General features: G+C 44.5%; 2 protein-coding genes across 4 annotated transcripts in view; one reads left to right on the forward strand and one right to left on the reverse strand.

The window, feature by feature from the left end:
* Positions 1-739: 739 nt before the first annotated feature.
* Positions 740-36,006, reverse strand: LOC137534364 (zinc finger protein 3-like). The gene is made up of 7 exons (XM_068255839.1): positions 35,943-36,006; positions 31,217-31,305; positions 29,420-29,611; positions 29,230-29,305; positions 28,547-28,644; positions 13,013-13,118; positions 740-3,977 (listed from the first exon to the last, which is right to left on the reverse strand). The coding sequence occupies exons 2-7, from the start codon at positions 31,292-31,294 to the stop codon at positions 3,145-3,147; spliced, it is 1,383 nt and encodes a 460-aa protein (XP_068111940.1). The 5' UTR covers positions 31,295-31,305; positions 35,943-36,006; the 3' UTR covers positions 740-3,144.
* Positions 36,007-59,183: 23,177 nt separating this feature from the next.
* LOC137534327 (oocyte zinc finger protein XlCOF22-like) overlaps positions 59,184-72,089 on the forward strand; it is a 19,154-nt gene continuing 6,248 nt past the window's right edge. The window contains exons 1-6 of one of the 3 annotated variants that reach the window (XM_068255772.1): positions 59,184-59,240; positions 62,115-62,237; positions 69,598-69,765; positions 70,554-70,677; positions 70,758-70,855; positions 70,961-71,066. In XM_068255772.1, the coding sequence (XP_068111873.1) occupies positions 62,142-62,237; positions 69,598-69,765; positions 70,554-70,677; positions 70,758-70,855; positions 70,961-71,066 (592 nt within the window). In that variant the 5' untranslated portion in view covers positions 59,184-59,240; positions 62,115-62,141. Of the gene's footprint in view, positions 59,241-62,114; positions 62,238-64,359; positions 68,728-69,597; positions 69,766-70,553; positions 70,678-70,757; positions 70,856-70,960; positions 71,067-72,089 lie in introns of those variants that run through there. The other 2 variants (XM_068255773.1, XM_068255771.1) reach the window with 2 other exon arrangements.

A 72,089-nucleotide genomic window follows, 5' to 3' on the forward strand; every position in this document is an offset into this window, starting at 1 on the left:
CTGATTGGCCAATATTTCTCATGCTGAGACAATGCACTTTTTATAGTGGAGGGTGGGCAATGTATACACAATCAGGCAGAGGAGAGTAAGGGAGGAAATGACATCAGGATTGGCTTCAAAATAGCCACAGTTAAAATGGGAAATGCTAATCACTAGAATCAAAACATGGACAGTGCAATACATATGTTATGTAAGTAGAGCAAGTATTTATCTACTTATATATGTTTTTTTCTGAGATAGTATGGCTGACAGCTCCTCCTCTATAACTCTGTATATGTGGGTCAGTTATCTTTTGCAGGTGTCCATAAAATCTTGGAAACTATCCACAAGCTTTAAATACGGCAGGGCCTTCCCCACTCATACTTGATTAACATCCTGTTGATTAAAACACTCATACGCGACTTTGGATGATTGTAACCCCTACCCCTCCCCCCCCCCCTCAAAAAAAAAAAAGAAAAGTATAATGTCTTGGTCTTATTTCTTTAATCTGGTTCTCATTATCTAATTTTAGGACTGCATTTAAAACAGATCATACTTGTGCAAAAATACTGAAAGTTCAAAAGGGTTCACAAACGTACAAGTAGCATTTCAGCTTATTAGCAGGCAGTAACACTAGTTTAACCAATGATTTATTTACCCATTTGCCTCATTTTTTGGGTCTGGCTGGTATCCTGGTCACATGATTACTGTATATCTCAAATATCTGAAGCAGAAATGCAGACATCAAACCAAACAAACATTGATTCAGGTGATACAGTTAAGACTAACTGTACATGGTTTATTGCAAGCTTTCAAAACTTTACATTTCTTCTTCAGGCATGATACAGAACTGGATCAGAACCGTATAAAAGTAATGCAATATACAGAGGCTTGTATAAGATTTTGTAGGCTTAATCAGCAATGTGACACCCTGTCTGTGGGGAGAGTTCTCTCTCCCCACAGCTCTGATTGGTCATCTATTGCCCCAACATATCCAATCAATTCACTATTTAAAAACACGCTTTCACTGATTTACATTAAAATCGCAGTCAAATTGCCAAGATCTCAATTCTTCAAAAAATCGTGACTGCGGCAATCTTGCTGCAATTTATTGTGAGTTAATAGAAATGTGTTTTTAAAAACGCAAACACATCGCTGACCAGCATGGTTGGATTGATGCTCGTAGTGCAGGTACCAATCATTATCAGATCGAATTAGAGATTAACTTGTTTTGGGCCCACTAATTAAAATCTACACCCTGTTTGGGACCCGTTATCCCTACCTGGGCATAGATTTCAGCTAGCCTGCCACGCGCTCCCACCAATTGTGCCGCTCTCCCAACGCTGCAGCCCACTCGCCCTGCTGTTGGTATGACAGCAGAGCTCTGCGAGCTGGTCAGGAGCGGATTTCATTGGCTCCTGACCCCATGATCACTATGAGCCAATCTCATTGGCTCACATTGATCACAGGGTCAGAAGCCAATGAAATCGGCTCCTGACTGGCTCACTGAGCACTGCTGTCATAACGAAGGCAGAGTAAGTGAGCTTCAGTGGCGGGAGGGCGATGCAATCGGCAGTAGCAGCAGGTCTGTGCGGCGTGACATCGGCAGGACCCTTTTTTTGTACCAGCGATCTCTGGTCCTTTAGGGATCATTCCCTTGCTCCCCATAATGTGCTACATTTTGTTTTTAGTGCTTTTAATAATATAACCTAACTTTCACATGCCCTACATTGTAACAGAAAAACAAGCACCCTCAGCTTTCTAGTTCCCCAACCCCAGTGTGTTCCAACTCTGTTCGGTCACCAGTGGTTTGTCTACTGCTTTGTAGACAAAGCCTACCACCCCATGTCACTGCTGGCAGATTGATCAGCCAAGGTGATCACAAAAATCAGCCGAGTGTAATGCCTGCAAAAAGGGACAACACTGAAATATCTGTTGAATGGGCTGAACACTTAACAAAGATGGTGCCTTTAAAGGATACCAGAAATGGAGGAGCATCACCACAAGCCTGCCTCTTCCTGTGTGAAAATGTGAATTTAGCTGAAAGTCAGGTTTTTAAGGAGTCATTATGGAGATTGGGGAAAGGAGAAAAGGAGCTGACAACACACAGGTATGTGGCTCCAGCATAAACAGACCACTGAGCTGGCCTTAGGAAGCTTTGTCTCAGGCCAGTTACCTTTTTATTCCGGGTGAAGAATGCCTAGATTAAACCAAAGCAAGCAGATGAAGAAGAAGGCTGAATTCATTCTGAAAAAACAGTACTTTCGATCTAGCAATAAAAAATGGAAATCCAATTTTATACTTTAGCTATGTTTCACACTGGTATGCAAATCGATTTGTTTGCTGTTACAGAACAACAAACTTTTTGGCAGATCCTATGTATAGGATCCATTCATATATATGCATTGTAAGCAGATCCAATGTTTCTATTGTGGTTGAGCAGAATGCATTGTTGAGCAGTGCATGATCGTTATAGACACAGGAGACGTCATACATAGCATGCCATATCTGATGCAATCACACAGTGGAGACTCTGAGAACATGGGTCCCGGGGGAAAGGGGGGTCTTAGGGTTAAATACCTACCTGATACGACATAATCAGGACTGAAGTGAGGCTCCATCCACCTCCTCAGGACCGCAGTCGCCACCTGCTGTGAAACCTCTGCCTGCATTGCAGTGCCCCCCTTCCAGTGTGATCACCTGCCTGAATGAATTACCTTGGATCAGGTAATTATTTAACCCTGAGCCCCCTCTGACTTTCTTGTTAGCCAAAACAAGAATAGGAAAACCGGTTTTCTTGCATTTCACCTCTCCTGGCATCATAGCAGTCTCTTCTGTTGCAGTGGCCACTCCATTGCCAGAAAATTGTACCCATTTGTAATGATGACTCCCCATTATATGACTTACATGTGGTGATAGAGGCTTAGTCTGAACACACGGCTTGATAAATGGGTAGAGTAATCAGCGAATGAAACAGGCTTCATTGGTGGCCTGCTAAAATAATTTAGCCTGCAACCGGCACATCATGGATGTCAAGAAAGCACTGAAGCATGATGGGACATGCTGCGTGTAAAACTGCCTTTAAGAAGGAAACATTGGACTTTCTTTCAGTGTGTAGGCAATGTTTTGTAGCAAAGAAACACTCTCCAGTACATCTACTCTATCTCAGACGCCATGTCCTGACGCCGTAGCCGGTTGTCCACCGTGAGTTCTGAGATGTATTACAAGATAGGATTTCTCTGCAAACAGTTTTCCACACTCAGAACAGGAAAACCGCTTCTCCCTGGTGTGAGTTCTCTCATGTCTATCGCGGTTTGATCTGACAGCAAAGCTTTTACCACATTCGGTACAAGAATAAGGTTTCTCCCCAGTATGAGTCTTCCGGTGTATTACTAGATTTTCTCTCCGAGAAAAACATTTCCCACAGTCCAGGCATGAATATGGCTTCTCCCCTGTATGAATCATCTGGTGTGATATAAGATTGCTTCTCAGGGAGAAACATTTCCCACACTCTGAACAGGAATACGGCTTTTCACCTGTATGAGTCATCTGATGTGCAATTAGAGAGTTCTTGTAGGAAAAACATTTCCCACATTCTGAGCATGAATAGGGCCTCTCACCTGTGTGCATTGCGTTATGCTTTATTAGACTGCTTCTCAAGGAAAATGATTTCCCACATTCAGAACAGGAGTACGGCTTTTCCCCTTCATGAGTTTTCTGGTGTGAGATGAGTTTGCACCTCACGGTAAAACATTTGCCACACTCAGAGCACATGAAGGTTTCATTTCCTCTACGAGCTGCATGATGGGTAACAGAAGAGGAGTGATCAGGAACTGCCTCTCCCTGTGTAGCGGGGTCTGACGGTAGATCTGAACTGAGAGTTACTGGGTGGAGAGTTGCTGTAATGGGGTTTTCCTCTGAGCAATCTGCTGCGATGTCCTCGTTTTGGGTTTCACTGCATAGACCTCTTTCTGGTTTCCGCTTGTTGTATCGTCCATCTGGAAAAGAGACAAAATGGAAAGAACAAAAAGGTTTTTGAAACCCAACATTTTAGACAGTTTTAAATACACAATTTCCCCAAATGAACTGTGTTCCCTGTAATAGAACTCTCACATGCCATACCAAAGACTTCAATCCAAGCCATACCTTGCGCTGATGAAGGCTAAAGAAGCCTAAAACCTCTGCAGTGAAAATATGATTCTGTAAAATTGAAGGCCAACTAAATTCAGAACCGAAGATAGCAAATTCTCATAATAAGCTTCCTGAATAGCTTAAACAAGGTATTAAAGTGACTAGGAATCGATAAAAAAAAATAAAAAATCATCCAGATACTTACCTAAGGAGAGGGAAGGCTCTGGGTCCTATAGAGCCTTCCTGTTCTCCTCACGGTGCCCGTTCCAGCGCTGGCTCCCCCGTTAGCAGTATTCAACCAATTTGGTCAAATACTGCTCTTTCCCTGACACTTCGGAAGTCTTCGGAAGTCCCTCCTTCCTGTCTGTGACCACTGTCAGGATGCACACAGCTTATGCTGGTGTGTGCATGGTGGACATAAACAGATTTGGTTAGATCCCTTATGAGTTTAGTCTGATGCACTATCTGTCCCAGGAGAGGACATCAGGATATCTGCTCCTAATCTTTTAGATAGGTTTGCATGTCTGCACTATGCATACTACAGGGCCAGAGTTAGGACACCTATGAATACCTGGGTACCTCTGTGCAGTGTAGGAGACTACGCAAGGGAATGCATACTTTTGTAACTAAGACCCCGGCTTTTAACTTAGCTGTAGGGACAGCAGTGTTGCCTGGATGATTGATTCCTGTAAATGCATTTGTTTGAACATTTGCATGCGAGTGTGCAAAGGGTTAACTCTGTCTTTGAGAGGACTCGGCTCCCAAAGACTTCCGAGGTGGGGAATTCAAACAGGAGGGGGGGGGGGGGGGGGCAAGTGCTGCACCGAGGGCACCGACCGGGAAAGGAGAGGGAAGGCTCTATAGGACTCAGAGCCTTCCCTCTCCTTAGGTGAGTTTCTGCTTCTTTTTTTTACGATTCCCAACAACCTCATCTATTAAGAGGGAAGGCTCTGAATCCCATAGTCTTCCCAGTCCTCTTTCTGTGCCCTTTGTACACCGCTGTCCGCTCGTCAGTCCGAACATACAAAGTCTGGAAGTGGTTGCAAGTATACGGGGTCACTTCTATTCAAATTTTTTTTTTTAGGGAGAGGGAGGGGAAGTTTGAGGTCACAGAGAGAGGACCTGGATGACCAAACAAAAAATAAAATTAAATAAAATTTGAATAGGAGTGCCCCCGAGTGCTTCTGAAGCCTTCCTTATCCGTAGGCGATTGTTTTTTTTTAGGTTTGCTTTAGAATAACTTTAAAGCAGTCCAGAAGTCACCCCCCAAAATAAAACGTTAGATACATACCTGAGTAGTGGGAAGCTTCTGAATCCTCCTCCAGTTCACCGTTCCTGTCCTGGGACCCTCTTTATCTTCTGCCGGGAGGAATGGCCAACTATGGGCATCCACACTTGGCATGCACGAGTACGGTTCACACCTTCCCAGCAGAACAAAGCCACTAGTGTATGGCGTTTTCCTTCATGCTCAAGCGCTTCATACTACTGGGCATGTGTGGACCATACTTGTGCATGCCCAGTGCAGATGAGCTCATTCATGGCTGCACCACCAGACATCGACCAGGCATATTCGACCAACAAGGTTGAAAATGTTAGAGAGATCTGGCGCTGGAACAGTGGACTGGAGAAAGGACGGCTTCCAACTACTAAGGTATCTATGTTTTTATTTATTTATTTTTATTTTTTTACTTGGGGGGGGGGGGGGGGGGGAGGCTTAATAGCTATAGATAGTTACAAGAGCATATTGGAATTATTTGCATGTTCCATCCAGTCCTGAAGTTATGCATTATCAGCCTTCTTGTACATACATAAGTAAAACTTGCACATTCCTTCTCAGGCAATTCTGTAATTACCATGCGTTAGGTCAGTAAGAAAATGTAACCTCTATTTCTGTGACACAACACAATGGCAAACACTAGTCCACTACCGATAGCTTTTACATTTCACAGCAATGCCCAGGTTTTGCTATTTACATCTCCGCATCTCTCTTTCCCCCTTGCCTCCGCTCCCTCCATCTGGTAGCTCACCCCTGGTGTAGGGATCCCCCGATCCTTTCTGATCTTGCTTTGTTTCAACCTCCTTATGAATGCGCTGCCTTTTTTCTCCATCGTGCTCAGGGTTATACCCAGAGTAAGGAGATATAGAAAACATAACGAAGGTAATTTTCAATCCTTTCCCCATACAGACTTAGCTATATCCTTAGATGTGAATTGGGTATATATACACATGAGAGTACTTGCTTTAAAGAATAGAACGGGAAGATTTAGAGCACCCAGTTATAGATAGACAGTCTGCCTAGGTACCTTGTTAGCTAAAATGAAAGTGCTTTTAGATACACTCATACTAATAGAAGACCGACCCGAACTTATACTTGTTTAATAATAGCGGGCATAGCGGACTTTTTATGATCCCTTTCTGGTAGATCAGTAGTATTATTTTTACTAGTTACAACGTACATAATTGAGTGGTTTTACTCTTCGACACGTTTTCCAAACCCCCCCACAGTGTGTTGAAAGATACACTGAATAGATACAACCCACGAAGGTCGTGGGCACGTCCCTCCAGGGCGTGCTCACGTGGGATAGTCTTTAACTCTTTAACAGTCAATTCTGATTCGTGCTTCATGGTTAGGGGGGTTCTCTCCCACACCAGGACCTTTCCTCACCTTTCTTTTCCTTTCTTTCCCCTTCCCCTGGTGCATATAGTCCTCTCTCTTATAGTGGGGCCTCTGTGCATGCGGGGTCGCTCTAACGATCTCACAGATATGGTTTTAGAAACCCATAGTGGGTCTAGAAATGATCCACCCAATATGGCGTGGAAGATGGTCTCCCTCAATATAAATGGCATGAATTCACCAGAGAAAAGATCCATTATTTTTGATTTTTTACGCAAAGAAAAGGTCCATATTGCCTTGTTGCAGGAGACCCACTTCCAAGCTAACCACATGCCTAGTAAATTTGACCAAAGGTATCCAAGTTCATTCCACGCCACGTCGCCAATATCTAAAACTAAAGGTGTTTCTATCTTCTGCGGCCGAGGGGTCCCGTTTACACTCGAGGAAGTGCTGAGAGACCCAGAAGGGCGCTTCCTGTTTGTTAGAGGAAGAATCGCTGAGAAGGAATTCACAATAGCAAACATCTATGTACCCAATAAGCAGCAACCATCATTTATAGCAGCGGTCCTATCTAAATTAGCAATTTTCACAAAAGGCATGCTTATTTTGGGTGGTGATTTCAATGTTCCACTAAATCCTACCCAAGACTGCTCTAATGGCTCCTCTGCCATTTCATATAGAGCCCTACGGTTCATCAAAACTAAACTGCAGAATTTGTCCCTCATGGATCCATGGAGAATATCACACTCACTCGAGAAAGATTATACTCATTATTCTGCTATCCACAACAAATATTCAAGAATAGATTATTTTTTTGTAGCTCAGAGAGACTTGCCCTGTGTCAGAGAGACTTCAATAGGTTCCAAGACTTTCTCAGACCATGCTCCGGTATTCCTCTCCCTCACAATTTCTGCCAGGCCACCCAACATGTGGACATGGAAACTGAATCCAAACCTCTTATCAGATAAAGACAGATGTAGAACAATTTCAGAAGCCTTAGATGATTATTTCCATTTAAACAATACACAATTGACATCAAAAATCTCTATTTGGGAAGCACACAAGGCCGTAATTAGAGGACATTTTATTAAAATAGGGTCTAGATTAAAGAAGGAAAGAGAGGAGGGTGTACTGAAACTGTCCACGGAAATTAAAAGGCTAGAGAGGCTCCATAAACAATCTTTAGCGGTTGCTAACTTAACGGAGCTACACAATGCCAGAGTAGCACTTGACAAGCTGCTATACTCGGAAGCCAGACGCAAATTGATGACCTCTAAAAAAATATTCTACGAACATGGAAATAAAAGTGGGAAATTGTTAGCTCGGGCCCTACGACAACAATCCTCACACTCTAATATTCACTGCCTTCAAAATAATAAACAAGAAAAACTGTACAAAACTGAGGAAATAGCAGAAGAATTTAGGAAATACTATGACTCATTATATAATTTACAGGGACCAACCTCCAAAACTAATCTAACTCCTCACAGAGATGGTATAATCACAGATTTCCTACTTAAACATGCTTCCTCATTCCAACTGGAAAACTCAGATCGTGAAGATCTCGAATCTCCTCTCAAGGAAGATGAATTTCTGGCAGCTGTAAAGGCCCTGAAACCTGGTAAAGCTCCTGGCCCAGATGGGTACACGAGCCAATACTACAAGGCTTTCTCTAACAAATTGGCACCGGAATTTGTAAAAGCTTTTAATTCAGTAACGCCAGACACAATCCCATCTAGTCAATTTCTAGAGGCACATATTGCGGTCATTCCGAAGCCTGGCAAAGATCCTCAGTTTTGTACTAACTACCGCCCCATTTCCCTACTAAATTTAGACGCAAAAATTTTGGCCAAAATTTTGGCTAACCGCCTGCTCCCGTTTGTTGCAGGACATGTGAAACATGACCAAGTTGGTTTTATACCAGAGAGGGAAGCAAAAGACAACGTTATGCGAACTATTGGCTTAATGGCCTATGCAAGAAAAAAGGGAATGAAAACCTTTCTACTCTCTACTGACGCAGAGAAAGCGTTTGACAGGGTGGCTTGGGACTATATCCGGGCCACCCTGTCACGCTTGGGTGTGGGAGACCCCATGTGTACATGGATAGGTCTTTTATACACAAACCCCACGGCTCGTGTAAAGGTCAATGGCTCCCTCTCTGGTAGAGTTCATATTACAAACGGGACTAGGCAAGGATGCCCCTTATCCCCTCTAATTTACATACTTACTCTTGAACCCTTTCTCAATGCAGTTAGGTCAGACCCTAATATCAAAGGACTGATGGTAGGCAATACCCACCATGTGGTTGCTGCATTTGCAGACGACTTACTATTCTTCCTCGGTGACCCTTTAACCTCTCTTCCCAACTTGATGCAGAGATTTAAAGAATTTGGCAACATCTCCAATTTGAAAATAAATTTCCACAAGTCCCAAGCGTTAAACGTCTCACTGGACCCGGCTACAGTACAAGTATGTAAGACCAATTTTGCATTTCAATGGTCAGCAGACCACCTCAGATACTTAGGGATTAACATTACAGGTGACTTGAGGGGATTATTCGCAGCCAACTTTCAAAAGATTGGCATTACTTTACAATCTGACCTACAGACCTGGGGGAAACAAAATCATATTTCGTGGTTTGGCAGAATGGCGTCAATCAAAATGAACATCCTCCCGAGAATCCTGTACATTAGCCAATGTATCCCAATCGATCTTCCCCCAAGTTATTTAAAATCTCTGCAAGCTCAAATTAACAAATTTATATGGGGCAATAAGCCCCCCAGGATTGCAAGAACTACATTGTCCATACCCAGAACTTTGGGAGGCATGGGTTTACCGGACTTGCAGAAATACCACATGGCAGCTCAACTCTGCAGAATTGTAGAATGGGCCTCGCCTATCACACGTAAACTATGGGTGGAGATTGAGCAGGTAACAGCTGATTGTAAAATTGCAACTCTGGGTTGGGTGGACTACCCACATGCCAAACAACTTGCCTGGAATAATCCCCTCATGATCGCTTCAGTGAAGTGCATGAGACGCCAATTACAAACATTAGGCCTAATCCACACCTCTGGCCCAATGACGCCCCTATGCTGCAACCCTGCATTTGAACCAGCAAAAGATATTCTATTCTTATCCTCTTGGGATGGGGGGGGCGTGCCGAGGGCCGGGGACTTTCTGACACGGGGCAAGGTTAAATCCCTACAGGAGATAGCTTCAATGAGGCGAGACATTCCTCTATCCAATTGGCAGTATTTCCAATTGAGACACTTTTTGCACTCACTGATGAAGGGAGCCAAATGGTCATCAGACATGTCAGTTTTCGAAAAGCTGCTCCTATGCCAAGAACCACATAGACACCTAGTATCCCAAATCTACCAGATGCTAGTGGCGACATCAACACCTCATAAAATCAAATACCAGATGTCATGGGAGAAGGATCTGGGGGCGGAAATTGACGAGGAGCAGTGGCAGAAGATTTTCTTGTTTAATCATAAAGGTTCACTAAATGTTAACATACAAGAACTTGGTTTTAAGATTTTATCAAGATGGTACAAAACACCCCAGGTACTACACAAGATCTTTCCGTCGTCTCCAGATACGTGCTGGAGATGCGGTGCCCCTGATGGAGATATGTTTCATATCTTCTGGTCCTGCCCTAAAATTGTCCCATATTGGACTGAAATTCATCGCTTGGTGGAAAAGATCTCATGTGAAAAGATTGCCTTTGCTCCTGGTCGTTTCTTACTCCATGACACTCCTGATACAATTAAAGCCTACAAAAAATCGATTATCATTCACTTAATCAATGCAGCAAGAGCTATGATCCCACTACACTGGAAATCTCCACAGATCCCCAGCATCAAATCTTGGCTGAAAAGAGTAGATGGAATAGAAGCGATGGAACATATGATTCTCCTATCCCAGGATAGAACAGAACAATATACCATAATTTGGTCAGTTTGGAACGAATTTCAATGTTCAGAGGAATACAAACGACTTATCTCGGAGGGCTGAGAATGATCTTATTTACTTTCTTTTTCTCTTCTTACTTTTTTCTCCCTGTCTACCCGTCCTGGTGTGGTGGGAGAACCCCACATAAGATTCACTACTATGGGCATACAATACAGACTAGCGTCCAAAGCTTACTAAATAATTGAGTATACTTAAGCAAAGCTCAAACGTGCTACTCTGTTAGGCTTTATCCACCATAGGCTCAGCCAGTGGCAACAGCACAGTAACAGTGAGACTATTATGATGATATCACAATATTGGATGTTGTTATATGCTAATTTTGTATCCTGTATTACTGAAGATGCATGTTACACATTTTATGTTATCTGTTCTGTTGAGTTTTTCTTTAATAAACTTAATTGTGAAAAAAAAAAAAGAAAATGTAACCTCCATGCATCAAATTACTGTGCTGCAGCCCAAGGCATACCAGATGTGATATGTGGCATGATGCGATAACCATAGGTACGTGTAGTACTAGTCTTTCTAAGAAATCGTCTGAAAGGACAGCTGAAGCAATAAGTATATGGAGGATGCTATATTTATTTCCTCTTAAGCAGTACCAGTTGCTTGGCAGCCAAGCTGATCTATTTGGCTGCAGTTGTGTCTGAATAACACCTGAAACAAGAATGCAGCTAATCTTATCAGATTTGACAAAAACAATAGAAACACCTGATCTGCTGCATGCTTGTTCAGGGTCTCAGGCTAAAAGTATTACAAGCAGAGGATCAGCAGTATTGCTAGGAAACTGGTATAGCTTAAAAGGAAATACATATGTTAGCCTCCATATCACTCTTGCTTCAGGTTCCCTTTAATTCCCTTTCTATGTACAGCAAGAGTTAAAATCTGGTGTTGTTATCTATGTAAATGAGCTTGTAGAACAGCTTGTAGAATTCAGTTTCCTGAAAAGTAAATAGAAGCCAAAAACAGCTGAGAAAGAGTAAGAAAAGGTTTGGGATAAGGGTTAAGTGCCTGAAAGTTCAAAGGGTAATTTGTCAGATTTGTCAAGGCTGCTATTTAGAATGAAGTCTTAAAGTGAAGCAGTTACCCATACTATGCCAGGGGAAAAAACACATATGTAAGTAGATCATTACTTGCACTACTTACAGATCTATGGTTTGATTTCAGTGAATTTTTTTTTTAGCAAAATAAAGAGAATCCTGTTCCTGGCAGGGGCCATCTTGGATCCCATAGTCTGAAGCCAATCCTGATGTAATTTCCTCCCTTACTTCCTCTCCCTTCCCTGCATCCCCCTTTCTCCCCGCAGAATTACAGAGCGTAGCGGGGAGGATTAAAGGCAGCACACACAGACTCACCTATTCATGGTTCTAGGCGCTGGAGTTCCCCTCTATACTCGCACTACCATCGGCGGTAGTGCAGAGTATGGAAGGAACGCCAGCGCTGGGAAACATGATGAGGAGAGTCTGTGTGCGCTGCTTTTATTCCTCCCCGCTGCACTCTGTAATGCTGCAAGGAGGAGGGGAAATGCGGGGAACATACGTGGGGGTGCGGGGCGGACGAGGCCATGGCACACTACAGGAGGGGGGTTGAGAACAGGTGCCGGCCCCCCTCCCTGCTCCCTAGCAGCCTGCACACAAGTATCCGACCCTTGTTGTGTCAGCACTTCTGACATAACACTGGCATACTGGGGCGGCCAATCAGAGAGGGACAGCGGCGTGGGAGAGGAAAACGTGAAGGGCAGAGGCTTCAGCCAATCACACTGAATTAGCTGTATCTAAGGGGAAATAAGTAATAAAGGGGAGGAGAGAAAATCCAGCATGCAATGCAACTTCCTTTGTGCGGCAGATGTACAAATTAAGTGACGGGGGCATGGTGAATGATATTCTTATGAAAAAGGAAAGCAAGATTGATTTTGAACTTTTGGATGCCTGTGTGCATACGTACGCAGTATTTGTAAATGCATGGGGGATGTGTGTCATGTGGTTATAATGTGTGGAGTATGGATTTATGATGTGTGCCCATCTATGGTGTGTGTGATGTGCGAATAGGCATAAGGGAGATTACTATTAACTTGGGCCAGCCCTGCGGTGATGCTCCAGAAGACACCCCTGCACTTTGAAGATGCACCTGGTTTAGAATACTGAATTGTATAAGCCTTTAGGTGTTGTTTTTGACTTGGATGAAGGCACAGAAGATAGACATATAAAGAGCATACATACTCTATCTGCCCCATCACTTCCTACTGCCAGAGGACAGAAGAGAGCAGAGTGCTGCAGTTTCTCAGGAAGAATGCATGACTTGTTTGCTCCTCACCTGTGCTGATCTCTGGAGGAGTCTCATCCTTACACGGCTCCTCCCCCCAGGCGTACGTCTCTTCTGCTTCCTCCTTCACTTCAACTTTAATAATTAAATTTTCATCCTGAATTGGGGAAAAACAGCAGCTATAATACACTAGATTCTAAAAGTACTTAAAATCGTGCCTGAACCGAGAGGCACATGAATATACCATATTTATTTCCTTTTTAACAATACCAGTTGCCTGGCAGTCGTACTGATCTCACTGGTTGCAGTAGTGTCTGAATCACACACGTCCCTTTAGTCATAGCACCTGATCTGCATGCTTGCTCAGGATCTATGGCTAAAAGTATTATAGACAGAGGCTCAGCAAGACAGCCGGGCAATCTGCACTGTTTAAAAGGAAATAAATGTCAGACTTCATATTCTTCTCAGTACGTCACTTTTTAGAACTCAAGTATGCACATTGTGAGCCGGTACTTTAGCACAAATCAGGTACAGTCTTCTTGCACGAAGGCTGCCCATATGCATTATATTCTCCCCCTCCATCGTGCACCACACATTGGCTGCCCACCATAGTGACAGAATGCGTCACTGGCCTTCAGACTAGCAGCGTGTCTGTCCAGCCTTGTCCACAAAATGTCATCCGGGGGATTGTGCTCTGATCCCTGCTGGCAGATATTGGTCTTAAAGGGAAGGCCCAAGTAAAATAAAAAAAATGAGTTTCACTTACCTGGGGCTTCTACCAGCCCCATGCAGCCATCCTGTGTCCTCGTAGTCACTCACTGCTGCTCCAGTCCCCCGCTGGCAGCTTGCCGACCTCTGAGGTCAGCGGGCCGCACTGCGTACATTTTTACGCATTCCCGCTAGTGCAGGAACATTAACACATACATTTTTACGCATTACTGGTTCAATGCGTAAAAATGTACGCATTGAACCAGTAAGGCGTAAAAATGTATGTGTTAATGGTCCTGCACTAGCGGGAATGCGTAAAAATGTGCGCAATGCGGCCCGCCGACCTCCGAGGTCGGCAAGCTGCCAGCGGGGGACTGGAGCAGCAGTGAGTGACTACGAGGGCACAGGATGGCTGCATGGGGCTGGTAGAAGGGCTTCTGCACATGCGATGACCCCACCACACTCACGTCCCCTAGAGCATTCTGCACCTGAGCAATACTACTGCACAGGCGCATAACGCTCCAGGGGACAGGAGCACAACAAGGGGTGCGCATGTGGCTGAGCCACGCATGAACAGGAGGCTGTGACTGCCCAGGCTTACCGGGAGTCATATCGGCTTAACGGAGGGGCAGAGGAGGACAACGAGCTATGCCACGGTACTTATGGGGCTGGGCCCCAGGTAAGTATAAATTAGCGCTAGTGAACCATCTCAGGTTCACTTTAAGGTTAAATTAAGGTCCAAAATGAAGATGTTCAGGTAAGGATTTAGAAGACAACTAGTTAAGGAGAACTTGATTTTTTTAAATTAAAATAAAAGGAACCTAAAGATGCTGCAGATATCAAATTAAAAGAATCCTATGTGCCTCTTATACATGTCATCATCTCTACTTAACAAATCTGAAAATGCTGCTTAATAAATGGAAATGCTTTTGATCAGACTAAGATGGCTATTACAAAAGCACTCAAGTAAAAAAAGGACAACTGTAATAAAAAATATGGAGGATGCCATATTTATTTCCTTTTAATCAATACTAGATGCCTGGCAGCCCTGTTGGTCTATTAGGCTTCAGTAGTGTCTGAATCACACCAGAAACAAGCATGCAGCTAATCTTGTCAGATCTGACAATAATGTCAGAAACACCTGATCTGCTGCATGCTTGTTCAGGGTCTATTGCTAAACGTAAGAGAGGCAAAAGACCAGCAGAATAAATATGGCAGTCTCCATATACCTCTCACTATAGCTGTCCTTCAAATGTATCTTTCATGGTCTGACATGTATAATCCATAATGATCAAAACTTGTTATAAATGTAAATATATCAAATGGAGAGGTATCTAGGACATAAAATGCCAGCACTTACAGCACAGGGGTACTGACTGACCAAACTGCAGCTGCTGTGCAAAAATTACTTCTGAACAAAAAACCCAGCAGCCACACCCCCTCTGCTGCAAAGCACAAGCCAATGTACAGTCAGACCAACAAGGAGACTTGGAAACTCGAGAAGAATACAGAGGCACCCAAAGGATAAAATGCATTAAAATCATAAAATGCGTGTCTTGGATGACTTACCTCCCCAAATGACGACAGATTTCAATTGTTCAACTAAAACAATTTATTCTTACTCCAAAACAGAGTAAGAATACATTGTTTTATTTGAACAATTGCAATCTGTTGTCATTTGGGAGGTTAGTCATGCAAGACCTCCCATTTTATGATTTTAATGCATTTTATCCTTTGGGCACCTCTGTATTCTTCTCAAGTAAACTTGTATCCACTGGTTGGATGGGTGTGATCACCCTCTTTCTATCTAGAGTAGATACTTCTTAGCCTTAATGGGGACAGGCAAAAACTCCCCGCGAGCGTGATCAGTGGTTGCCTAGATTCAGCAAGCCATATTTGTGAGTATCATTTCTTCATTTCAATAAGGAATTTGGAATAACAGTAATACACTATTGGGGCTCTCGTTTTCTCCTTTTGTCTCCACGAGGGAACTTGGAAGAACACCAAAGACGAGCAGGTCATTGCAGAGATATCTGTCTAAATATGATCCACTGGAGAAGGTACTGGCGGCCCACTCCGGTTACTTTTGCCAAGAAACCAGATGGACAGAAGCAACTAGAGTCAGGGCTGGAACCAACTAGAGCGTTTTTTGAGCATTTAGGGATCACTGTCAATCACTAGCGATTTCCTTAAATGCTCTACTAATGTAAATAGATGGGACAGATTCCACTAAAGTTATTGCGATTAGGCAAATCACAATCACAGGACATGCAACATTTTGGGAGTGTTTCCATTCTAATGTATTGTATAGGAGCAGGGAAATAACTTTCAAAGTGCTATCACAAATCTCTAGCGATTGCAATAATCCTTTGTAGTAAGTCCCAGGCCTCATGTTGATTTGGCATCTGAAGAGGAGTCCCCAGGTCTGAAGATGCCCATCGAGTTACTGGGGAAGAGCAGAAGACAAGTACGAGCAAAGGAAAAGCAAATGATGCTGATGGACTAAAGCCAAGAGGACATCCAAATGCTAATGGTGGCCACTAACGATACAATTTGCTATCTATCTGAAATGATCGTTTGGGACCAGTAATGGACAAAACCAATCCGATCAGATTTAATGGATCAATCAGAAATTTGGTTCAATTTCATTATTCTGATTGGATTGATTTGGAGATTTTTGTCCATTAGTGGTTCCAAACATTCATTTCCGATCGTTCATACAAATAATCGTTCCTTAGGTGCTCAAAAATATCAAGCGTACAGATGGATTCAGCAAAAAGACAATATACTTTCGAAACTGGAACATAAGATCTATGAATCAAGGAAGGTTGGAAGTAATGAAAAATGAGATGGCCAGGCTAAACATCGACATTCTGGAAATTGGTGAACTAAAATGGACAGGCGCTGGTCATTTTACATCAGCCATATGTCCGCTTTTCTATTGTGGAAAGGATACTCACAGAAGGAATGGAGTAGCCATCATCAACCAATAAAACGGTGTCAACATCAATCCTTGGTTAGAATTCAAAAAAGTTACAGAATGATCTCACTTAAATTGCAGGGCAAGCGATTCAACATCACAGTGATTCAAGTTTATGCTCCAACAACTGAAGCTGATGAGAAGGAAGTGAAACAGTTTTATGATGATTTGCTATAGCTACTGGACACAAAGCCCAAGAAAGACATCATATACATCATAGGTGACTGGAATGCTAAAACAGGCAGTCAAAAAACAAAGTGCAATAACAGGCACATTTGGTCTTAAAAAAGTAATGAAGCAGGAAAGAGAGTACACATTGGTTACAGCAAATACCTTATTTCAAAAGCAAAATAGAAGATCTTACACATGGCCTGGTCAATATCGCAATCAGACTGACTACTTTGCAGGAGGAGATGGAAGTGTTCTATACTAACAGCTAAAACGAGACCAGGAGCCAACTGTGGCAAAGATCATCAGCCTCTAACTGCGAAGTACATGTATAGAATTAAACGAACAACTTAAGATCTTAACAATATTCTATGTGACTATATGACTTCAAAGTAGAGGTGATGAATAGGTTCAGAGGATCTGGTAGACAGAATGCCTGAGGAACTATGGACACAAGTATGTGGCATTGTTCAAGAGATTGTAACAAATAAGATCCCAAAACAAAAAAAGATTATGAAGGCAAAATGGTTGTCTACTGTGGCTTTTAAAGTTGGTGATGGAAGGACAGCAAAAGCAAATGGAGTCAAAGAAACATTTGCCCAGCTGAACGCAGAGTTCCAGAGAATAGCATGCAGAGATAAGGAAGCTTATCTAAACCAACATTCAGGGGCGGATGACCCATGACACTAAGGGCCCTTTTCCACCAGCGCGTTTGCGCTGGCTGAATCGCAAAAACGCAAACCGCTAGCGATTTTACAATCGCTACGGTTTGCTTTTTAACATAGGAATCGCGGTAGGTCATTTCCACTACCGCGATTCGTTTTTGTCGGGAACGCGAACGCGCAGCGATATTTGCCGCGATTTTGCTATGCAGTGCATAGCATAGCAAAATCGCGGCCGCGAACGTCGGGGAATCGCCGCTAATTGCGATTCAGCAATCGCTAGCGTTCAGCGTGAATGCTAGCGATTGCTAGTGGAAAAGGGCCCTAAGTGACACATTTGCATCGGGCGACATGGGCCCTGGGGCGGCATTCTGTAGCCGCATCGCACCGCGTGTAGTGGAAACAAGCTCTTAGAGTGGCCACGGGACTGGAAAAGGTCAGGTTACACGCTAATCCCTAAAAAAAAAGCAATGCCAAAGAGTGCTCAGATTATCGGCCAATTGCATTTATCTCACATTCTAGCAAGGTAATGCTCAAAATTCTACAAGCCAGACTGCAGTAATATACGGAGCCAGAACAGCCAGACGTGCAAGCTGGTTTTGGAAGAGGGAGAGGAACAAAAGTCCATATTGCCAACATTTAATGGATTATAGAGAAAGCAAGGGAATTCCAGAAGAATGTCTACTACTGCTTTCTAGACTAATAAAAAGCTTTTGACTGCGTAGATCATGATAAACTGTGGCATATTCTCATGGAAATAGGGATACCAGGCCATCTCATTTGCCATTTGAGAAATCTATATGCAAACCGAGATGCAACAGTTAGAGGAGTATGGAATATCGGACTGATTCACAATTGGTAAAGGAGTGCAACAAGGTTGCATATTGTCTCCTTATTTATTAAAAGTGAACCCTAGGTGAAAATAAACTGATGAGATAAACAATTGGATCTGTCCTCCTACTCCTAAAATGACTTTTAAGGTATCTCATGGTTATATTTTATGTACAGTATAAACATTTACAAAGTAGATTTAATATGTTATTCTCTGCACAATGGCAGTGTCTCAAGAGTCCCAGAATAAAAGTATAAGAATTATTGACGTTTTTATCTATTAACTGTCCTCAGTAGTTGTTTTGTGCAGGAAAGATTTTATGGCTGTAATTCCTTATTAGTGAGGTTTATCAGCAAGGTACCCACAAGAGAGGAGATGTCACTTGCGTGCTTCGAAAAAAAAAAAAACTCTTTCATGAAGGAAAAGAAAAAACAAAAACAAACAAAGCCTACTTATGAACTTGCTTGGCACAGCACATACACATTTATCTCATGTCACACTTTAATTTGTATGCCAAATATGTAATGTGGAAAGCTTGCTTGGATGAGTTGCATGCTGGAATTAAAATAGCTGGAAGGGATATTACATTTATTTATATTTATCACAGGACTGCTGCTTGCGCAATTTAAAGAGGAACTGCAGTGAAAGTAAAGTAATGAAAGTGTTTCATTTTTACCATAATTATTTATAAATGATTTGGTCAGTTATTGCCCATTGTAAAATCTTTCCTCTCTCTGGTTTACATTTTGACATTTATCACATGGTGGCATCTTTACTGCTGGCAGGTGATGTCAGTGGGAGGAGATGCTGATTGCATTTTCAGCAGTTGGAAACAGCTGTTCTTTCCCACAAAGCAACAAGGCTCCCACATTGTGATGGCAGCACCCTGTGAGAGCGGTTTCAGCACAATATCAGCCATACAAAGCCCCCTGAAGAAAGGGGGTATCAGCTACTGATTGGTTACGATTACCCTTTAAAGAGGAACTATTAGCCATCATATGCCCCCCCACAAAAAAATACATATTTAAGTAGATAAATGCTTGCTCTACTTAAATATTAGATGTATTGCACTGTCCACGTTTTGTTTTTCTCTTTATTTTCAATTATTAGTCTCCTTTCAGGGGCCACTCGTGCCCTCCAGGTTAAAGAATCCCCCCCCCCCCGCACTGATTGTGAGAACAGCGGGGAGGATAAACGCAGCAGGCACAGACTCCCCTAACAATGGATCCATGCACTGCCGTTCCCACCTATTCTCTGCACTACCGCCGGTGGTAGTGCAGAGAGTATAGAAGGGAACTGCAGCACTGGAACCATTATTCCAGGAGTCCGTGTGAACTGCCTTTATCCTTCCCTGAAATTCAGCACGGGAAAGAGGGAGAATGCGGCAGGCGGCAGAAGGGCAGAGCGGACATGCCTCTGGAGGAGGGGGGCCTGAGTAAAGTGACAGCAGACAGCCTCTGGCCCCTTTTGCTGTACACTAACGCGGCTGCAAGATCAAGAGATCAGGGGGAGACCAGGCGGCCAATCACAGCGCAGAGAGGTGAGTGACAGAGGCTTCAGCCAATGAGGCTGATACAGCATACCATGTCACTTCTATTTTGCGTCTGTGTTAGTCTGTGTTCCATCTTAGAGCCTGGGGGCATGGGGAGAGAAGGGGCACAGTAAGACTGATTTTAAAATTTAGATTTGCGTGGTTAGCATCCTCTTGACTATTTTAACAGCCTGCACTAGAAAATTAATTTTGTATTTACTGCCAAACAGTTACTCTAGCAACACTTTATTAACAGCAACTCAAGACTTCAGATTATGCCAAGTACCCCCTTGTGCAGTATGAGATCGTCTGGCTCTTGCCTATACAAATCTCCCTCCAGTCCCTAGGAGTCCCTCTGCTCCTCGCCGCAGTTCCTATAGATTGGTGCAGTCATCTTTCCTTTTAACCCGCTTAGTTCCTGCCGATGCACTACCATGCTTTACTGTAGAGATGGTATTGGACTGGTGATGGGCAATGCCTGGTTTCCTTCAAATGTAATGCCTGGCATTCACACCAAAGAGTTCAATCTGTTTCATCAGACCAGAGAATTGTTTCTCATGGTCAGAGTCCTTCAGGTGCCTTTTGGCAAACTCCAGGCAGGCTGCCATGTGCCTTTTATTAACCCTCCTGGCGGTTTGCTAAAAAATCGCCAGGGGGCAGCAAATCTTTTTTTTTTATTTTTTTCATGTAGCGAGACAAAGTCTCGCTACATGATAGCCGCTGCTCAGCGGCATCCCCCCAGCCCCTCCGATCCCCGCTAGGCGATCGGCGATCAGGAGATCCCGTTCAAAGAACGGGATCTCCTGGAGGGCTTCCCCCGTCGCCATGGCGACGGGGCGGGATGACGTCACCGACGTCGTGACGTCATAGGGGATTCCGATCCACCCCATAGAGCTGCCTGGCACTGATTGGCCAGGCAGCGCACGGGGTCTGGGGGGGGGGGGGGGCGGCTGCGGCGCGACGGATAGCGGCGGATCGGCGGCGATCGGGCACTGCACGCAGCTTTTGCTAGCTGGACTTTTTTTTCCTGCACGCAGCTAGCACTTTGCTGTGCTAGCTGCGTGCAGGAAAAAAAAAATTATGCAAATCGGCCCAGCGGGGCCTGAGCGGTGCCTTCCGGCGGCATAGCCCGAGCTCAGCTCGGGCTTACCGCCAGGAAGGTTAATTAGTGGCTTCCGTCTGGCTACTCTACCATAAAGGCCTGATTGGTGGATTGCTGCAGAGATGGTTGTCCTTCTGGAAGGCTCTCTTCTCTCTACAGATGGCCTCTGGAGCTTTGACAGAGTGACAACCGGATTCTTGGTCACCTCGCTGACTAAGGCCCTTTCTCCCCGATCGCTAAGTTTAGATGGCCAGCCAGCTCTAGGAAAAGTCCTGGTGGTTTTGAACTTCATCCACTTACGGATGATGGAGGCCACTGTGCTCATTGGGACCTTCAAAGCAACATCATTTTTTCTGTAACCTTCCCCAGATTTGTGCCTCGAGATAATACTGTCTCGGAGGTCTACAGACAATTGCTTTGACTTCATGCTTGGTTTGTGCTCTGACATGAACTATCAACTGTGGGACCTTATATACAGTAGACAGGTGTGTTCCTTTTCAAAATCATGTTCAATCAACTGAATTTACCACAGGTGGACTCCATTTAAGCTGCAGAAACATCTCAAGGATGATCAGGGGAAATAGGATGCACCTGAACTCAACTTTGAGCTTCATGACAAAGGCTGTGAATACTTATGTACATGTGAATTTTTTTTTTTAATAAAGTTGCCTAAACCTCAAGTAAAACTTTTCTCCCGTTGTCATTATGGGATGTTGAGTGTAGAATTCTGAGGAAAAAAAATGAATTTAATCCATTTTGGAATAAGGCTGTAACATAACAAAATGGGGAAAAAGTGATGTGCTGTGAATACTTTCTGGATGCACTGTATATGTAGGGATGGTCTACAAATAGCCCCGGAGCTCGTAATCGAAATTGCAAGTACAACTTGCTGGCCGCGGTGGGGGAGGGGGGAGGAAGGGGGGAGGACGTTACCTTAAAGCGGTCTAACACCCAGCATTACAACTTTGCTTTAAAAGATTGCTTACAGCTTAGAAACTATTATGCCAGATTTTTTTTAAGCAGAAATTCACTGAATGGGTTAAACATGACATTTTAGTTTTGCATTTAGCTAGAAATTCGCATCTGTGCTGAGGTTTAGTTACAAATGTATCTTTGTTTGGAATGCAAATAGACCTCTGAAAAGCCTGTCTGGGAAGCCCTCTGTGCTCTCTCTGAGAGGTGTTTGTTTATTTACATTGTAAATAGATACATGTGTATCTAAACCTCAGCACGGAGGAGGATTTCTAGCTAAATGCAACACTAAAATGTCATGTTTAATCCATTCAGTGAATTTTTGCAAAAAAAAAAAAAAAAAATCTGGCATAATACTTTCTAAGCTGTAAGCAATCTTTTAAAGCAAAGTTGAAATGCTGGGTGTTAGACCACTTTAACCATGTTGCCGCCTACAGCTTATGCGGTGCATGTTGTGTTCCATCGTGGTCACGTCACTCCCATGCTTCCTCCTTCAAACCCAGAAGGAGAAAGCATTGGGAGTAACGTGACCGTGATGGAATGCAATGTGTACCGCTCTCCGCTTGTCTCCCTCTTCTTGACCCGTTTTGCGGTTTTTTTGGTTTTTTTTGCGGATGACAGCATACCTGAAGCTTTACTAGACATTACTCAGGATTACTTGCATTCGTGCTCCCCTACGGAATTAACTATACTTATTTGGTAGTTCAAAGCGATTGTTGGTTGCCATTTTAAAAGGACACCTAAACTGAGAGGGACATGGAGGCTGCCATATTTATTTCCTTTCAAACAACAGAGGGACTATGAGCGGCACGTGTGACGTCACTCGGTGGGTGGGGGAGCACCGCTAACAATGGGACTGGTGTTGCTGGGGGTGAGTAGATCTGCCGGGCGGATAGCTCGCAGTTTGGGATTGGGGCTGCCTTATACAAGGGCCTTTAGGTGATCCTGATCACCAAAAACATTTGTGTACTGAGCAGGACGATGTGATCAGGGTTGTGTATGAAGCCTGCGTTTTATTCCTCCAGCAGCACCGATATCGGAGGAGGTAATAAATCCGCAGGGCCGTCACAGAGCCATATGGTCCGCCCCTCTGACAGAAGAAATGGCACATCCTGTAGTGTGCTTTTTCAACTGCAGTCTTGTGATTTGCAATGTATTTAAAGCGGAATATAACCCTGCATTTCAACTTTGCTCTAAAACATTATTTACAGTATATTATATGCAACCAGCATTTCTTTTTTTACTAGACCAGCATTGGAAGGGTTACACAGAGCTTTCAAGTTCCTGGACAGGACTGCAGATGCATAGGAAGCTGACATCGATACATTTTGTTTACATAAATGTATCTAAGTGTGGCATGTGACTCATCTCTCTGACTGAGAAGGAGCTGGAGGACAGCCAAAGAGTGTGTAACATTTATCACTGGTTACATTCTATTTAGATAAATGTATCTAAATGAACTTCTGCATATCTCTCCACGGAACTTTAAACCTCTGTGTTTAACCCTTCCAATGCTGGTCTAGTAAAAAAAAATGCTGGTTGCATATAATATGCTGTAAATAATGTTTTAGAGCAAAGTTGAAATGCAGGGTTATATTCCGCTTCAATGACAAAAAGATAAACATGTAAATCCCAGGAATGCACACTCTGTTTCTTCAGTCATGGGAGCAGAGCACATTACTGTGTGCCAGTCCATGTGATTATATCCACTGAGCATGAGTCTATAAAGCCTAACTGGACCAAAAGAGAAGACAAAATTTGATTTTTACATCTCACTGTGATGATCAATACTATATGAAAACACCATCATCCTATATGTTATACGTATATACTATCCTCATGGTTTAGTCTGATCTCTGTGCTTAGCTGACAATATACATTGCATGATAAAAAAAAAGTGTTCTAATCTTATATAAAGACATTCAAAATTAAAGGACAACTGTAGTGAGAAGACTATGGAGGCTGCCCTATTTATTTCCTTTTAAACAATACCAGTTGCCTGGCAGCCCTGACGATCTATTTGGCTGCAGTAGTGTCTCAATAACACCAGAAACAAGCATGCAGCTAATCTTGTCAGATCTGACAATAATGTCAGAAACACCTGATCTGCATATGCTTGTTCAGGGTCTGTGGTTAAAAGTATTAAAGGCAGAGGATCAGCAGGATAGCCAGGAAATTAGTTTTGTTTAAAAGGAAAGAAGTATGGCAGCCTCTATATCCCTCTCACTACAGTTGTCTTTTAAGGTATTTCAGATCATTTTTTACTATTCATAGCTTATAGAACTAGAGAGAGAGAGAGAGGGAGGCTACAGGCTTTAAAAACCTTTGACTGGACAGAGGATTAAAAACTGCAGAAAGACTTACGTAGCACTGATCTGTATAGCAATTCTGAAATGAAAGTGGATTTTCCCTTGACTTTTCTATTAAGAACTTACAGCCGCATTTGTAAAAAAGAATGGAGCTAAGAGAATCTTTCTGCAGCCCCAGTCACGTTCCCCCCACCAGTACTATTTTATATGATATTCTTTTTTTTTCGTTATACAAAGTTTTTTATTGTAAATTGTAACAGGTAAGATAGGCAGTTCACTACAAATGATTGGAATACACAGCTCATTGTACAAATGCGAACAATGAAAGAGAGGTAACATCATTATACTTAACAGGACAAGTCATTAATCAGGAGGAGAGCCACTTATCTGACATTTACACAACCCTTAGGGTAGTCATCAAGGGGGGTGAGCCTAATTACTAAAACCGGCGGGACCAGATGGCCATAAGGCCACCCGCCAGTGTAGGTATATCGTCTGGTTTGACTTGTAGTTGGTTTCCAAGAAGAGAAATGGCTAGGTCCATTAGGTCTAAGGTCTAAGCATTATTAGCTAATGACAGACTCTGATGTCATCATTGAATATAGAGAAGAAAATTGCATATACATAAACCTAAGCCAGGGGTTTATAACCAAGATTTAGGGATAATGTAGTGTTGGATTTAACTCCTAATCTAGCTCTGATCTTTTGCTCTAGTTGGATGTTTGAACAGGTAGAGGATAGTACCTGTCGAAATACCAAGTTTTCCTGGGATTTCCAGTTCGAAGAGATTGTGTAGAGTGTGTTCAGGATGAGATGGGCAATAATGGGTTGTAGATTGGGAGGAATTTTATCTATGTCAACCATCAATAATGCTAAAGAAGGGCATAATTTGAAGCCAGGAAGGCATGTTCTGCTAATATGAGATTCTACTTCTGTCCAAAGTGGTGAAACTTTAGGACAGCTCCAAAACATATGTAGGTAGGTACCGGTGTCAGAGTTGCATTTCCAGCAAGTCGGGGAGGCATTAGGTGCAAATGAGGCAATCTTCCTCGGAGTTATGTACCATCTATAGAGAATCTTACGGGACATTTCCCAGTGGGAGTTACATTTGGACAGTCTAGAGATCAGGTTGTTGGATTTGATTAGTTGAGGTACCGAGATATCTCTATGAAGGTCCGTAGACCAAATTCTGGAGTATCGTAGTAATGGTGAAGTCTTGCCTGTTCTAATTGTTTCATACCAAACAGAAATGCCACCTTTATAATGGCCTTTAAAGTTAAGCATGGCTAAAATTTCAGGTTGTATAGAAGGTGGACATAGATTTTTAGAGGAGATCAGATGATACAGTCTGTGGTAAGTAAAGAGTTGGTTTGGGGGGATATGGAATTGGCTGCTTAATGAACTGAAGGATTTGAGTTGGTTGTTTACGAAAAGGTCAGAGAAGGAGGATATTCCCAGTTGATTCCATACCGACAGGTTTAGGTCTGGTGTGAAATATCTGAGGGCTCTTAAATTAGTCTGAATTACAGTGGAGTTAGATTTTGGAGGGGGGTGTTTAAAAAAGCTTTCCCAGGCTTTTAATGAAGCTTGTATGGAAGGATAAGGATTTGGGGGAAGTTTTGCCCCATTACAAAGCTAGTTAGTAAGTCCCTCAAGTTTGCGCCTGTGAGGAGTTGTTCAAGTTGTACGCAGGGTTTATCTGAAGACCACCAGTGTCTGATCATATCTAGGTTTGCAGCCTTATAATATGATTCGATACAAGGTAAACCCATACCTCCAAATTTTTTTGATAGGGTCATTATCTTGTGTGAGGTACGAGGTTTTTTTCCATTCCAGACAAAGTTGTTGATGCATTTTTGAACATCAATAAACCAAGTTTTATTAATAGGAATATGTAGGGTTCGGAAAATGTAAAGGATCTTTGGGAGGATAAATAGTTTGAAGGCTGCTATTCGGCCTGACCATGAGAGGTGAAATTTAGACATATTAGAGCATTCTTTTTTAACCTCTGAAAGTAACGGAATGAAATTATACTTAAATAGGGATGATGAAGATCTGGTTAGGTGAATACCTAGGTAGGGAACCGCTTCCTCTGCCCAAGAAAAGGCAAATGCTTGTCTCAGTTTAGAACTTAGATCATTGGATAAGTTTAGGCCTAATCCTATAGATTTGTTTCGATTCAAATTGTACAGAGATGCATCTGCAAAGCTGGTTAAATCTTGCAGTAATGATGGGAGGGAAATCAGTGGATTTGTTAATAATAAAGCTACGTCATCTGCAAATAGGCTGATGAGATGGGAGGAGCCTTTGTACTGCACACCTGTAATAAGAGGATTAGAACGTATTTTTTGGGCAATCGTTTCCATGATTAACACGAAAATGATAGGTGACAGGGGGCAGCCTTGGCGTGTTCCATTGGAAATGGAAAAGGAATTTGATATAAAGCCAGCTGCATTGACTTGGGCAGAGGGAGCAGTGTACAAAGCCATAATAGCAGATATAATAGTTCCTGAAAACCCAAATTTGAGTAGAGTGGCTCTTAAAAACTGCCAGTGGACCCTGTCGATTGCCTTCTCTGCATCCAGAGTAAGGAACAGAGAGGGCACCCGACAGAGCTCCACATGGCGTAAGGCAGCAGCCATTCTCCTAGTAGCATCTGATGCTTGACGGTTTCTTGTAAACCCTACTTGATCCTGGGCTAATAATGAGGGGGTAATTAACATGAGCCGGTTTGCTAATAGTTTCGCATACAATTTTATATCAGAGTTCAGCAAAGAAATCGGTCTGAAGTTGGTCACAGAACTTTGATCTTTTCCTGGCTTGGGAATAACTGTAATAATAGCTTTTAAATATTTCGGAGGGATCGTGCCCGAGGAGGCAAATTTATTAAATAGATCTGTAAGCAAGGGGGAGAAAATATCTGCAAATTTGATTAAATATTCGATTAAATATTCGTTGCTGAAGCCATCTGGGCCAGGGGCTTTGTTTCGTTTAAGGGATTTTATTGTGGAACGAATATCTTTTTCCGTAAAGGGGGAGTTGAGGGTATCTAGCTGTGATGAGGATAACTTGGGGAGTTGAATAGAATCCAAAAAGGAATCTATTATTTCAGGAGTTGGTTGATGAGTAGTTGAGTCAGAGTTTAGGTTATATAATTTTGCATAGTATTCGCAGAATAAATCTGCGATATGTTTTGGGTTTGTAACTATTGTTTTGGTAGAGGGGTTAGTCAAGGAGTGTATTTTTGTTTTCAGTTGTTTATGTCGTAGAAGGTTGTATAAATATTTTCCAGCCTTGTGCTTTGGGAATAAAAATTAAGTTTTGATTTTTGCAGTAGGTAATCATATTGAGAGTGGAGGATATTAGCTAATTCTTGCCTGAGTGAGAACAATTCTTTTTCTAAAGATATATTGGGGGAAATTTTATGTAGCTTTTCCTTGTCCTGTATCAGGGACAGCAATGAGGAATATCTTTCTAATCTCTTTTTTTTTTGATGCGGGAACCTTGTCTTATAAGTATGCCTCTAGAGAAGGCTTTAAGAGCAGACCAGACAGAATCTAGACCGACTTCCGGAGTCCGATTGAATTGCAGAAACTCTTTGATTTCTCCTGATAGTTTGCAAACGAAGGAGTCATCAGACAATAGTGAGGTGTTTAGTTTCCAAAGGAAAGGTTTGTTTACAGAGAGACCATCTTCTAGGGTAATACTGACTGGGGCATGATCGGAACATATTCGGGGGCTGATTGAGGTGTCAGGAACTTTTTGCAGGAGTATCTTATCTGTAAGGAAGAAATCTATCCTTGAGTATGTTTTGTGAACAGTGGAGAAATACGAGTAATCCCTCTCAGAGGAGTGCAGAATGCGCCATGGATCGTATAAATTGTACCAATGCATCTGCTTATCTATGAGGGTTATTTTATGTAGTGATTTAGAGGAAGAATCCAACCTAGAAGGGCACGCATTGAAATCACCCCCTATAAGTAATAGACCTTTTTGGATAGATTTTATTTTTGCAAAAAGTTTCTGAGTAAAGGCCCGTTGAGCTGTATTAGGACCATAAAGAGAGACTAAAGCAATTCCCCATTAATATGGCCAACAAAAATAATATACCTTCCCTGTGGATCGGTGACAATAGTAATAGGATCAACCTTGAGGTCTCTATGGAAGGCCATCAACACGCCCCTTTTTTTCTTTTGGAAAGTACTGTGGTATATTAAAGGATATGCCTTATGAGAACAGAGATGAGAATCTTTCTCAAGGAGGTGTGTCTCCTGGATAAAGATAATCTGAGTATTTTATATGATATTCTAATTCCACTTACCTGACTGTCCTGTGAGATCTTCAATTCCCCTTGTGTGAAGTCGTGGGAATAAGGAGGACCTGTACATCCCTCTGCTGGATTTCTCTTACTGGATCCATCTGCAGGAGAAACACACACTGACTTATACACTGTTTTTATGTCTTAAAGTGAACCTCTAGACTAAAAATCGATTCCGCAGCACTGAAAAGGTTTGGTGTTTCTTCAGTTTCACAGCAGGAGAACTTTGTTTTTCTTACCCAAGCCTCATTTTTAGCTGCACAGAAGAAAACTGCCTGGGCATTTTTCGCCCGATGCTGTGCATAGCATGATAGGATTTCTGATGCTGTTGTTCTTGTTTATTTTTTTTTTTAGATTTAAAGCCTAGCTCATGCTCCCTGTCACCTCCTTTCAACCAAAGTTGGCTGCTCCCATGAAATCACAAAAATGTACCTGTTCTTTTAAAACAGGGTGGTAAGAAACTATATTACCTATTTTAATTAATATAACTAGAAGATTTTCCTTTCTAGTGCATTCCAAAATGACCTTTTAAAACCATATTGAACACAAAGGATTATAGATTGTTCTTCTTTTATTACTTAAATAAAACATACTGTAAAGCACACAATATTTTTGGGTATCACAGCATGTGCATCTTGCATACTGTTCTATCCTTCACAAGAAATGAGACTAAGCTATTCTCTTACCCAGTGATATGATAGGCGGCTGATTCTCCATCAGGACATCTTTGCGCAGATCCTTGTTTCCTTCTAGATCTTCTTCCTGTATTGAGAAGCAGACGTTGTCATCCTGCCACATTATAGAAACAGAGCAGACATAATTATACAGTCACTTGCTTTTACTGGTAATTGTTCCATAGTCCCTGGGACGGCTCACCTCTCTGTGCAGCAGCTCAATGATCTTGTTGATGACTTCCAGAATCTTGTTGTCGTTTTTCCTTTCTGATATCAAGAAGTGAGGAGGAAGTTCCATAGCTGGGCTCCGCCTCCTGCTTCGTTTTTTAGAAACACAGGGCTGGCTGATGGGTGTTGCATGGTTATCAGATGTGGTCTTCACTATGGTGTAATCCTGTGTATTCACAGATACAGAAATGTTTCCATAGTTTCTGGTCACTAATGTTCCCAAAACCTTACTGTCTAATCTGTATTTTATTAAAGTGGACATGAACCCATGCACAAGACCCAAGGAAAACACAGATTAATACACCCTGTATGTATTTAGAGAGTTTAGCCTGTCTAATTCTTCTCATCTGTGACTCATCACAACTGTAATTTAATCTCTCAGCTGTGTCAGCTCAGGAACCTCGGCAGAGCAGGTCATTTGTAAACACAGGATCGTCTGCTTCCATGAAAGCAGGAAGTAGACACTCTGCAGATTTATTGCAGGATTTCTATCAGCTGCAAAAAAATATATTTTTCTGTAAAGGTTTATTACGTTGCTTATCTTTTAGAGCAAAGAGGATGTTCTGAGTTCAGGTCCACTTTAACAGAGATTAATGTTGTGCTATACCCAGAATCCATATCACCTCTCCAAAGAGGCAGGAGAGACACTCTAAGAGGTTCTCAGAATCTTCCCCAACTCTCTAGTCAGGTGTGTCTATTATTGACACAGATAACAATGAAGTGACGTGGTGTACCCAGACTCCCCCTCTCCCCATTAGACGTATTATTTTTTCATAATTAAAGCTGGCCGAACATATACAGAATAGATTTCCACCCAATATTCCAAAACAATTGTTTCATTTCTGAAAGAGCTTGATTCTGAGGGAATCTAGTCCCACTACATACAACACATCAGTTTTTAATCGGCTCCAGAAGGGAATCTATTGAAAATCGATTGAACCTCAACGTTACACCGTTTGATGCAGTCCAACATTATGGGCTGTGGATCTAGGCCGGTGGAGTTGGAGTTGAGGAGTTGGAGCAATTTTGGGTACCTGGAGTCAGAATCAGTGGTTTCAATAAACTGAGGAGTCGGAGTCGGATGATTTTTGAACAAAGTCCATAGCCTTTGTAAAAATTAGACTAAGGAGTTGGAGTCAAGGAGTCGGAGCTATTTTGGGTACCTGGAGCCGGAGGTTTCATAAACTAAGGAGTCGGAGTTGGATGATTTTGGTACTCCACAGCCCTACGTGGATCTACCACCACACCTGCCCCGTCCTCTATTGACCTGGATTTTCCATCCTGTCTGAACCAAGTGGTCGATCCATTCTTGGTCAACTGGACATTAAAAGGAATTGATTCCCATCCAATTAGATCAGAGTGATCGAATTTGCAGGAAATCGAATGGGAAAATTGATGCATGTATGGGCACTTTAACAATAAGTGATGTGATGTAACATCATCAGAATGCATACCTATGAATTAAGCGGCGGGAGACTTGGGCGCAGGATACAGCCGGTATATGGCTTACCCTGCTCCTGCACAAGTCCCGGCAGCATTAATTACTATTCCCCCTTCAGGTCCACGTGGATAGTGGGGAATGATGTAATTCGGTTTCCAGCTATTGCTGGCGGCCGAATTACAGTGTTTTAAAAGTAATTTGAACTACGTCTTTTGACCACGCCCAAGTTACTCACCGAGCGCCGCTGTAACCCTAATTCCTATTACGGCCTATGGTGGCGCCCAAATCACCTGTGCTGTTTTAACAGCGCTCACTCAGAATCCCTCTCACCTCTCCAGTCAGCAGATAGATGATCTCCAGGGTGAGGTCCAATATCTTCTTGTTTGTACGACTTCGGTCCTTCTCCATCTTCTTGCGGTCTATGTATGGGGATAAAAAAAAATAGCGGTTTTGGTTATACCCAGGATTATTAGCCTACAATTTCTGAATCTTCCATGCCTTTTTGGGGAGCTGTGGTGATATACCAGTATGGCAGTGTGTCTGTGAATGTGCTGGCCAGTGTGAGTTTTACTGACATTTTAGTGTTTGTTGTGTATATGGTGATGGAACCAGTGCTTGCCAGCCTACACAGCAGGATATATAAACTGGTATATACGTCTTGAATATGAAGAAGCAGTCAGTGCTGTGCCACAATTTGTACTGAGGCGTCAGGCCCTTCTATATCACAGACCAAGATATAGACTCTTTTATTTGCATGCAAGAAGAAAGAAAATAAAATTCTGATAAGACATGTTAGAAAATCTCTGTGTGATGGGGGCAGGGGCTGTGTGATGTCAGGGGAGGGGCTGTGTGAGTTATGGGGGCGGGCAGGGGCTGTGTGATGGGGCAGGGGCTGTGTGGTGGGGCAGGGGAGGGGCTATGTGAGTTATGGGGGCAGAGCAGGGGCTGTGTGATGGGGCCAGAGCAGGGGAGGGGCTGTGTGATGGGGCCAGAGCAGGGGAGGGGCTGTGTGATGGGGCCAGGGCAGGGGAGGAGCTGTGTGATGGGGGCAGGGCAGGGGCTGTGTGATGGGGCCAGGGCAGGGGCTGTGTGATGGGGCCAGGGCAGGGGCTGTGTGATGGGGCCAGGGCAGGGGCTGTGTGATGAGGGCAGGGCAGGGGCTGTGTGATGGGGCCAGGGCAGGGGCTGTGTGATGAGGGCAGGGCAGGGGCTGTATGATGGGGCCAGGGCAGGGGCTGTGTGATGAGGGCAGGGCAGGGGCTGTGTGATGGGGCCAGGGCAGGGGCTGTGTGATGGGGCCAGGGCAGGGGCTGTGTGATGAGGGCAGGGGCTGTGTGATGGGGCCAGGGCAGGGGCTTTCTGATGGGGCAGGGGAGGGGCTGTGTGATGGGGCAGGGGAGGGGCTGTGTGATGGGGCAGGGGAGGGGCTGTGTGATGGGGCCAGGGCAGGGGCTTTCTGATGGGGCAGGGGAGGGGGTGTGTGATGGGGCAGGAGAGGGGCTGTGTAATGGGGCAGGGCAGGGGCTGTGTTATGGGGCCAGAGCAGGGGAGGGGCTGTGTGATGGGGCCAGGGGAGAGGCTGTGTGATGGGGCCAGGGCAGGGGCTGTGTGATGGGGCCAGGGCAGGGGCTGTGTGATGGGGCCAGGGCAGGGGCTGTGTGATGGGGCCAGGGCAGGGGCTGTGTGATGGGGCCAGGGCAGGGGCTGTGTGATGGGGCCAGGGCAGGGGCTGTGTGATGGGGCCAGGGCAGGGGCTGTGTGATGAGGGCAGGGCAGGGGCTGTGTGATGAGGGCAGGGCAGGGGCTGTGTGATGAGGGCAGGGCAGGGGCTGTGTGATGAGGGCAGGGCAGGGGCTGTGTGATGAGGGCAGGGCAGGGGTTGTGTGATGAGGGCCGGGGCTGTGTGATGAGGGCAGGGCCGGGGCTGTGTGATGAGGGCAGGGCCGGGGCTGTGTGATGAGGGCAGGGCCGGGGCTGTGTGATGAGGGCAGGGCCGGGGCTGTGTGATGAGGGCAGGGCCGGGGCTGTGTGATGAGGGCAGGGCCGGGGCTGTGTGATGAGGGCAGGGCCGGGGCTGTGTGATGAGGGCAGGGCCGGGGCTGTGTGATGAGGGCAGGGCCGGGGCTGTGTGATGAGGGCAGGGCAGGGGCTGTGTGATGAGGGCAGGGCAGGGGCTGTGTGATGGGGGCAGGGCAGGGGCTGTGTGATGGGGCCAGGGCAGGGGCTGTGTGATGGGGCCAGGGCAGGGGCTGTGTGATGGGGCCAGGGCAGGGGCTTTCTGATGGGGCAGGGGAGGGGCTGTGTGATGGGGCAGGGGAGGGGCTGTGTGATAGGGCAGGGGAGGGGCCGTGTGAATGGGCAGGTGGTTTCGGTGCATGGCGCTGAGCGCAGAAACTAGGCACCGCCATACTACTACTTGGAGTGCTTAAGGGTAATTCAGGGTTCTGGTGATCGTCAGAGTTGCTAAGACTCGGAGGAGGAATAGTATTTAATGCTGCCAGGGATTTGAGCAGTCATTCGGCTCAACCTGTGCCCAGCTCACTTGCGGCGTACTAATACATATGCTGGTGGGGGGGATTGATGGCCCATAGTGTTGCGCTGCATTGAGCAGTACAATGCTTGCAGTCTGATTGATGCTCGATTGATTTCTGCTGAAATCTTTCAAAATTGAGCAGGTCACGTATGGTAGGATTCAAAGAATAGAGGAAAGATCTCCCCACATTAACAGCACCACTTCAGGGTATAGTCAAAAAGTATAACAAGTTTATTATATCATATCAAAACACATATAACAGTTGTATGAACACACAATTAAAAACCATCCACAATCTCCTAAGGTAACAGTGAATAATATCTGCATAAATGTACAAGTTGATAACTGGTAGAACCTGATCTACACACCCGTTATTAGCTTGATACAGTGTGTTATACCTTTTTACTATACCCTGGAGTGGTGCTGTAAATATGGGGAGATCTTTTCTCTTTTCTTTGAATCTATATTATGCCTGCCCATAGCACATTCCGAGTGGTATATTGCCATTTATAGTAGGATTCACTATCTATTTGATATCCAATCGGATAGTAATCGATCAGCTAGGTATACCAGGCCTTATATTTCAACTGTATATGGCTAGCTTTACACTACTGCAGCCCCAAACATTTACACAAGACTACACTTTACATGCACCAGTCTTTATAGTTCATGTAATTGAGGCTGTCATTTTCTGTGATACACTAAAGCTATGTAAACAAACTACCAGTAGGTCTTATTGTTAATGGACTGCTTTGAAATTTAGTGCATGTATAATAGTGCATACACACATTCAAATTTGATTGACTTATTTTATCACTTCCATGTAGTATGAGCTTACCTACACAATCTGTTCATAGTATTCAAAATCTGTTGGCCCTGATAATACATGGAGGTGGTAAGATTGGCCAATCAAAATTGTATGTGTGTACACACCCTAGGTGTCCCCTGATGCTACTGCACATCATTAGTGCGTCCTCTGGCTCCATTTCTGTTGAGATGACAGTGCAATCTTATTGGAGAGACATCTGTCCAAACTCCTCCCCCTATTCCATCACCCATGAGGTAATCAGGAAGAAGATGGGAAGTAACAGGTCACCTGATCCTGCCCATTTCTGCCCTCTTCTCAGAATTAAACCCTTTGTGGCCAGATCTGCAGCACTACCGCTGAGCTATCTCCTTGTCCATGCCCAGTTTGTAAGAAAGCACTTAAAGAGAACCAAAGCCAAAGCTCAGGTTTTGAAACACATACTTACCCAAGTAAAGGGAAACCTCTGGACCCTATAGAGCCTACCCAGGTCCCCCTTGCTCCTCCTGCCGCTCGCCGGGATCCTCTAGCTCTTGAAAGATCCTTGTTGGTAATCTTTGGAGGGTCTTCGAGTGGCAAGGCGGGGGGGGGGGGGGGATTGACTGGAGGACACCGTAGGAAGCCTCTATAGGATCCAGAGGCTTCCCTCTTTTTAGGTAAGTATGTGATTTTGTACCGGAGCTTCACCTGGGTACACTTTCACCTTTTCTACACCATTCCCAGTCTCTTCAATAAATGTCTCAATAAAAAAAGCAGTGAGAAATGATTATTCCAGGCAAGGCGGGGCGAAAAAAGGTCACAGAGCATCTATAAAGATACTGGGGAAGGTGCTGAAATGGTTAAAAGTCTCCTAAAGCTATTGATGACTACTAGTGATCCGTCAGGATGGCTACTAACAACCAACCTCTATTCATCTTCTGAAGTTCCCAAAGCAGGGCACTTCTCATTCACCATTTCCTCTCCTTACAGAATAAGCCACTTGGCAGACAGCCAATCAGCATGTCTGTACAATGTTCTTTTCTAGGAATTAACCGAAGCTGTGGAGAAGATGGAACACACTCAAACCATTTAATGAGTGTTCCTCACTCAACCCATAAAACACCACACAGAGTCTACACAGATAAAAAAAAAAAAAACAATCAACGCTCTACTAGTTAAACCAGGGTTTTATCCCACCTGCTGATAACTGTATCGCCTGCAAAAGCTGTGATTGGCCCATTCTGAATTTGGCATCCTGGGTGGGGCTTATCAGCAAATTGAAAAAGTTGTTTTGATCTTCGCTGTGAGTAGGTATGAACACAAAATTCCCCCAAGATGCAGATCCATAGTAACTACCCTGCTATGTAATTAGCTGGCACCTAATGCTGGAGATTTAATAACTGTCAGCTGGTGCCTTTTATTAGCAGGACTCTCCTTTATTTGGACAGAGGAGATTTGCATCTTAGATGAATTCTCCAACCATCCCAGATGACCGGCTGAGGGTTCTGAGCCCAAGAAGGATCCATACCACAAAGATGTGGAGGCAATATTTTCCCAATAACTGTGAATGCACAACCTGGTGTATACTAGTGCAGCCCTGCAGCCTGTGTGCTTTATACATAACATGTGATTCACAAGAGATTATAGCCCTCCTCCGACGGTCATTGGACTCCCTTTCCTCTCCCTGATCCCTCTTTCTGTACATAATCTGTATACTGATAATAAAATGGCACTCTTACCACCTCCTCTCTGCTCAGCTTGCTTCCAGCCTGACTCGGACTCCCCCTGCAGGTTATTCTCCTTCCCCACCTCCTCCTCCGCCTATTCCGGGCTACAGAAAAATGGCCGCTAATTGCTATCTATAAACAGCTCAAATGATTTACGATTCAGCCTAATTATACAATTTGCCTTATCTGCAGTGGGATACTTTATCGTCGACAGAAAATAACAGACTTCGTACAGAAAAGCTCCTCTTTTTGAAAGCAATGACTGCATGAAAATGGCCACCGTGGCCCCGCAATGAAGACACTTTGTATAGAGGAAGGGGGAAGTTCGCCCTCTAGTGTGGATGAACTGGATAACAGTGTAATAGAAGTGTACTGTAGCACAAAGTCAAACACAATAAAACAGAATTAGTATAGTTCTAGTGAAAACGGTCATGAGGGAAGTTTTTTTTTTTCTTTGTCCAGGATCTCTTTTTTGTTAATATAACAACCAGTAAGAGGTTGGGCAGCTGTGGATTGCACTGTGTGGAACAGGAGTGTAAGCAGCATAAAAGATGCATGTATACAGCCACATAGAGGTTGATTCATTAATAGTAACGTGCTGCAGGAGCGCAAGCTAAATGGTCCTACGCACGCTAATTATAGTAGTGCAACTTAAATCTCCTGAGGGCACGCTACATGCGCTACTGGCAGCGTAGCATGCATTCCTTAGCAATGCCCGATACTTTGGAAGGCGGCGTGATAGTGCACTAGCGTGGCCGCGCTACTACGTTAATTAACGTAGTAGCGACGGCGCTAGTGAAGTCACTATCACGTGGCCTTTCAAAGTATCAGGTGTAGTGACAGAATGGTCAGCCCCGCAGATTGGGCAGCCCCGCGTGCGCAGTAGGAGCCTGCGCCCCATTAAATTGTGCAGCCACGTAAAACATCCTAAATATCTCCGCTTCCGCACCAGGTACACTCCCGAAATGTTCAGGGTAGGGTGGGGAGCCCCCGATCTAGCTCTGTGCCGAATTGCAGCCCCCGAACTCCGGCGATTCCCGAGATAGGTTTGCTGTAATCAGTCTCGGGAACCAGTGCAGCTCGGGGGCTGCAATTCGGCACAGAGCTTGATCGGGGGGTCCCCTCCCTACCCTGAAAATTTCGGGAGTGTAGGAGGTGCGGAAGCTGAGATATTTCAGGAAAATAATGTCTAACTTCCCACTGAGCATGTGTGATACTCAGTGAGGAATTATATGGTAGAGGAAGAAAGCCCTTAAAAAATAGCACCTCCCACAGCAAAATTTGAAAAAGTATAACAAAAATCTTTATTCAACATTAGGTATAATAATAATAATCACAGTACTGATGATTCAATAAAGAATAAAACCATTTAAAAAACAAGCAAATATTCCACCATGATCCCTGCTGCATATGAAACAATCACTCTAAATGCAATATATTGTATAATGACACAATGCTGCTGTCAGATATAAAACCCCACAGTAGGCTCAATATTGAGCCCAACAGGGGGAGAACCCGGGTTCAGTATACAACCTAATGTGATGCAGGACCAATAAACAACACCTGTGCAATGAAACAAAACAAAAAAACCCAACATGAATAAATATCGCATATATAATAATATATAATATAATTATGTAATAAAGTGCACAATTGCTATACAGATATACAGTATTACTAGTGATAAGATGCCTAGTAAAAAATTAAGGCAAAGGCGCAGCCCATAGGAAAAAGAGCATAAAGTGGAGTAGTGCAAAAAATAGGAGATACTTAGCCCAGAAATGGTGAAGTCAATCTCAGCAGCACAGCAGGGAACAGGGAATCCCCTCAGAGGACAAGTCCCACTAGTTCTGCGAGCGTCACCTCGCTTTATCAAGGAGAGAGGATGCCATTTTTGTTATACTTTTTCAAATTTTGCTGTGGGAGGTGCTATTTTTTAAGGGCTTTCTTCCTCTACCATATAATTGCTCTTGTTTTGAGCCCTAGCACACACAGTTATTTGGTTAAGGTGTTGCAGACACTTCCTAGAAACTATATACTCAGTGAGGAAGGCTGCTTCCGGGCTGCCCATTCTGATATTACACAGGCGTGGCTAAGGAATGCACGTTACGCTGCCAGTAGCGCATGTAGCGTGTCCGCGGGAGATTTAAGTTGTACTATAATTAGCATGCGTAAGGCCATTTAAAATTGTGCTGCTGCAGCATGTTACTGTTCATGAATCATCCCCATAATTCCCAACTATTCCTTTCTTTGGAAGAACAGACCCTCTTTGGGAATACAGATCTATGTAAATATATGTATTTTCTACTGTAAATGTGTTTGACTCAAAACTTTATGTCCATCCTCTAAATTACCGGTAATATCTTTCTTATTTTCAAATATTAATACGAAGGAAAATGAAGCAGGATAGAAGGGACCAGTGTGGTTTGAATAATAAAAGTACATATTTTTGGTATGATGTATCTGACGACTAGGGGGTGTGCCAGGACATTATAAGAGGTGTGGGTGGCAGGGGTGTGGCTTAAAGAGAAACCATAACCAAGAATTCAAGAATTGAACTTCAACCCAATCCGTAGCTGTGGGGGGGGGGGGGGGTAGGTCTGTATGGCTAATATTGTGGTGAAACCCCTCCCACAGCGTGATGTCAGGACCATGGTGCTGGCAGTTTCCTGTCTGTGAACTTAGTTGCATTGTGGGAAATAGCTGTTTACACCTTCAGGGCAGATGGGACACAGATGCATGGTCCCTGCTGCATGACATTCCACTGTGTCCCCACTACGCACCCCTCTCTGCCCACTACTACCCCCCCCCCCCCCAAATTGGCGACATGGAATTGATGCCAATTTCGAGAGGAAGGGAGGTGAGGTACTACCTGCTCAAACACCCACTGGGGGCATTCTTGCAGGCCTTACCCAGCTGCCATTGGGCAGCTCTGCCTCTTCATGGCAGCTCCCCCTGCCACTCCCCTCACACACAGAGCAGCTCTTCCAGCGTTGTTACCCCAGGGGTCACGAAATTGAAACTAAGCAGATTCAGGCCACAGGAGCAGTGGAGGGGATGGTGGCCACCTGATCTGGCCAGCCCCACCGGATCAGGTAGGATTGTTTTTTTTTTTTTAATTATATCCCCACCTCGGGTTGCCTTCGAGTTGAGGGTGGCCTGAGGGGGGGGGGGGGGGGGGAAGGGGGTTCAGTCAGCTCAGGCCTGGGGGGAGGGGCAATTGCCCAGGTTGCTCATATATTAGAGCTGGCCCCCTGGTAGAATGGACAGATTTTTAATCTATATAAAAATGGGTTTTTCAGCTCAACGACTAAATAAATTATGTGTTACAAAACCTAAAGTTGGTTCAACCCCAAAAAGGTGTGTGTGTGAGAGTGTGAGTGTGTGTGACTATGCATAGCATATTAAACAAAAATAAAAAGAAGCAGTATAACACACCACACTGCACATACTGTTGCATTAGTATTATCTTTAACTAAGATTTTAATGGGTTCTTTCCATATGTAAAACTCAAGGCTACATCTGAATTCAGCCCACCTTGTCATTTTATGTGGCTTGTGAGAGCTTCAAGCCGGCATGATTATAAGCAGTAAAAGAAAGGAGAAAAAGGAGAGCACCAACCTGTTCTGTATATGGTATGTGCTCATGGCAAACTAGAAATTATTATATACAGTAGTAGGAAGACCTGGAGCTTGTACCAGCGCAGTCTATCATTTCCATGGAGATGGCTGGCCATAGCCATGCATGTATGTGCAAGTCATTTTTTGCTTTGTCCGCATGCATACATGCACCCTCTCCATATCCCATTGTTATTGGTCGTACTTGGGCAGAGGACAGGACTACAGTTGGCACAAGTTTGTGGCTCCCGTTCAACGGCACAGTGTCTTTGCCCTTCCTGTCCTTACTTCCAAAACGTGGTAAGCAATTTTTATAGAAACAGCTATTAGCAACTTCAAATGCAGCAGTTTGCTGTGAGCCTGTTCATGGAATAAAGTTCACAGCACAGATTGGTGCTCACGATTTCCTCCTGTTACTGCAGCTGATAGCACACTGCCCTTCTATGCAGGGGCACAGCACTGCAGTGGGCACACTCAGTGTCAGGAATATATTGAGGTGCTGATGATATTAGGAAATACAGGAACATATCTCTGTCATTTTCTGTCTGCTATATCTCACATGTGTATTCTGCTTTGAAGGGATGGTTATCTGGCTGTACTACATTTGCAGTGAATTTCTCTGGAAGCAGGGGGCTGGGACATTAGCATACAGTTCCTCTGGACAGCCAGAAAACAGGTAATTAGGAAACACTTAATCAGACAGTTGCTTTGAAGCAGATCACACAGGACATCCTGCTGCAATGTGAAAGCCTTAATCAATTGTCACCTGTAACCTGGGGAGATTGGAGGTTAACAAAGTCTTTTGTTGTATAGGACACTGTTCACATGTGGATGTCAGATCTCTGGGAAATCAAATTATGTCTGAGGATGTTATTAAATCTAGCTTCCCCCCGTCCACACAGGCTTACAGCCTCCAGGCGTATTTCATAGTATAAAACCGCAGCTAGGATAGCCACAACTTGTAGTTCTTGGAGGTAGCTCACACGGCTAGAACTAACCTGGTTCCTGACCAGAAGTGCGTACCGCCCGCAACAACCCCAGATCGATACGCTGGTACGTTTATTTCCCGTTTATTTTGGTAAGCAAAATCGCTTTGTGTGTTATCTTTGTACATTTTATCTCGTAACTATTTTTACTTTGTTTTTTTGTAATCTTTTTGTATATATTCAGTTCTGCACTGTTCTATGTTTTTTCTGAAATATTAAATTATTATTTAATAAGTTTGACTTCTGCCGTACTAAACTAACACTCATAGCCTAGAAGAGACTGAAGTGTAACCGTGTATAAGTTCATGCCTAATTGTACGCTTGAGCAACACTACCGTAGGAAGTTGTAATTGCATTGTGTGTGGGGGCGTTTGTCATACGTTGGCCTAAGCGCGCAGCTGACCCAACGTACGAACAACGCCAGTGCGAGTAGCTAACAGTATCGTTCGGAACGACTGTTAGTGGGTCTTTGCTTCACGACAGTGTAAGATTGCAACTGTGTGTGTGTGTGGGTGCGTGGCGTTCCCGTATTTGGCCTAAGCGCAAAGCTGACCCAAATACGAAAACGCGGAGTGCGCGCTGAGGACTCGACAGCAGAGTGGAAGTGTCTAGCAACGCTAGTGGTGGCAGTGAGAGGTGTTTTGAGGGGTTCCAGCCTTGTTTGTAGCTTAAATAAGGCTGTTCCCCGCTTAATCTGGTCAAACCCGCAGTCGGGAACCGTATACGCAGGCGTGCCGCGGGCCGGTTCTTGACATAATTGGCTGGCAGTGGTGGCATCGTTTAGTACATTAGTACGCAGTTTAGCTCGCTATTCTGAGTACTAAAGGCTGGAAGCTTGCTAGAAGCAACTAGCCTACAGAAGTCTACTCAGTGCAGAATCTATATACGTTTTTTTTTTTGTTCAAAGATACACACTTGGTGTTTGCTTTCCCTCCCCCCCCTTTTTTTTTTCTTTTTATTTTGTGCAACACGATGGCTCAGAAAGCATCCAGCTATGCAAGGCAAAACAAAGAGATACTACTCAACCTGTGTGAGCACAAAGGCATCGAGACGGTGAGCGGCCAGACTAAGGAGCAGTTAGTTCGTGCGCTCGAGGAGCATGATGAGGCAGAACGAGCCCGTGCTTCAACGTCAGCAGATGCAGCTCACGACACGCCAGAGGAGGAATCGCTCCCGCCACAGGATGCGAGTGGTGACGATGTCCTGGATGATCCACCTAACACGGAGATGACATCTCTGGAAGCCGACCTACAGCTACTAGGTTCGGCTGAGCCCGAACTGCGCCTAAAGCTGATTCTGGAACATCGGCAAGCAGAGAGGGAAATACGACAAGCAGAGAGGGAACAAGCTGCCCAGCGACTCCAGGCCGAGAGGGACAGACTCCGGGCAGAGGAGGGAAGAGCTGAACGGCAACACCAGCTGGAGCTGGCTAAACTTCAGCAGCAGAACCGGTCTGCTGGACCCGCAGAACGCGAAGGTGAGCGAGTCCACAGAATCCCCCTGGATAAGTTCCCCGCTATGGACAAGGACTCTGACATAGACACTTTCCTACAGGGGTTTGAAAGGACTTGTCGGCAGTATGGGGTGCCCCGTGAGCAGTGGGCAAGATACCTCACACCAGGGCTGAGAGGCAAGGCCCTGGAGGCGTTTGTGAGTCTCCCCCAGGAGGAAGAAACAGACTTTGAGGCAATTAAGAAAGCCATTATTGCGCGATACCACCTCACGCCAGAAGTGTATCGCAAACGTTTCAGGACAGTGCAGCGAGGTCCTAATGACAGCTACCTGGATCATGCTTGCAACCTGCGCACTGCCTTCCAGCAGTGGGTAAAAGGACTGTCAGTGGAAACTTTAGATGCCCTGCAGGAACTGATGATAAAAGACCAGTTCCTCCACACCTGTCCTGTTGAGGTCCGGCTGTTTGTGCTGGATCGAGAACCAAAGACAGTGGATGAGGCTGCGGAAATGGCCGATTCCTACACCGCCCATAGAGCACCTGAGTCCCGGAGGACTACTACGCCCAGCTGGAGAGGAGAACAGATTGCTAAACCTGTTTCACCCAGCACCCAGAGGAGGCAAGCACCGCTGTCTCCTGGATTCAAGCAACCTGACACTCGGAAATGCTTTGTATGTGACAGGGTGGGTCATATCAGCACGACTTGCCCAGAGAGGAAGAGGGAGGCCCCAAAATCCAGTGAGGCCTCAAACCCCAGTGAAGTCCCAACGGCTTTGTGTGCTACCAGGAATGCTACTGGCTATGCAGAGAATCTGCAGCTTGTCACGGTTGGGGGTACAGTTGCCACTGGGCTGAGAGACACTGGAGCAGAAGTGACTCTCATACATCCCCAGCTTGTGAACCCAGAGCAGTACATACCTGGGAAAATGATTGCTGTCAGAGGAATTGGGGGTGTCACCCCAGCCATACCCACCGCCTTGGTCCACCTGGATTGGGGGGCCGGCAGTGGACTGAAAGAAGTTGGGGTAACTGACAAAATCCCCACCAACGTTTTGCTGGGTACTGACCTGGGACGGTTAGTAGCCCGGTATGAGCCTAATCCAAACCCTGTGGGGCCTGCACCCCCAGCAGAAGTTCAGGACTCTTGCAAGGTACTGTCTGATAATGCTGTGCAAATGGGGAGTGCTGGTGAGGCCCCAGGGGCTATGGACTGTGTGCTAGGAGCCAGCCCTAGTGATTCTCCAGTGCCTAGGCCTGGAGTGGGACATGTTGATATGGAGAATGCAGAAACTGATGATGTCATTCATGACACACGGACTATCGAGGTGATCGATGCAGGAACTGTTGAGGCTACTTGTAAAGTGCTGAGTAGCAATGTGTGTAATGATACAGATAATGTGGATGTTTTATGTGATGTTCTAAATGTCAATATGTATAAGACGGATAATGTTGATATCATATGTGTTGTGCTACATAATGATGCTTGTCCTGTGGACACTCCGTCGGCTGCAGGAGTAACCAGCAATGGTCGCTGGGCTGCAGCAGATGGATTGCCCACTGAAGGGGCAGACGGCACCAGGCCGGGTCTTCACCCTTCCGATGTTTTTAAGACCAAAGGTGATGTGGTTTATGATACGTCTAATGTGGACGCTCCCTCAGCTGCAGTGGTAACCCGCAGCGCTAGTGGGTCTACAGCACAGGGACTGTCCACCGAAGTGGCAAATGTTGCTGGGTCAGCCACATCCAATCCGGAACCTGGCCCGGAGGGCCCAGGAGCCTCTCCGTCTGCAGCCTTCCTGGAATGTGTGACAGGCAGCACTGAGCTCTCTGGGGCTGTTCGATTTGACAGCAGCCTGGAAGAGCTCAGGGGGCTAGCCAGCAGGTCACCAGCTGGGAGGGGCGGGCTGAGAGGGTCCTGGGGAGTTATTCCCTCTGAGCTGTCCGAAGTGGAGGAGGCAGACCGGCAGATAATCGTTCCCCAAAGGGACCGAGAGATAGCTCCTGCCACTATAGAGGAAGTGCGTGTAGCGACGGTTGGAACCCTTCCCCAGCTGCAGCACTGTCTCTATGGTCGCAAATTCACGGTTGTCACTGACTCGCATTCCCCTGGTTGGTTACGTCAGGTTGCCAAGGGCAACGACACATTGCAGCAACCTGACCAACTTTTCCATTCCTGTAGCTTGGAGCTAAGGAGTTACCCCCCCAGGCCCGGCCGTCAGTGTCGGCTTTGGCAGGACGATTCGTTAGAATCATCTGCCGGCGCCGTCTGGAAGAGGGGGCGTGTCAGGAATATATTGAGGTGCTGATGATATTAGGAAATACAGGAACATATCTCTGTCATTTTCTGTCTGCTATATCTCACATGTGTATTCTGCTTTGAAGGGATGGTTATCTGGCTGTACTACATTTGCAGTGAATTTCTCTGGAAGCAGGGGGCTGGGACATTAGCATACAGTTCCTCTGGACAGCCAGAAAACAGGTAATTAGGAAACACTTAATCAGACAGTTGCTTTGAAGCAGATCACACAGGACATCCTGCTGCAATGTGAAAGCCTTAATCAATTGTCACCTGTAACCTGGGGAGATTGGAGGTTAACAAAGTCTTTTGTTGTATAGGACACTGTTCACATGTGGATGTCAGATCTCTGGGAAATCAAATTATGTCTGAGGATGTTATTAAATCTAGCTTCCCCCCGTCCACACAGGCTTACAGCCTCCAGGCGTATTTCATAGTATAAAACCGCAGCTAGGATAGCCACAACTTGTAGTTCTTGGAGGTAGCTCACACGGCTAGAACTAACCTGGTTCCTGACCAGAAGTGCGTACCGCCCGCAACAACACCAGATCGATACGCTGGTACGTTTATTTCCCGTTTATTTTGGTAAGCAAAATCGCTTTGTGTGTTATCTTTGTACATTTTATCTCGTAACTATTTTTACTTTGTTTTTTTGTAATCTTTTTGTATATATTCAGTTCTGCACTGTTCTATGTTTTTTCTGAAATATTAAATTATTATTTAATAAGTTTGACTTCTGCCGTACTAAACTAACACTCATAGCCTAGAAGAGACTGAAGTGTAACCGTGTATAAGTTCATGCCTAATTGTACGCTTGAGCAACACTACCGTAGGAAATTGTAATTGCATTGTGTGTGGGGGCGTTTGTCATACGTTGGCCTAAGCGCGCAGCTGACCCAACGTACGAACAACGCCAGTGCGAGTAGCTAACAGTATCGTTCGGAACGACTGTTAGTGGGTCTTTGCTTCACGACAGTGTAAGATTGCAACTGTGTGTGTGTGTGGGTGCGTGGCGTTCCCGTATTTGGCCTAAGCGCAAAGCTGACCCAAATACGAAAACGCGGAGTGCGCGCTGAGGACTCGACAGCAGAGTGGAAGTGTCTAGCAACGCTAGTGGTGGCAGTGAGAGGTGTTTTGAGGGGTTCCAGCCTTGTTTGTAGCTTAAATAAGGCTGTTCCCCGCTTAATCTGGTCAAACCCGCAGTCGGGAACCGTATACGCAGGCGTGCCGCGGGCCGGTTCTTGACACTCAGGTACTGCACCTGATGTCGTAGGGTGGCCAATGGAGACTGCCCTCCGTTAAATCTCAATAACAATTTGGCCCACAACTTAGACGGTTTCAGATTTTGGCGCCATATATGATCTGAGTTTGACACGCTTGCTACAGTCTACTTCAGAACCTTAAAACCGTCAAATAAAAATAGTAGTACAGTACTGCTGTTTTAAAATAGAAGGTAAATTACAGGTTATCACCACTACATATCCAAGAAGATATACATATATTGCATAAATGCAGAGGACTGCAAATTATTTATTTTTGTCTTTATAACCTAGAAGCCTTAAGCTAGGCATAGCCTTGTAGATTTGTAATAGATCAAGTAAACAATACCTACTGGCACCTGTAGTTATTAGAGAATATTTCAGCAGAAATCTTGTCTATTATTATTATTTAGTATTTATATAGTGCCTACATCTTCTGCAGCGCTGTACAGAGTATATTGTCTTGTCACTTAACTGTCCCTTAGAGAGGCGCTTAACCTTATTCCTACCATAGTCATATGTCTACTGTATGTATGTATCATGTAGTGTATGTATCATAACCTAGGGTCAATTTAGGGAGAGACCAATTAACTTATGTGTATGTTTTTGGGGTGTGGGAGGAAACCAAATTACCTGGAGGAAACCAACGCAGACACGGGGAGAACATACAAACTCCATGCAGACAGTGCCCTAGTTGGGCTTTGTATCGGGGACCCAATCCTAGAGAGTGCTAACCACTATGCCACTGGGCTGCTGTCTATTATGGATTGCACTGCCACATCCAATGGCTTTCTAGTGCAGATAAAGTACCAAGCTATGAAGCCATTTCTTGCCTAACCCCCTCCCCCCCAGTCCGTAGCTCCTCCACATTCCTGCCAACATTGCTCATACAAAGCGATATGGTTGCTCAATATTCTGATCAAATAGCAATTAGAGGGCTCTACTTTTTGTGACAAGTTGTTTGTCAGGTTTGACATTTTCATTGGCTCTACTAAAACACTGCACAATGTATGCCTGCTTTTACATATAAAGCATCACACAAATCTTTATTTTTAATGGGAAAATTTGTTTGATGAACAATTTGCCATAATTACTCTCTATAAACCAGTGGTACTGGATGCTGCTTACACAGGCAAAAAGAGAATGATTCACAATGGACCCATACAGTCTACTGAACTGATGCATTATGAGTTCTGCATAAGTTATTAGATATACCTTCTATTTTCATAAAGCAATACTGTAACAGTTCTTTTGAGTATTAACCATTGGGACATTTCCTTATTAAGAATATAAGAAAACACTAGTGTGCAGCGTCAGATGCTGTGTACTAGTGCAGAATTCTATGGTTACCGGTGGGATTTGAAATGTGACACAAGACATGTTTTCTTAGGATACTTTTTCCCACATACAAAATGGCATCACCTCTGAGTAAAGTTTTTCACGGTAGAGAAGAGAGGATCGCTCACTAAAACATTTTCCACACTCAGAACATGTGAGTGTGAGTCCTCTGATGAGAGATTAAGTATACTCTGCTAATTACACCAGAAAGGAAATGTGTGCATCAACCAAGTGAACCTGACAAATCTGGCTTTGCAAATTTGGCCTATTGGCTAATCACGAGACATTGCTCATGCAAATATGCATTTGCTTTCGCATGCCTAAATATGCGCGGCCCCCCATACAACCGGGGGGCCGCGGGGGCAATGGAAAGCCTCCTTGTGGCGCCCCTGGATAGTGCTAATGTAGCATCAACTAATTCCCGCAGGGCGATTGCTTTGCGGTTTTGGTTTTTGACCCTGCATATTTAGGCATGCGAAAGCATATTTGCATGAGCAATGTCTCGTGATTAGCCATTAGGCCAAATTTGCAAAGCCAGATTTGTCAGGTTCACTTGGTTGATGCACACATTTCCTCTCTGGTGTAATTAGCATTGCATTTTCTTTCCTTTGGAGGCAAGTGGTGAATGGCTTGTTTTAGGAGGTGAGTGCCCTGGAGCAGGCTGTTTGCACCTGTCCTCCCCTTATGTGTCGCGCCCAGGTCATGCGCATGTAGCAGAACGCAATGGACGTTAAGGTAAGTGCCTGTTTTTAATTTTGGGAGGTGTGTGCGGGCGGCTCTTCCCAGCGCTGGCCACGCTGGGGAGATCACCTGCACCCCCCAGCCTCCCCCTCCGGGGTGCCGCTGTGTGGGTTCCAGGCGGTGAGAGAGCCTGGGACCCCCGTGGCCCCCCGGTTGTATTGGGGCAATGAGAAGCCTCCTCGTGGCGCCCCTGGATAGTGCTAATGTAGCATCAACTAATTCCCGCAGGGCGATTGCTTTGCGGTTTTGGTTTTTGACCCTGCATATTTAGGCATGCGAAAGCAAATGCATATTTGCATGAGCAATGTCTCGTGATTAGCCAATAGGCCAAATTTGCAAAGCCAGATTTGTCAGGTTCACTTGGTTGATGCACACATTTCCTTTCTGGTGTAATTAGCATTAAGTATACTCTATTGATAAAACATTTCCCACACTCACAACATGAAAAGAGCTTCTCTCCAGTGTGAGTCTGGTAATGCAAGATTAGGTGTGCTCTATTGGTACAACATTTCCCACACTCAGAACATGAAAAGAGCTTCTCTGTAGTGTGAGTCCTCTGATGCGAGATTAGTTTAGATGTGCTCTATGGATAAAACATTTCCCACACTCAGAACATGAAAATGGCTTCTCTCCAGTGAGAGTCCGGTGATGCGAGATTAGGTGTACTCTATTGGTAAAACATTTCCCACATTCTGGACAGGAAAATGTTTTTTCCACTGTATGAATTCTTTGGTGCGTAGTAAGATTTGGTCTTTCAGAAAAAGGTTTCCCACACTCTGGACATGAATAAGGTTTCTTCCCTGTAGAGTCATCTGATGTGAGATGAGATGGACTTTCGTGGGAAAACAGCTTCCACACTCAGAACACAAATAAGGCTTTTCTCCTAAATGAGTTCTCTGATGTACTGTAAGACTTGATTTTTTGGTAAAACATTTCCCACAGTCCAGACATGCATGTGGCTTCTCTGCTGTATGAAGTGTTCAATGGGGAATTAGAGGCCCTTCCAAAGAAAAGTTAGTCCCAAATTCCAAACATGAATGTGACTTTTCTCCTGCATGGGCTTTCTGGTGTTTGATGAAATTCATTTCGCAAAAGAAGCATTTCCCACACTCTGAACATGAATCTTGTCTGTATGAATAACTTTCTATGCATTGTCTGTATGATTTCACGTATCATCCTCTTTGGTTTCACCATCAGTAGGGCTACCAAGACATCTATCTGGACTATTTCTGCTGCATTATCTGGAAAAAACATCAAGAAAATTATGTATTTTTTTTAAATAATCAGTCTCATCAACAATTGATGACTAGGGCTACTGTTATTAAACATGTTTAGCAATTAAGTAAACATGGTTATACTGATATCAACCAGCCGATTGTTTCCTGTCCCCATTTTGTAATTTACCTCCCTGAAAAACCTCTGAAGATTAATAAATTATGATATATAGACAAATGGCCTACTTTAATTGCTAAAAACTGATGAAATGTCATTTTTAAATACATTTATATTATAACTAATTCTTGCTAACTAAAATTTGAAGTATACCATATTCAGAGGGTAGGAACTGCATATAGTTCGCCTTCAGTCTGAGCAGAGTAAGGCCTTTTTTCCACAGACAGGTAGGTGAAATTGCCTCTTAAACTCTCACAACTGCTTGCTGCTACCTGGTAACTGCTTGTTGCTGCCTGGTAACTGCTCACTGCTGCCTGGTAACTGATTGCTGGCTGAGCACACTGCTCAACAGTCCGTGGAAAAGATGCCATAACTGCTCACTGCTGCCTGATTACTGCTCACTGCAGCCTGGCAACTGCTTGCTGAGCACACATCTCAACAGCCCGTGGAAAGGCCTTAACCATTAGTCTATTCCTCCGAGGAACTTCATGGGGAAATTAGAAGCCATCGCTGACACTGGTTTTGCTTTAGGCCTCCTTTCCACGGACCGCTGATAGGCAGTGAAATACCTCTCAAACTCTCTCAACTGCTCACTGCTGCCTAGTAACTGCTTGTTGCTGCATGATAACTGCTTATTTCTGCCTGGTAACTGCTTGCTGAGCACACAACTCAACAGTTCGTGGAAAGGAGGCCTAAGGCCTCTTTTCCATGGATTGTTGGTAGGCAGTGAATTGACTCTCACTCTCACAACTGCTTGGTGCTGCCTGGCAACTGCTTGCTGCTCCCTGGTAACGGGTTGTTGCTGCCTCGTATCTGCTCACTGCTGCCTGGTAATTGCTTGCTGAGCACACAGCTCAACAATCTGTGGAAAAGAGGCTTGAAGCATGGTACATTCGCTAGATTAAAATCAGCCAATAATGACTGCCTCTGCTGAGAATCTAGCATGTGCACAGTGGCCATTTGACGTTTCGGCCAGCAATCACCCCTGCTGATCGACTCAGCCAAGCATTGTCCAAGAGCACTCTTCTTCCCACTCACCCCAGCTAAATATTTGTAGTCACTCAATCAGGCTGAAAACCATCACATGAGGAGCTTACAAGGCTAATACAAAAAGCATAATTTAAAAGGGACCTGGGCTAAAAACTCATAGATAGCTAGCAGCTAACAACATCCCAAAATAAACAAGATTGTTGGTGTCACATATCCAACAGGCATGTGGGTTAAGCTCCTCTTCCGGTGTCAAGGCCAATCTCCTAGAGGGGTCCCTATGCTAAATGTGGATGCATCTGCTTCCTATACATACATGAGCATATCCACCATTGAACAAATGTCTGATATAGGATAAAAAGCCTGAGAGGGGGAATCTGCTGGTGCCCCCCACCTGATAGCCCTGTGGGTGACCTCAGGCAAGTTTGCTCTTAGGCTTTTTAGCCTATATTAGACATGTGTCCAATCGTGGATGCACTAATGTATGGGTAGGATGCAAATGCATCCACTGTTAGCATAGGGACCACTTTAGGAGATTGTCCTTGACACAGGCAGAGGGCTGTTGAATATGTGGCACCAACAATCTTGTTTATTTTGGTGTTGTGTTAGCCACTGGCTATGTCTGAGTTGTGAGCCCAGGTCCCTTTAAATTTTGTTCTGTGTATTTGGCCAGCCTTGTGAGCTCCTCATATGATGGTTATCAGCCTGATTGAGTGACTACCAATTGTTTGCTGTGTAATGTTTGGTGTGTGCAGAGGCATAGGGGGAAATCTGCTGGTGGTTCCCCCTGATGTCAGACTGCACCCTACAAGGTTAGGGACTCATGCATCTGTAGGCGACCTCAGGTAAGTTTGCTTTCAGGCTCTTTATCCTATATCAGACACGTGTCCAATCATGGATACGCTCATTGTATGATGCATCCACCGTTAGCGTAAGGACCCTCCTACGAGACTGGGATGGGGCAGACACTCAAGAGTAGATAGCAACCAGGCCCCTTGACATCCACCAGGCCTTAGGCACCTACCTAGGTTAACTTTTGGATTATCCAGCAGCGCTGTATGATGTAAACACAGAGGATTTCTTTCGTGTTTACATTTAGCCTGCGAGCCGCAATCGGAGGCTCGCAGGCTGTTCACAAAAGAAGTCGCAAAAGAAACAGAAAGTGAGCCGTGGTTATCAGGCAGCAGTGAGCAGTTGTGAGAGTTTGAGATGTATTTCACTGCCTATCAACTGTCCATGGAAAAGAGGCCTCACTGTTCTAGTCAAATCTAACACCTTCTAATCAATAAGCTGCCAGTAGGGATGATTTATTAGATGCTAATTTTGAGCTATAATTGCCAATAACAGTTTGTAGCTGAGCCAAACAAAAGCAGGAGCTGGTAATTTAGACAGCTCAGAGAATGAGAATTGTTCCTCTAACTGACAGATGCTTGTGTAAGGTCTCTTTTCCACGGACTTTTGATAAGCAGTGAAATGCCTCAAACTCTCAGTTGCTCACTGCTGCCTGATAACTGCTTGCTTAACACACAGCTCAATACTCCATGGAAAAGAGGCCACAAGCAGTTGAAAGGCAGTGCAATGCCTCTCAAATTCTTACAACTGCTCACTGCTGCCCGGTACCTGCTCTCTGCTGCCTGGCAACTGCTTGCTGAGCACAGTTCAACTGCCCGTGGAAAAGAGGCCTAAGGGCTCATTTCCATGGTGTAACACAGAGAGGGTCTGATTACCGGTGATCTGCAGTATCACCGAGAATGCAGATATATACCCGATTATTGATGATCTGCAGTATCACCGATAATCAGATATATCTTCTAACCTCTGGACACCTGAGAGATGAGAGTGTTTGATGCAACAGTAATACTTTGAGGAAAGCACCCATAAGATAGGTGCTAGGCAGTAAGAGATACTGCTATGGATCAGATTCCTTCCACAGGTCTGATGCTCCCCAAGGGGCAGAGCCAGGCTGAGAGAGTGGGAAGGACAGAACGTGAGTGACACCAATGGGAAGTGTCACTGACAGATCTGTGAACTATCTCTTAACAGGAGAGATATTTCTCGAGGTCAGACAGGCCAGGTCGTAAACACACGGACAGATACAGTACAGAAACAGGAGACAGATGCAGAATCCTAGGGCTAGCAGAGTTTGGCAACAAGGTATCAGAAAGACAAAGGTACAGAATCAGAGATCAGAGGAATGGTCAGGAAAGCAGAAGGTCATAACAGATAATCAACAATGCCTAGGCTTGAAAGTGAGCTCCTCAAAACTCACCTTTTCACTCTGGCCTACCACCCCTCACAAGTGCTCTAAACCCGCAGCTGAACTCTGGTCCCTTACCTTTCATGTTGCTACTTCTCCCTCTAGATTGTAAGCCTTTGGGCAGGGTCCTCCTCCTTTTGTGTCCTACCTGATCATGCACCTCCATTACTGTGCACCCATGCTGTGCATTCGAGTGAACTCAACTTGCCTAATCTCCATGCTCCATCCAGTGACTGACTAAGCATTACCTTGTACTCATACTGTGCTGTGTGATCTGTTTTTTCTTGTATTCCTGTATTGTCATATTGCTGTATGTCACCCCTAAATATGGTCTGTAACCTAAACTAATGTCTAGTGCTGCATAACATGTTGGCGCTTTATAAATACAATAAATAAATAATAATCAGTGTCAGTCGTTAGAACATTATACACCATCACTAGATGGTTTACTTCTTCAAACATCAATATGCTTACAGTACTGAACAATGGCAAATTATCGATCCATATATAAAACTCATGTTGTGGATCTCACACTTCCAAGTTCTCATTTTCGTGCTTCTGGTAACGATCCAAACAGACTGTTGTTGTGCCGCTGCTGAATTCAAATGTGCGGCAAAATCGTTCATTCGCCACTAACTATCAGGGATTGCTTGTTTTCTGATGACCTTGGTCTAGCGTGTGTACAGAGCTTAAACTTTGCAGGGTGGAATCAGATTCAGGGGATCTAACTCAATTACCTGGCAGCAAGTGATCAAGCTGGTGGTCAATTGGAAGCTCCCAAAGCGGACCTGTGCATTTTTTCCCAGCTTGAAATTGGACCAATTGAACTCCATGTAACTGGAGTAAAATAAGGCCTCTTTTCCACAGACTGTTGACAGGCAGTGAAATGCCACTCAAACTCTCACAACTGCTGCCTGCTAACTGCTCAGTGCTGCCTGATAACTGCTTGCTGAGCGCACAGTTCAACTGTCCATGGAAAGTGGCCTAATGCCAGTGGCCAGAAGCCACTGAACTGCCGGACAAGTGCGCTGTTCAACCTCCCATGGAAAAGAGGCCTCAAAGAAGCAGCCTGGTAACAGATACTTACTAGAAATTAGCTTAAAGTTTGATTTTAACTTCACAGCTTAAGGTGGCCACACACCATACAATTTTTTTATTTCTTTTCAATTCAAGATTTATAATCAATTGACTGTAACCTGACCACTGTACCATACGTGTGTTACATTTTTGACCAAAAATGATTGAAAACTCTGAAAAAATGGCTTGCGTCTCTACATTAAGAAACGATCAATCTACCACACACACACACACACACACACACACCATACAATCTTTCCAAAAATTGATCAGAAATGTCTGCCACATCCGATCAAGAAAAAAAAAAAGAATTCTTCCAGAGTAAAAATGAGCCATACATTACATTTCTCCTATGTTGCTGTCACTTACAGTAGGTAGTAAAAGACTGACAGAACCGACAGGGTTTGGACTAACCCATTTCTTCATGGGGGATTCTCAGGGTTTTCTTTATTTTCAAAAGCACTTAGTGAATGGCAGTTGCTCCATCCAACTGCTAAAAAAGTGTGCAGCGAGCAGGGAGGCTGGCCAGCATCATTGTATAAGTCCATTTCAAAGGGTGTCTTTATACAGAACATGCTGAGAATCCCCCATAAAGAGATGGACCAGACCAAAACCTGTCGGTAATGCCAGATTTCTACTATCTACTGTAATTGACAGCAACATAGGAGAAAAGTCATGTATGGCTCATTTTAATGTGAAAGAAATGTATTTCTTATTTGTTTACAAGTATTTTACATTTTTTGCGATAGTGGTCCTTTAAAGTTAAAGTTAATAATGATTACGTCATGCCCCATAACGCAATGTGATCTATTTCGCATCTTAACACCGACATTGGGCTCTATTCTCAAAAATCCCGCATGCGGTAAAGCCAGTGTGGGAAATTTGCGACCAAAACATCGCCATGTTGAGATTCACAAAATGTTCCGCATGTTGTTTCCGCATGTGCGGTAAATATGCGGTAGTAATGCGGAGAAAGTTCCGCAAAAGTCGATATTTTCGCCAAAAAAACACATTCACAAAATATTTCAGACGCATTATTTCAGCGGTAATTACAGATTTTTTTATCACCTACAAGCAGGGGCGGACTGACAACTCATGGGGCCCCCGGGCAATAGGAGATTATGGGGCCCCCATACTAGTGTTTCACACCTTTCATGTTATATGTTTACAGACTAAGATATTATAATTTATTGACAACAGTAAATATGTTATATTGTGATATTGTGCACTGATAAAAACCCCTGCGTCGCGCGTAGTGCGGCGTGCCAAAAAATGGGTGTGGTCACGCAACAGAATGTGGGCATGGTCATGGGTGGGGCAAAATATACATGACCTTAGCAGTGGTGTAAAAGGTCTGCCGGGGAAGTTTGAACTTTGCCATAGTGTTTCCCCCCAAAATACACGTAATCTGACAGCATTTCACCAAAAATCCATGCAATTTGGCAGAGGTTCCTCCAAAATACAGCTAATATGGCAGTCGTTCCCCCAAAATAGACGTTATCTGGCAGCAGCGGTTCCCCCAAATACACATAATTTGGCAGCGGATCACCAAAAATACATGTAGCAGCAGTGGTTCCCCCAAAATACACAGAATCTGGAAGCAGGAGTTACCCCATTATACACAATCTGGCAGCTGTTTCTCAAAATACACTTAATCTGACAGCAGCAGTTCCCAAAAATAGTTAATCTGGCAGCAGTTCCCCCAAAATAGGTGCCCCCAGTATAGGTAACCAGGTCAAAAGGTATCCCCAGTGGAAGTTTCCAGGTCTATAGGTTTTCCCAGTGCAGGTATCCAGGTCTATAGGTGTCCCCAGTATAAGTAGCCTAATCTACAGGTGTCCCCAGAATAGATAACTAGGTCTATAGATGTCCCCATTTAAGATAGCCAGGTCTATAGATGTCCCCAGTTAAGATAGCCAGGTCTATAGGTGTCCCCAGTATAGGTAGCCAGGTCTACAGGTGTCTCCAGAATAGGTAGCCAGGCCTATAGGTGTCCCCAGTACAAATAGCCAAGTCTACAGGTGTTCCCAGTACAGATAGCCAGGTCTATAGGTGTCTCCTGTATAGATAGCCAGGTCTTTAGGTGTCCCCAGTATATGCAGCCAGGTGTATAGGTCTCCCCAGTATATGTAGCCAGGTGTATAGGTCTTCCCAGTATATGCAGCCAGGTGTATAGGTGCTCCCAGAATATGCAGCCAGGTGTATAGGTGCCCCCAGTATATGCAGCCAGGTGTATAGGTGCCCCCAGTATATCGCTCCCTCGCCATCCTCCTTCACCTCTTGGATCTTCTGCAATATACCCTGTAAAGTCCACAGCTCCTAGGCATCCTGCCAGTGCACGGCCCAGTTACGCCCCTTTGGCTGGGAGCATTCTGTGCCTGCGCAGGCGCAAACCGCTACAGCAGATGGGAGCATGACGGGAGAGCACTGCATCTGGGCCGATTGGTCTCGACTGGAGGACTTTTGGGGGCCAGTTACACAAGATCCATAAACTAGAGGAGGGCAGAGATGCAGTGATAAGCCTATAGGGGGCTGTAGGAAGCCCGAGCTATGTATCATCCCCCCCCCCTATCTCAGCTATACTTTAAGGTAACCATTAATGATACAATAGTTTCAGCAGATGCAATCATTTAATTAGACTTGCAAGATTAAAAGTAATTGCAAGGTAATTATCGATTGTTCACATAACAGGACAGTCTCTTCAGATATGATTGTGATATGATTATGACAATCAAACATTCCGATCAACATTATTTTCTATACCAATTGACCATATAATCGTTTTTCATTGATTTTCTCCACATACTGCATGATTTTCTGTACAACTTGATCCAGGGGCGTAGCAATAGGGGTTGCAGAGGTAGCCACCGCATAGTGTTGGGCAAACACCTAGATGTTCGGGTTCGCGAACGTTCGCCGAACACCGCCGCGATGTTCGGGTGTTCGCGCCGAACTCCGAACATAATGGAAGTCAATGGGAACCCGAACTTTCGTGCTTTGTAAAGCTTCCTTACATGCTACATACCCCAAATTTGCAGGGTATGTGCACCTTGGGAGTGGGTACAAGAGGAAAAAAAATATTTGAAAAAGAGCTTATAGTTTTTGAGAAATTTGATTGTAAAGTTTCAAAGGAAAAACTGTCTTTTAAATGTGGAAAATGTCATGTTTCTTTGCACAGGTAACATGCTTTTTGTCGCCATGCAGTCATAAATGTAATACAGAGAAGAGGTTCCAGGAAAAGGGACCAGTAACGCTAACCCAGCACAAGCAGCAGAACACGTGATGGAACAGGAGGAGGCGCAGGAGGAGAAGGCCACGCTTTTTGAGACGCAACCCAGGCCTTGCATGAGGACAAAAAGCGTGCGGATATAGCAATGCTTTTTGCCGCCATGCAGTCATAAATGTAATAAAGATGAGAGGTTCAATAAACAGGGACCGGAAACGCTAACCCAGGCCAGCAGCAGCAGCAGCACACGTGATGGAACAGGAGGAGGCGCAGGAGGAGAAGGCCACGCTTTTTGAGACGCAACCCAGGCCTTGCATGAGGACAAAAAGCGTGCGGATATAGCAATACTTTTTGCCGCCATGCAGTCATAAATGTAATAAAGATGAGAGGTTCAATAAACAGGGACTGAAAACGCTAACCCAGCAGCAGCACACGTGATGGAACAGGAGGAGGCGCAGGAGGAGAAGGCCACGCTTTTTGAGACACAACATCCCAGGCCTTGCATGAGGACAAATAGCGTGTGGATATAGCAATGCTTTTTGCCGCCATGCAGTCATAAATGTAATAAAGATGAGAGGTTCAATAAACAGGGACCGGCAACGCTAACCCAGCAGCAGCAGCAGCAGCACACGTGATGGAACAGGAGGAGGCGCAGGAGGAGAAGGTCACGCTTTTTGAGACACAACATCCCAGGCCTTGCGTGAGGACAAATAGCGTGCGGATATAGCAATGCTTTTTGCCACCATGCAGTCATAGATGTAATAAAGATGAGAGGTTCAATAAACAGGGACCGGCAACGCTAACCCAGCAGCATATAGTGTGCTATATAGTGTGGCTGAGCGAGCAGTGTACTACTGTTCCCAGCAGACACAGAGTGGCAGTAAACACAATGCTATATAGTGTGGCTGAGCGAGGTACACAGAGTGGCAGTAAACACAATGCTATATAGTGTGGCTGAGCGAGCAGTGTACTACTGTTCCCAGCAGACACAGAGTGGCAGTAAACACAATGCTATATAGTGTGGCTGAGCAAAGTACACAGAGTGGCAGTAAACACAATGCTATATAGTGTGGCTGAGCGAGCAGGGTACTACTGTTCCCAGCAGACACAGAGTGGCAGTAAACACAATGCTATATAGTGTGGCTGAGCGAGGTACACAGAGTGGCAGTAAACACAATGCTATATAGTGTGGCTGAGCGAGCAGGGTACTACTGTTCCCAGCAGACACAGAGTGGCAGTAAACACAATGCTATATAGTGTGGCTGAGCGAGCAGTGTACTACTGTTCCCAGTAGACACAGAGTGGCAGTAAAACCAATGCTATATAGTGTGGCTGAGCGAGGTACACAGAGTGGCAGTAAACACAATGCTATATAGTGTGGCTGAGCGAGCGGTGTACTACTGTTCCCAGCAGCGACACACAATGACTGGGGGGACCCTGGCTAGCGTGGCTGGAGCGAAAACTACCCTGCCTGCCTACCCAAAGCTAAACCCACAGACAAATGGCGGAGATATGACGTGCTTCGGGTATTTATTTACCCTAACCACGTGACCCGTTCGGCCAATCAGAGTGTGTTCGGGTCCGAACCATGTGACCCGTTCGGCCAATCACAGCGCTACCCGAACGTTCGGGGAACGTTCGGCCATGTGGCCGAACGGTTTGGCCGAACACCATCAGGTGTTCGGCCAAACTCGAACATCACCCGAACAGGGTGATGTTCTGCAGAACCCGAACAGTGGCGAACACTGTTCGCCCAACACTACCACCGCATCAGGGCCCTTGGGCCAGAGGGGCCCCGAAGGGCCCTCCCTCAACCACAGTATTCACTCTCTATTGGTCCTGTGCTCATAATAATCACTTCTATAGATACTTTGAACAGTGGTAATTATTAACAAACTGTTCCCCATACCCTAATTGCATCTCAGACACTGTAGTTGCCATTGGCAGGTTTTGGAGTGCCGTATCAATTGCTATATATATAGAGTGCTTGGGGGGCCCCATTGTAAAACTTGCATCGGGGCCCATAACTCCTTAGCTACGCCACTGACTTGATCATAAAAACCTGATCAAAAGATCTCATCTGAGGGAAGTATTGTATCACTTAGCTTTACTGGATCTTAGGCTGATTCCACCTATTGCTTTTGCTTGGCCTGTCTTCACTTTGGTAAGTGTTACTTTCAGTTGTTTTTCAGATAATCCTGAGCCTTTTCATTTCCTTATATGATTTATAGATAAATGACTTCTCTCTGTATGAGAAGAAGATGAGAGCCTCAACCACTGCAGTCTACATGAAATTGAATTTTAAGGTACGTGAAGGTTTCATTTTTGACCACTAGATGTCAGCATTTGTCCAGTCTGCTCCTTTCTCTTGTATCGCATTCGCATGCATTACTTTTTTTTTAATCAGTGTGTAACAACTTTATTCCTTCTCTTGGGGTGAACACATTATTTATTAATGATTTTGGTATTTATTTGATCATTTTGTAAAGCTGAGCTTATGAGACTTGTGTATTGTGGGCAGCCATTATTTAACATTCTAATAATACAATACTGTACTGTTTTGATTGTTTCCTGGCCAGGCTGTGTTTTGATCCTGCTGGCTCAGGAAGTAATTGATTCACTTCCTGTGTTACTGTTTTGACTTGCAGGGCAAGGATGCAGTGATTGGACACAGCTGCCAGGTATGATTTAAAGTCTCTTCCCTTGCTAATTGTGGCCAAGCACTGATGAAGCATCCAGATGTGGCACCTTATGTGTTGGTCACTCCCTCCCTTCCTCTTCTATCATGTTGGCTGAGCCTGTATCTTCATCTTTCCTGAGATCATATAGCTGTTTTGATGAATTTTGCTCCTAATTTTGGGTCCACAGCTGGTCTGCATTTATAAATCGTTATCTTATTTCTCAGCATCCTGTTATCCATGTATACTTTATATTGAAAGTGTTTGTGTGATCATTTAGATAATAAAATGTATTATATATTTTTTTTCCAGTATTCTGGGCTCTTTATCTTGTATTTGCAGGCTGTGTAATATAGGTGGGTTTGGATAGCTTTCTCTTATTTTTTCATTTATTGAAATTAACTTTTATTGACTGTGGGAAGTCACCCTCTCTCCATTTGATTGACCCTACAGATCCATTCTATAGCTCCTAACTGTCCCTCTTTTGGAGGGACAGTCCCTCTCTGGGAACCAGATCCCTCTGACCCTCTTTCTTCCCTGTTTGTCCCTCTTTCAGGACTGTTATACAGATCTGTGTTAATATATGTAATTTTTCTACTGAAAAATGTGTTTAACTGACTCTAAACTTTATTCCTATCAATTGAATTGATATAGTTCTTATTTTCAAATGTTAAAATGAAAAAAAAAAACTACTGATGATAGAAAGGATCAGTGTGGTTTGAAGGATAAAACTACATCTTTGGATTCTGAATTCTTTGTGATATGCATGGTGAGGGGTGAGGTGGGGCGTGGTTAGAGGTGTGCCAGGGGCACATCTTAAAGTGTGCCTGTTTGTTATATCAAAATATTGGAGTTTTACAATGACTATGCAATCCTAATCTGACCTGTATTTCTCCGGAGTACCTGAAGCAAGAATTGAAATAAAAATTAGACACTTTCCTCAGTAGAGGGAAGACTCTGGGTAGACTAGAGGCTTCCTTGATCGTCCTGTAGCCCACCATTTCACTGCTGGGTCCCTTTAAACATTTTTGACAAGGGCTTGTCGACTATGCTGAGCTGCACTCCCGTTTGTGTGCAAGTGTGACTGTACTGCACATGCTTGAATACAGTCAGCCTATGTCAGTTAGCACAAGCCACTAGGGCACAGCTTCTTACCCCGTGCACTAGCGGTTTCATGCTGCTGGGCATGGGGGGATGGTAATCACGCACACTCAGTACTGTAACATTTAGCTCTTACACAGATATGAGGAGAGTGAAGGCAAGCAGTGGTGGCCTTGCAGAGGATATGGGACACCTCCCAAGGCTTAGGTAAGTATCTAACTTTAAAGCAGCAGGGACAGCCATACTATCCCAAGGAAAAAAACACATATATAAGTAGATAAATACTTCTACTTATATAACATATGTATTGTACTGTCGTTGTTTTGATTTCAGTGAATTTTATATAGAAAATAAAAATAAAACTTTTTCAGGCATTTTTCAATTTTACTGCCTCTGATTGAAGCCAATCCTGATGTACTTTCCACCTTTACTTGTTTTTTTCCCTAAAAACTGAACTGCCATATCTAGCTTGCTTTGCAAACACATGTGAGCAAAGCATAGATCGTATTTCAGCATCTTCTGCAGAGGGATGAGGTCATATTAAACTGCCCTCAGCCAATCAGTGAGGATCAGGAATGTAAGAGGGGAGATAACACGCTTTCTTCTCCTCTGCAATATACCAAATAGAGCCAGGCTGACTGAGATAAGATTTACTACAGTAGAAACATTTATGGTTATATTGGAATGCTTGCAATGCGGGGTCAGGTTGTAGACTGAATAATACACATAGTAATGAACACAGAGCAGTGGGTAAATGGAATTTGATTTTACGTCTGACAATCCTGCTTTAAAGGGGTTCTGTGGGGCGGGTTGGGGGGGGGGGGGGGGGTGCTGAGGGTAAAAACAGACACTTACCTGGGGCTTATATCAGCCCCCTGTAGCAGTAATGTCCCACGCCATCCTCCTCCGATCTGCCATTCCCCGCCGGGACTGGGCAATTATTCGTCTATCAAGACAAATAATGCGCGCTCCCGCTCGCGTCATCGGAAGCCTGCGCAGTAAGCTTCCGATGACGCGAGTGGGAGCAGTTGGAAAGCATGCCGCGCTAGACCGGGGCCGGCGGCGGAGAACGGCGCATCGGAGGAGGGCGGCGTGGGACATGACTGCTACAGGGGGCTGATAGAAGCCCCGGGTAAGTGTCTGTTTTTACCCTCAGCACCCCCCCAGAACCCCTTTAACTCTTTTTCTCATTGCACGTTTGCTATAAATCAGTGTAAATATACCATATCTGTCAGTAATGACCAAAAATTCTCCTAGTATGCAATACTCCACAGACAAATGGGTGGCTATAATCAAAACCTCCAGCTGCCGGTTTCTTAACCAACTATGGGCTTATTAATCAGCAACAATGGATTTAGCTGGATGAATTTCAAGTCAGTGGAATTTTGGATGTTAAAGGACAACTGAAGAGAGAGGTATATGGAGGCTGCAATGTTTATTTCCTTTTAAACAATACCAGTTGCCTGGCAGCCCTGCTGACCCTCTGCCTCTAATACTTTCAGCCATAGACCCTGAACAAGCATGCAGCAGATCAGGTGTTTCTGACATTATTGTCAGATCTGACAGATTAGCTGTATGCTTGTTTCTGGTGTTATTTAGACACTTCTGCAGCCAAACAGACCAGCAGGGCTGCCAGGCAACTGGTATTGTTTAAAAGGAAATAAACATGGCAGCCTCCATAGCCCTCTCACTTCAGTTGCCCTTTAAGAGAGTTAAAATTGCTGTCTATCTCGAATTATTCTTGTTATTGCCTCCTCTGTTGTTGTTATCTTTCAGCAGAGAGGAGTGTCCCATAAAGATGACATGGCCACATCAGTGAGGATGGATGAAGACGAGAGTAGCACAACCAAGAGGATGTTAAATCTTACATTGGAGATCATGTACCTACTGACTGGAGAGGTGAGGAGAATGATGATTTTTTTTTTCAGATGTAGTGTATTTCTTTTAAAGTGAATCCAAGGTGAGAGTGATAATGAGGCTGCCATATTTATTTCCTTTCAAACAATACTAGTTGATGGCAGCCCTGCTGATCTATCTGGCTGCAGTAGTGGCTGAATTACAAACATGCAGCTAATCTTGTCAGACCTGACAATAATGTCAGAAACATCTGCTGCATGCTTGTTCAGGATCTAGGAAAGTATTAGAGGCAGAGGATCATCAGGACAGCCAGGAAACTGGTATTGTTTAAAAGGAATTTTTGAGTTCACTTTAGAATGCCTGCAAAGATGGAGAGGATTCTGAGAGTGGCATAACATCACTCATATATATCTTTTAGTGACATATAAACTTATTGGGACAGATAAGATGGATTTTCAGAATCATATCACCTTTCTCTTATCTCTATGCATCGAGCATAAACCTGACTGGAGCAGGAAGGTTCTGGAAATATCACATGACTTTGTTGTTGTTCAGTCACAAACCTTCCCGCAGAGTCACCTGAATTTTACATTGCATCAGTCTTAACCCTCCTGGCGGTTTGCTAAAAAATCGCCAGGGGGCAGCAAATCTTTTTTTTTTTTTTTTTTTTTTCATGTAGCGAGACAAAGTCTCGCTACATGATAGCCGCTGCTCAGCGGCATCCCCCCAGCCCCTCCGATCGCCTCCGGCGATCGGCGATCAGGATATCCCGTTCAAAGAACGGGATCTCCTGGAGGGCTTCCCCCGTCGCCATGGCGACGGGGCGGGATGACGTCACCGACGTCGTGACGTCAAAGGGGATTCCGATCCACCCCATAGAGCTGCCTGGCACTGATTGGCCAGGCAGCGCACGGGGTCTGGGGGGGGGGGGGCGGCTGCGGCGCGACGGATAACGGCGGATCGGCGGGTAGCGGCGGCGATCGGGCACTGCACGCAGCTAGCAAAGTGCAAATCGGCCCAGCGGGGCCTGAGCGGTGCCTTCCGGCGGCATAGCCCGAGCTCAGCTCGGGCTTACCGCCAGGAAGGTTAACACACACCTACAAATAGTGTTGGGGAGGGCTCTGATAATGTAATGCATTATCACTTACATTAATTAAAGAGGCACTGTAGTGACATATAGCAAAATGCATGTAATTATTCAGGTTACCCATTTTTATGTTAATTTTCCTGGTTTCACCATCAAATAAGCTTCCTATAGCTATATATTGTTGTATATTGGTATATAGCCCTGCCTTCCCAGTGATGTTTAGCCTAGGCTGATTAGCTATGCGAAATTCCACTTCCCAGAGCATTCTGGGAAACGAGGTATATTTCCTGGATCGTCACTCGGACAGCACCCCTGGATGAGACTTGTCTCCTTCCCCACCGTGGACAGGAACTGCAAAAGAAGAATTTGCATAAGCGACAGGCAGCCTGCTATATAAGCTACTTACTTGCTGCTATACTTCAGTATAGTTTCCTGTCCTGGACGGAGCGGAGGGAGAGGTCTCCAGGGTGCCATCCGTGTCAGTCGGCAGGGGCAGCGTGTAGCAGGACTCCCATCAGAGCTGAGCAGTGATCAGTGGGGAGTCCTGCAGCGTATGGGAGGCTTCTCCAGTGAAGGCGGCTGTGTTATGCGCGCAGGCGCGCGCATGAAGAAGGTCACTTCCGGTTCACCCGGAAGTAGTCACGCGCTGGCGTCCCGCGTGATCTGAGGTCTGCAGAGCGGCAGGGGCCGCGGCGGTGAGAAGCGAATCAGCCGAACAGCTGATTCCAATTAAGATGCCTGACCAAGCGGCAGGGGCCGCGGCGGTGATATGCAGTCAGCCTGGAGGCTGATTCATCAAGGTATGTGAGGCTGATTAACATAAATTATGCAACAAGGGTAGCATTGATTGTCTTCAGCTGGGTCTGCTTATGTGTATTTAAGCTAGAGGTGAGTCCATGATTCAGATGTTGCTGGCAATCATGGAGGACGCTTCAGGTTCAGCTCCTTTGCAGTCTGCAAAGTCTGGCCAAGACCCCTCTCTGGCAAGTAGATGTGGTACCTGAAATACTCCTGCTTGTTTGATATATAATATAAAACCTCTAGTAATATTTGTTCCTTGTTTGTGTTTTTTTATAGCCTAAAAAACATGACAAGTCGGACAAATCTGATAAAAATGAAAAGTCTGAAAGGCCTGACAAGGCTGCTGCTCAAACCAGTCAGCATGGTTCAAACAGGTCTGAGAAGAAATGTGTTTATCTTCATCTTCCAAAAAGCTGTGTCAGAACTGTACAGAAAAGGTGGTTAAAGATGAGTCACCCGTCATATTTAAAGATTTAATGGGCTGGATGAGGTCAGAAATGTCTACAGCAATAAAAGAGATTAAGGAATCTGCCATTGCTTCAAATCCTATAGTTCCCTCGGATGTCCCAGGAACTAGTGGAGATATGGACACAGTGCCTGTAGTTACTATTCCAGCATCTCCTGTATTGGATTTATCTCAGCCGGGGCCCTCCGGTTCTAAACGTAGAAGAGAAAGCGAGGTGGAGGATTCAGAATTATCTGAGGGAGAGATTTCTGAATTGGATCATCCATCAGATGGGGAAGTCTCTAATTCTGATAGATCGAAATTTGCTTTCTCTGCTGATTTAATGAAGGACTTATTAGGTGCTATGTATGATACAATGGGTATCAAGACAGAGAAAAAATCTTTGACGCCTTTGGATGAGATGTACAGAACTTTGGCGGAACCCCAGCCTCAGTTTATCCCAGTCCATTCCACCTTAAAGGGTATGATTAAGAAGGAATGGGATAACCCTGAGAAGAGGGCCTTCTGGCCTAGATCCTTATCCAATCGTTACCCTTTTTCTCCAGAGGATCAGGGGTTTTGGGGTCCTCCGCCTAGGTTGGACCCATCTTTTTCAAAGGTGTCAAAGAAAACGGACTTATTATTTGAGGATTTTGGAAGTCTGAAGGATCCAATCGACAAAAAGATGGACAACCTTCTGCGTAGAGCATGGGAATCCTCTTCCTTGACATTTAAGCCCGCTGTAGCTTCAACAGCAGTGAGTAGATCATTGAAGACATGGCTGTTAGAAATGCAGAATAAGATCGCTTCCGGTGTTCCCCGAGAAGAGATTCTTAACGATTTTCCTAAAGTTTTAAATGCCTCTAATTATATTATAGATGCTTCAGATGACACGGTAAAACTTACGGCCAGAACGACTGCCTTAGTTAACTCAGCCAGAAGAGGTATATGGGTTAAAACCTGGAATGGTGACAATTCCTCGAGATCAAAACTGTGTGGTATTCCATGTGAGGGGGGGCTGCTTTTTGGATCAAAATTAGATGATACACTAGATAGAACATCAGATAGAAAGAAAAACTTCCCAGAAAAGAAAAGACCATTTCAGTATAAGCGGCCATTTCGTCCCCCTAACAGATCTGAGCAGGACTCCAAATCTTCCAAGGGTAAACGTTGGGCCCCGTATAGACCACAGAAGTCAAAACCCAACTTCAATCCTGCCAAGAGACAGGATAAGCAATGACGCCAGGATCCCAGTGGGGGGGAGGGTTGCAAACTTTTTGGAAGTATGGCAGCCTCAGTTCACAAGTCAGTGGTTGCTAAAGATTATTTCAGAGGGGTACCAGATCGAGTTCAGTCATCCTCCTCCTCTAAGGTTTTGCATTACTCCACAACCCCAGGATCAAAGAAAGTGTCTGGCATTACAGAACGAGGTCCTGTCCCTACAGGAGAAGGGGGTAATAAGATATGTACCAAGCTGCCAGAGAGGAAAAGGGTTCTATTTTCATGTGTTTCTGGTGAAAAAGCCACAGGGAACTTACCGGTTTATCCTAAACCTAAAAAAGTTAAATCTAAATGTGAAATACAGAAAATTCAGGATGGACAATATAAAATCTGTGATTCATCTCTTGCAGAGAAACGATTTTCTTGCTTCCATAGATCTCAAGGACGCATACCTTCACCTGCCCATCCATCCATCATCTCAACAGTATCTAAGATTTGCAGTGCTCATGGAGGAAGAGGTAAGACATTTTCAGTTTATTGCTCTTCCTTTTGGACTTTCCTCTGCACCATGGCTATTTACCAAGGTGATGTCCGAGGTTTTAGCCGAGCTTAGACTGAGGGGAATCAATATCCTCGGATATTTAGATGATTTTTTGATTTGGGGCCCTTCAGCTGAAGTGGTGAGGTCACAGACATTATCGACATTAGACTATCTCCAGCAGTTGGGTTGGCTTATTAATTGGGAGAAATGTTCCCTTGTTCCATCCCAGGTCATAGAGTTTCTAGGTTTTAACATTGATACTAGAAAGGAGAAGATCTTCATGCCTGATAGAAAGATTTTTGCCATTCTAAACGCTGTTTTTTTCCTTTCAGAACTCAAGAACAATATCGCTGAGGAAAGCAATGGCAATACTCGGACTCCTAACAGCCTCATTTCCCGCAGTACAGTGGGGACAATTCCACGCAAGAGTACTACAGTTGTGGATACTCAGATCATGGAACAGGAGCCTCACAGTGTTAGACAGGAGGATCTCTATTCCTCACAGCATAAAGGTGTCTCTGTTGTGGTGGCAGGATCGGGTTCACTTTTTAACAGGTCGTTTGTGGAATTACCCGGAACAAAGGATAATCACAACGGATGCCAGTTTATGGGGATGGGGAGCACACCTGGATGCTCTTCCAGCCCAGGGACAGTGGTCTGTACAGATCAGCTCAAGGTCATCAAACAGCAGAGAACTAGAAGCAGTATGGATGGCACTACTACACTTCAAGGATCAAATCAGAGGATCGCATGTAACTATAAAGACCGACAACAGGGCAGTTGTGGCATTCTTAAACAGACAGGGAGGCACGAGAAGTCAGATATTATGGAAGCAGACATCAAAGATAATGTTTTGGTCAGAAAGCAATATCGAGTCTCTACAGGCACGTCACCTAAAGGGGACATCGAACCAGGTGGCGGATTATCTAAGCAGGGAGAGGCTGGACCAGAACGAGTGGTCACTCAACCAGAAGGTCTTTCAGATGATAATTTCACAGTGGGGATGCCCAGAACTGGATTTATTCGCCAGGAGAAAGAACTCAAAATGTCGGAAATTTTGTGCCCTATACCAGGAGGATTCACCTTGGGCGGTGGATGCGTTCACAATCAGTTGGGAGGGTATGATGATGTATGCTTTTCCTCCAATTCCATTACTTTCAAGAGTATTGAAGAAGATCATTCAGGACAAGGCGAGACTCATATTGATTGCTCCAATGTGGCCCAAACGTCCATGGTTCACATTACTTTAGTCTCTAGCGATATCAGAACCAATAGTACTCCCACTGATACAGGACCTGTTGTCCCAGGGCCCAGTGTTGCATCCAGATCTGAGTCTACTTCATCTATCAGCCTGGAACCTGAGTGGGAAATACTAAAGTCCAAGGGCTTCTCAGATGATCTGGCAGAGACATTACTCAATAGTAGGAAAAAGGTAACTCGGGGAATCTACCAGAAGGCATGGAGAGTCTTTAAGGACTGGTGTGCAAACAGATCTTTTAACAATAGATCACTTAGGTCAGTTTTGGAGTTTTTACAATGTGGCTATAAGAAGGGCCTCAGTGTTAGTACTCTGAAGGTTCAGGTATCAGCCCTGAGTGTTTTTCTGGAAAGAAAGTTAGCACAGGAAGATTATATAGTTCGTTTTTTTCAGGCACTGAGAAGACTAAAACCATCTATACGATCAAGAGTACCTGCTTGGGATCTCAATACGGTCTTACAGGGTCTATGCGAGTCTCCATTTGAACCTTTATCTCAGGTCTCTGACAAATTCCTAACATTAAAAACCATATTTCTTCTAGCCATTACTACTGCAAGAAGGATAGGGGAGCTACAAGCTTTATCCATAAAGGAGCCGTATTGTGTTATTTCAGAAGATAGAGTAACATTACGCCCGGATGCAGCATTCCTTCCTAAAGTGGTTTCCTCATTTCACAGAAACCAAGAAATTTATATTCCGTCATTTTGTGAGAATCCCACAAATGATAAAGAAGAGAGACTACATTCTCTAGACGTAAGAAGATGTTTATTACATTATTTGGAAAGGACTAACTCTTGGAGAAAGTCAGACGCAATTTTTGTCCTGTTTGCAGGCAGGTCAAGAGGAAATAAGGCTTCTAAGACAACCCTAGCACGTTGGATCAAACAAGCAATTGTATCAGCATACCAGGTGCAAGGGAAGACGTTAACTTCTTCTGTCAGGGCTCATTCTACAAGAGGTATCTCTACGTCATGGGCAGAGAGGGCAGGGGCCTCTATTGATCAGATATGCAGAGCTGCAACATGGTCGAGTCATAACACGTTTGTGAAACATTATCGACTTAATGTATCTGCAGGCACAGATTTATCCTTTGGAAGGAAGGTTCTGCAAGCAGTGGTCCCACCCTAAGCCTGATCTCTAGTATATCGTCTCATCCAGGGGTGCTGTCCGAGTGACGATCCGGGAAAGACAACTTTACTTACGGTAACGTCTTTTCCGGTAGTCAGGAGGACAGCACCCCTACAACCCGCCCTTTTTGGGTGGAGTATCAGAGGTTTGTATAAGCATTATTAATGTCCGTATTATCTTTTATATATACTGAAGTATAGCAGCAAGTAAGTAGCTTATATAGCAGGCTGCCTTTCGCTTATGCAAATTCTTCTTTTGCAGTTCCTGTCCACGGTGGGGAGGGAGACAAGTCTCATCCAGGGGTGCTGTCCTCCTGACTACCGGAAAAGACGTTACCGTAAGTAAAGTTGTCTTTTCTACTGACTTTAGAACTCTTAGTAAACAAACATTCACCTGCCTGTACTGAAGATATCACCACCTTTTTTTAGAATGTAAATCAGGGAGAGGAAAGATTTTACTATGGGCAAACACTGACTAAATCATTTACAAATGAATCTTATAAAAAAAATAATTATTAATTACATTATTCTCACTACAGTTCCTCTATAATATAATTAATACTTAAAGGGACACTGTAGGGGGGTCGGGGGAAAAGTCCTCCTAATGGCACCAGGAGCGTACTGTGCCTGCGCCGTGTGCTCCTGGTGACATCAGTGGGAGCGAGGACACGGCAACGCAGGCGCAGTGGTTTTTAGACTTTAAACTCTGAAATTCCAGAAGTGAACCAGAGGCGGGGCCGGAGCATCGGTGAGTGGCTGCGCAGGCACAGGATTTCTGCGGGGGACAATTAGAAGCCCCGGGTAACTTCAACTCATTTTCCCCCGACCCCCCCCCCCCCCTACAGTATCCCTTTAACAAGAAGGGTGAGGAGGATTCTGGGAATAAACATATTGGTGATTATGGCTATGTATGTTTACTCAGGATTATGAAGTAGTAAAGAAGACATCTTGTAAATTGATGGCACCTAACAGCCTTCCCTCTGGACCATCTCCCATCGCAGTGCCTGCATCTCACATCCTGACACCCAAGAGCAACAATGAAAAGATTTTAAAAGTTATTAACAAGATGAATGAACTGCTGACCAAAGAAGTAAGTAGTGGGTCCCATACATCTAGCAATTTTGGCGGCCGATTGACTAAAAAACAGATCTCTCTCTGCTCAAATCTGACTGGAGAGAGATCAGTTGGCCATCATAAATCGATCGATTTTAGCATGACATTTTTCTGGAAACAGCCTCATGATGTCACCCCAGCCGCATCCCCCCAAAAGTACATGTAACTCCCCCCCCCCCCCCTCCCCCTTTTGCCCCACTTTACGTGTCCGGTGTCCACCTCTGTGTCCGCACTCCTCTTCCGGATTCGTGCCTCACGTGGTTGTTGGCGTACTGCACGTCACGGCACGTGTGTGAAGTCACACTTGTGCCCCGCATGCAGAGTGCCAGCAACCACATGGAGCACAATTATAGAACAGGAGTGCGGACACAGTGGTGGACACCGGACGGGTAAAGTGTTAATGCAGGTGTACCTGTACTTTTGAGGGGGCGCGGATTTGAGGGGACACAGTTTTAATGCAGGGGTACAGGTACATTTGAGGGGAAGTGAACACATGTCACTACCGCCGCACAACTGATCGAGCATGTCGACCCGAAATTTTACAGCATGTCCGATCAATACATGTGACCAATTTTGGCCCAATATTGGTTTCATCCTCAATCGGGAATGCTTTTGGTGGCACTGATTTTCATCTGATTCGATGACAATTATCGAATCACAGTCATTCGGCCGCCAAATCTACAGATGTATGGCCACCTCAAGTAAGGTGCTGAGAACAATCTGATAACAGTGCCTGTGTGCTCACTTTACTGTTTTGTTTATTAGATTCCTGTGCGGTTTCAGGATGTCACTGTCTACTTCTCCGTTGAGGAATGGCAGTATATAGAAGGACACAAGGATCTATACATGGATGTCACTATGGAGAAACCGCTAAACCTCACACCATCAGGTAAGAGGAGATGTTCCAACAGAGAGAGAAGTCCTGCGGATAGATGTAAACATAGACATCAGTGCATGTGTTTCCTACAGATGGATTCTGTAACAGAAATACACCAGAGAGATGTCTCAGTCATCTGGATTCCGGTGACTGCATTCAGGAAGATCTTAGTATTCCACTCCAAGATCAGGTAGATGGAAGTGAGAGTCTTTCAGTCATTTCACATATATGATCTTGAAGAAAGTTGTACGCAGTGCCTGAACTCATAGTCTTCTATTTTGCGGATTTATTCCAGGATGAAGATGTGATTAGGATTAATGTTGATGTGGAGGAGGTAGAGACGTATGTTGGAGTTGATAATCCTTTTAAAGAAGAGGGAGCGGCCTTAGAGATCAACTCAGGTAAGTTTGGGTTGGATTGGAAACATCTATTGCCCAAAAATGGTGCTGTTGTGCTTTTTGGGGATCCTTAGACCTTCCAAGGAAAGAGGGAAAAACAAAGAGAGAGCGGGAGCCTTATGATGTAGTATGTTGACAATAATGGGTTTGTGGAGTGTGAGCAGTAGAATAATACTCACAAACAAGGGTTGCAAGGCGAGCAACCACAGTGTAAAGGCATGTGAGGAAGTCCCGTCCTCCCTCAGGGTCACCGGTCACAGATCAGGAAGGTTGCACTCCAAGAAAAATATATCGTAATAGTTCAAAGAAATAAAACAAAAACAACCCCCATAGAAATGGGAGCTGTAAAGCTAGAACTGCAGAGGATGAGGCACCATAAAATTAAATTGACCAGTATTTGGCCATTGTTAAATAGCAGAAAAACCTTACCTCTAAAAAGAGACCAAGCCTGTGTGAGGTAAAAGTATTAGACACTAGTGGGATACCGTGTTTCATGATATTCAGTCCGCTTCTTCAGATCAATGACAAGTGTCTTAGTAGTAGAAACTGCATGCAAGGAGCGCCAAAGACTAAAGTGTCTGAGCTCTAATAAAGACTTTAACCTCACACAGGCTTCGTCCTTTTTTAGAGGTAAGGGGTTTCTGCTATTTAAAGCGGGATTGTCAGCCATAAAATCAAATTCCCATTACCCACTGCTCTGTGTTTATTATGTAAGTCTACATCCTGACCCTGCAATGCAAGCACTACAATATAATCATAAATGTGTCTGCTGTAATTAATCTTGTTGCAAAACACGAAAAGCGAATGGACACTCCCAGCTAGGACATTCCTACCTTATATCTGATCAGCAAACGCTTAATCTGTAATTAATCTTGTACCAGTCAGCCTGGCTGTTTTCTCGTACATTGCAGGGGAGAGGGAAGCTTATTATCTTCCCTTCTTCCCCTCCTACATTCTTGCTCCTTGCTGATTGGCTGAGTGCAGTTCAGTGTAACATGAGGCTCAGAAGTGAAATAGAAGATAAAT

The sequence above is a fragment of the Hyperolius riggenbachi genome, chromosome 10 (genome assembly GCF_040937935.1).
Source record: "Hyperolius riggenbachi isolate aHypRig1 chromosome 10, aHypRig1.pri, whole genome shotgun sequence".
Classification (NCBI taxonomy): Eukaryota; Metazoa; Chordata; class Amphibia; order Anura; family Hyperoliidae; genus Hyperolius; species Hyperolius riggenbachi.

Excerpts from the sequence above, each read along its gene's own strand:
- LOC137534364 (XM_068255839.1), bottom strand. The coding sequence starts at position 31,294 with ATGGAGAAGGACCGAAGTCGTACAAACAAGAAGATATTGGACCTCACC. Across the intron at positions 13,119-28,546 it reads AGATCTCACAGGACAGTCAG|GATGAAAATTTAATTATTAA; the intron begins GTAAGTGGAATT and ends TCCCCAATTCAG. Across the intron at positions 3,978-13,012 it reads TCCTCCAGAGATCAGCACAG|ATGGACGATACAACAAGCGG; the intron begins GTGAGGAGCAAA and ends TCTCTTTTCCAG.